General features: G+C 28.1%; 1 protein-coding gene and 2 non-coding genes across 4 annotated transcripts; all 3 read right to left on the bottom strand.

The window, feature by feature from the left end:
• Positions 1-13,908: 13,908 nt before the first annotated feature.
• LOC145249259 (U4 spliceosomal RNA) lies at positions 13,909-14,040 on the bottom strand. The gene has a single exon (XR_013863506.1). It is a non-coding gene; the product is annotated as a U4 spliceosomal RNA (small nuclear RNA).
• A 17,350-nt stretch (positions 14,041-31,390) lies between these two features.
• Positions 31,391-31,553, bottom strand: LOC145249097 (U1 spliceosomal RNA). The gene has a single exon (XR_013863476.1). It is a non-coding gene; the product is annotated as a U1 spliceosomal RNA (small nuclear RNA).
• A 9,841-nt stretch (positions 31,554-41,394) lies between these two features.
• Positions 41,395-68,048, bottom strand: LOC145248680 (uncharacterized). Of its 2 annotated transcripts, none has more exons than XM_080110339.1 (2): positions 67,969-68,048; positions 41,395-43,756 (listed from the first exon to the last, which is right to left on the bottom strand). In XM_080110339.1, exon 2 carries the CDS (start codon positions 43,543-43,545, stop codon positions 41,962-41,964), a length of 1,584 nt encoding a protein of 527 aa, XP_079966465.1. In that variant the 5' UTR covers positions 43,546-43,756; positions 67,969-68,048; the 3' UTR covers positions 41,395-41,961. The 2 variants fall into 2 exon arrangements, with proteins under 2 accessions (XP_079966465.1, XP_079966464.1); XM_080110338.1 differs by lacking the exon at positions 67,969-68,048 and adding an exon at positions 53,850-53,980.
• Positions 68,049-72,089: the final 4,041 nt, after the last annotated feature.

Below are 72,089 nucleotides of genomic sequence, written 5' to 3'. Positions count from 1 at the left end.
GCCAAATGTTGAGGCCCTTTATTGGAGATAGAACCTGGTAATATTGCGAGAACAGTTAAACGTGGTAGCACATCTCCAAAAGATTAAAGATTATACTTAGAATGGGGAGTCCTCAAACCTTACTAGCAAATGCGGGAAAAAGGCAAAGGAGACCTTACCCTGGTAGAACAGATACCGAAATTAGCATTCGTGGAGGGACCCTTTGATGCACTTGGCAAGCTTAAATATTTACTAAAACGTGTTTGTTTTACCAAAAGACAATAACTCTCACTTTAATATCAACACTATCACTTAAATATCAACATTAAATATATGTTAATTGATATATTGATATCAGCACTATCAGTATTAAATATATTTTAATTAATATTAATGATAATTACATAGTTACTTCATTCGGTGAATTTAATGCATTTATTTTTATTAATTAAAAGTTCATGAATAACAAAGAAAATTATATTTTCTTTTTATTGAATTTAATGAGAAAAACATGCAAAAATGAAAGAAAAAGTTACCTTCTTGAAAATCATGTTGTTTCCATCGAATATGTAATCGTGTGAATAACTAATATCTAATGACAACATATAAAAACAATTTGTCTTTACCAACTTTTCCAGTTTGGTCTTGCAAACATTTGGTCTTTATATAAAGTGTATTTTTATTACCTAATGAATAATTTTAAGAATCGTATCCAATAACTACATATAACAATTTGTCTTTACCAACTTTTCTAGTTTGGTCTTGCAAACATTTGGTCTTTATATAAAGTTATTTTTTTCTGGTGAATAATACAAAGAATCGTAATATCACGAGTGCGACACATTTGAGACGGATATTGCTAATCAATCCAAACAATACTAAGATTTACTTTTTTCTCATGAGCCGCAATAATAGTTGTGTTAATCAACAACTGGTGTTTTATGCCAAAACACTGGAAGAACATCTGTGTGCTAGTGAGATTTATGTATTTCACTTATTTTTGTTCTAGGGTTAATTTATCATCACGTAAAATTTAAAGCATCGTAGTAGACACGAGTTGAGCACATTATCATATGTATATTGTGGTTTCTTTATGACATCACGGAATGTTATTGTTCAATTAGTGTTTTTTATATAATTTTTAAGCTTTTTTTAATAACATCTTTAAACAGGTTTTTTTTATTACAAATCATTCTAGTATATCCAAGTGGGACACAATATCACACGACTTTAATGATTCAAAACATCGTCAAAGAGACAAGGATTTTACTGTGTTCTTTTCATATTTATCAGTAAACTTGATTTATGAAAGGACTATGTGCACATTACATTATGCAAGAAATTTGATTATTGGTTAATAAGATGACTTTCCCTTTTTATTATTTACCTTTCAAGCATGTTTTTTCTAATACTTTCGTATTCTTAAAGTTCTCATATTAATCACTTTGATCTTTCAGACAGTCACACACTTCACAGGAAATGTTAATAAGTCTGATTTTTGTCAGGAAGAGTGAGTTCTCATATTTAACTTTGATCTTTCAGACAGTCACACACTTCACAGGAAATGTTAATAAGTCTGATTTTTGTCAGGAAGAGTGAGTTCTCATATTTAACTTTGATTTTTCAGGACAATATCTATAGACTTTACAAGAATGTGGCTTTTTTAATTATTTTACTTCAGTTAGTTTTAAGAAATAAAGGGGCTTCATTCTGGAGAAAACACTTGATTTCATTTTCATTTTAATCTATATTCGATGGGTTCTTTTAAGAAAAAAAACGTGTTCCATTTATGGCTGCTATTTATTAGGCCAAGTGCTTCTGTCACAACCGGTATAATGTTTATTTATTTCAGAGATCATGTCGTTTTTAGATCATTCTTATGCCCTGATATTTTTATCTTTTACTGTTCAGCTCTATTAAGGCCAAAATCATTTAGGTCAGTTGCCGGTAAGTTTATTGATTTCATAAACTATACCTTTTAAAGACATTTTAGGTCCTGATATGTTGATATCTTTTCCTGCTCAGTTGTATTAAGGCCAAAGTTACTGTGGCTTGATGGCCTTGTCTTTTATGTATTTACTGCGTATATGTCTTTGTCATAGAACACTAACATGGTTACTTTTTTATTCGATGTTATCAGTGCTGTTTCATGTTAACAGGTGTTTGATGATCTGTCAAGTTGCATGTCTAAACAAATCTTCCTATCGAGGTATGTAATAATTTGTTGTGGCGGACAGTGAGAAATCTATAAGTCAATAGGATTGGGTATTCAGATATTGACTGTGAGTTTTTATATGTTTCATTAAAGTTGATATTTTAGAGCACTTATATCCACAAATATTACAAGAATGTGGTTTTTCTCCAGTATGAGTTCTAACATGACGTGTTAAGGTTGATTTTCGAGAACAAGAATATCCACACACTTCACAAGAATGCGGTTTTTCTCCAGTATGAGTTCTCATATGTGTATTTAACGATGATTTTTGAGAGAAAGAATACTCACACAATTGACAGGAATATGGCTTTTCCCCAGTGTGAGTTCTCATATGAATCCCTAAATATGATTTACGAGAAAAAGCATATCCACACACTTGACAAGAATGTGACTTTTCACCAGTATGAGTTCTAATATGGCGCATTAAACTTGATTTATCAGCACAAGAATATCCGCACATTGTACAAGAATACGGCTTTTCCCCAGTGTGAGTTCTCATATGTATTACTAACGATGATTTTACAGAACAAGAATATCCACAAACTTCACAAGAATGTGGCTTTTCTCCAGTGTGAGTATTCATATGTCGCAGTAAATGTGATTTTTCAGAACAAGAATATTCACACACATCACAACATGGTGGCTTTTCTCCAGTGTGAGTGCTCATATGTCTCATTAATGAACTGTTTTCAGAACAAGAATATCCACACATTTTACATGAATTGGACTTTTTCCCTGTGTGAGTTCTTACATGTTTCACTAATTTTGAACGTTCAGAACATGAATATTCACACATCTGACAAGAATATGGCTTTTCCCCAGTGTGCGTTCTCATGTGAATAGTTAAAGCGGATTTTCGAGAACAGGAATGTCCACACACTTCACAAGAATGTGGCTTTTCCCTAGTGTGAGTTCTCATATGTGTCACTAACGATGATTTTACAGAACAAGAATATTCACACACTTTACAAGAATATGGCTTTTCCCCAGTGTGTGTTCGCATATGTTTCACTAATGATGATTTTACAGAACAGGAATGTCCACACACTTCACAAGAATACGGCTTTTCCCCGGTGTGAGTTTGCATATGTGTCACTAATGTTGATTTTTTAGAAAAAGAATATCCACACACTTCACAAGCATGTGGTTTTTCTCCAGTATGAGTTCTCATATGTCTCATTAAATTTAATTTTGTAGAACAAGAATATCCACACACATCACAAGCATGTGGCTTATTCCTACTGTCCGTTCTCATATTGGTCACTGACATTTACTTATGAATAACAAGAATATCCACACACTTTACTAGGATGTAGGTACTTTATGTAAATTTTCTTAATAATTCGTTAAAGCTGAGGCATTATACAGATGCCAAACACCTATCACTATTTCATATGTTTTAACCGAAATATTTTTTAAAATTCTATTTGAAAGTATACAGCTTTTATAAGGTGTTTCTTTTATACAATATAGTTTTATAGCAAGTTTTTGATATTTATTTATATTACCTTCAAGTCGTGGTAAGTTTCATCATGTCATTGTTTTCAAACATTCCTTTAATAGTAATATCCAATATAATAAATTTCTCACAGATGTTGCTGTAGTGTTTACAGCGTGATGTTTATAGATCATGATACTCCATTAAAATTGAATAATAGGTTCAATCAAGAATATCTGGAAAATAAAATGAAATTCAATATATTTAGTATTTGCATTCATGAGTTTGTTTATTGTTATCAATATTATTGAATATATCTCAATACATGTAGATTAAATTAATCTAAAAAATAATATAACATGAAGAAATGACCGGATAATTTTCAAATTGGAACAGAATAAGTCAATACAACTGTTTCTCAAGCTATAGTCTAATTGAAACTATATCCAGCGTTTTGGTGTATTTCATCTTAGTCTGAAGATATATGGTTAAGCTGAAACATGGAAAAGTAAAAAACTAGTTGTTAAAACTGGAAAAGAAAAGGGCAAGATATTCTAGTAAAATTATAATCAATTTATATCTGTAAATATTGCAGCATTAAGAATTGATTATATAATGTTATAAATTATATTTAAAAATTTCTTAATGTTGCAATATTTTAAGTTATAAATTCATTATATTTTACTAGTCCTTTTCTTTTCCAGTTTTAACTAGTCCTTTACTTTTCGATGTTTAAGCTTAACCATATTATTTTCATGCTTGCATTTTTTCTATAATCGATGATTTTTCTAGGTTTCCAATAAATTCACTTGTTCTTTGTTAAATTTCAGTCTTATTTTGTCCCCATAAACACATATGCAATAGCAATGTACAGAACTCGTCTGCTTTCAATAAAATACCCCCAATTATCTCCTTTTCATGATTTCATTCTGTCTTTTTCACGAGTTACCTCTCTTTTCGCGAGTGTAATCGCTGAAGCAAAGATGTTGCTATAGAAACCAGTCATAAAAAGCGTCGCTCACCTCCGTACATATTTTTACGATTTTGAACACCAGACAATTTATTATAACTTGTTTTTCTGAACGAAAATTTGAATTTTTTTTACCAATATAGTTGAGAACGTGAACAATAAACTGTAATAATTGTTTGAAATTTGGTCGAAAAATGAGTGAGCAGTATATATACTACCATGGATACCCATTGTTGCCAGGGTCGACATGAAGTTCGGTTTGGCCACACCTGCTATACTAAGAATATTGATCAGTTTTTCATTATTATATGTCAACTCCATCGTTACCGCAACAAAAATAAAAGACCGAATAAATACACAAAAATGTAATCCCCCCACTGAAAAAAGCAGAAGTACGAGACAAACTCTCCACCAGATATTTCGGCAGAAGGGATACAAAGAGAAGCTATTCTCCAGATATTGAGCACCTTTTTCTGACTATATTCCAGCTTAAGCAGAATTTCTTTTATCCTCCCTCAGTCTAGAATCATTTGTTATTACACTTTGTTGCAACGAAAACAAATGGTAAATAATTCAGTTGTAAAAATATCAAAATAGAATTTGTGTAAACTGAAATACACATTTTTATGTTATAAAAATGATGAGTTATGACTTATTTTGTTATTAAAAGAAAAAAATTAGTTACGATGTCAAAAAAAATTTGAAGAAAACAAAACTCGTAAAAAAAACGCAAATGATTTTATTTTTATTTTTGTTTTAAATAAAGAACCATACTGAATTGGATTGTTTGTTTATTTTATAATATAAAATCCACTGGAGCAAAACGTTAATTGCGAAATCACGGAAATTATTTTATTTGAACTGTTTCCCAAAATAATGCTTGAAAGTCTGTGTGAATTATTTTTGGTAAAAATAAATAAAATTAAATATGTTATCAATATAAATAAAATTTAAATAATAAACTTTAATAGAACACTTAAATAATTGTCTCACTATAAACAATCACTAACACACCATCTAATTTATTTAATAAATAACTTTTCCTTAATGTAATATGCAAATGACGTCATATCTCAATCGTCTATTTTACACGAATCATACTATGGACTTTTTGTATATATTAAGCAAAATGTGAACAAACAAACAAACAAGCAGACAGACAGAATTTATATATATATATATATATATATCTTAAAGTAATAAGAGTAATTTGATATATGTGTGTGTGTATCATAATGTAAGAATGTAAGTAAATTTTAAAAATGCCATCAAGAACGTATTTATTGCATACACGTTTTGTCTCCTTTAAACCTACATAATATTGATATATGAATATGCAAAATTATAAAAAATATTGAAAACTTTTGTTAATCCGTGTTAGTTTTGTGTTCCCCCCACATTAATTTGGTTGTAAAGGCTACAGTGGTAGTTTATACATTTTTATTTTCTAATTATTTATGTTTTATTTTTATTTTCTTAATCCTATTAGTTTATCTTGGGTTTGTTTGAGTAAATATAGACGTTTATTTATCTGAATATAAATAGGACAATAATTTGGTTGTTATACTTACAATGATATTCTATACATTATAATTTTTATTTTTTTATTCATCTTCATACGAAACAAAGCATATTACAACTTGGATGTTAATAAGAATGATAAAATTGTTGGTTTATTCATGTGAATATAAATAGGACAATAATTTGGTTGGTATACTTACAATGATATTCTATGCATTATAATTTTTATTGTTTGATTCATCTTCACACGAAACAAGGCATATTACAACTTGGATGTTAATAAGAATGATAAAGTTGTTGGTTTATTCATGTGAATATAAATAGGACAATAATTTGGTTAATATACTTACAATGATATTCTATACATTATAATTTTTATTTTTTGACTCATCTTCACACGAAACAAGGCATATTACAACTTGGATGTTAATAAGAATGATAAAATTGTTGGTTTCCGTTACATTTGAACTTTTACATATCAGTACAATTAGGGAAGCAGGTAGCATGAAGACTAGCTGTTCTAAGGAAGAAGCTTTTAAAGTAAAATGTTTTGTTTTTTTAGGGACCTCAACAGTTAACGGATGAGATTTTGCTCTCAAGCAGGTTTGTCGTTATATGTACATCAAAGGAACACACATTACATTCCATTAAAAGTATTTATAAAAACAGTCACCAGGATACAACATTGCGACAAGATGACAGGAGTTAAAGCCGAATTGACAAAGTGGGATATAATTTCAGATTAGAGACCATTTTTGGGGCATTATACAAGAGAGAGACTTATGGTAAATGCACCAGCCCGGATATGAAAATGATAGCCCATGCGCGGGCGAATCATAAGTTGTATAGAGGAATATTTTTTATTTTATATCTTTTAAAATAAATTTAATAGATAAACAGTTTTGTTTTTTAATCCTAATATTTAATCTTTTTGGCTTTCCTTTGTTTTTTAAGGAGGGATAATAATTTGTGTGTTGTTTGCAGAGGGTGCATGCATTAATCATACATTCTATTTTGTGTGGTTTTAAATAAAAAAACACCTTCTCTTTCAATTTAAATTCTATGTTTTGTTGTTTTAAATAAAAAAATTCTCTCATTAATAATAAAATTTCAATTAAATCCTATTTTTTTTTTTACAGTTTTTTAATAAAAAAAAAGCGCCCACCGCCTCTCATTAGTAATAATGTTATTATTTAGAAAGCTATTCTTATCACGAGAAGGTCCTGGCTTATTAATTTATACTTTCAACTAACAAATATAACAATAAAAGGAAGATTTTCTGTGTTATAACTTATTTACTTTTAAAAATAGTGCGTTACGTTATGTTAGAAGAAGAATAAATGGTTGATACAAAATGGTCCTTTGAAGTCCCGATAATTGTCCAAAAAATAGTAAAAAAAAAAAAAACTCATAGAAAATCAAAAAGAGTCAGGATGACAGTTTTTGCAAAATTTTATGTCAAACAATTTTTACAATATCTCTTGGTTTCATTTTATTTATTTTGTTTTTGCTGTTTTTTAATTATGAAGTGAAAGTACAGAATAGTTAACAGTATATGACATCTAATCCCCATCTAAAAAATCTAAGAAACCAAAAACTAATATAAATCCCCCGTCCCCTTCCCATGCAAAAAAAAATTTGAAACTGCGAACGATTACAATTATAATTGACTGCTAACTGGTCATAAAGTGACTGCTTATTTTATATTAAATTATTTAGGAAGGTGATCCCCACTCTAAAATAAGTATTATTAATGTATAATTTCTTTAGTGGGTATTTTCAAGACTGTATAAACGTAAGAGTAAAAAACAACCTCATTTTTTTTAGGGTTAAACTACGCTGGGTTAGATTGTAAAGACTTACGAATATTGTTTTCTACATTAAGTAATTGCTAATTGATGATAATTGATCAGTTTATGTAAACTTTATAAAAGAAAATGAGGCATATTTTAAAATATTACAAATTGGATGAAACATAAAAATTAAAACGGAATTCTCCAACGATATAATATTTTTTTAATCTTATAACAATGAAATACAAAAAAAAAAAACGTTTTCGTGATCAGATGTATTAACAAAAAGTTTCATTCGATCAACTTCAAATTAAAATATTATTTTCTCAGAAATCACACAAGTTTTACAAAAACTAATCATATTTTTAAGAAAAATCTAAATATCACATTGAATAAAATATTTTAAGATATTTTTTAAATCATATTATTATTATCATATTTTATTGGATTGCAAAAAGCAAATATAAATAAACTTATTTTAATGATTAAGATTATATTAAAAGTTATAGATTAGATTTTTTAGTGTAAAAAAGGGAAAATATATAAACTTACGTATATTTCCAGGAATTCAATACGAAAAAAAATCGGGATGCATTCGTTTTTCTTTTGTGTTAAAAACAACAAAAATTGTTTTGTTTTTAAGATTTTAGTAAATTCATGCAACGTTTGTTGTGTGTTCAATTCATCAAGAAATAAAATATATGAAAATATAAAAGAATTAAAAAGTAAAAGATGAAACACGCAATTAAATGTAAAATTATTTAAATAGAATATCAATTGCTAAAAGACAATTTTTGGTCATCGTAACACGGTGTAATCATTATTTCGTTCCTCGTGTAAAAATGTCCGTTTATTAGTTAAGTTTGCTGAATTGTTTTCGTATCAAGTTTAGATTGTATTTGTCAATATCTGGGGATTTCTTTATAAAATGTCTTTTCTTTTTTGTGTGTGTCTCATTTATTTACATAAAAAAGATACATGAAGCTTTAAAAAGCAGGTGTATTTATTTTTTTTTTTTGAAGATTGATTATTTCATTATTAATTGGATCAGTTAAACTACTGTTAACAATCAAGATGAAAACTGTAGGCAGAATAATCTTTTTCTACTTTTCTACACAACTGGATATGTTTTTAGTGTTTAAATTTAATGTAACATGTTTATTCAGCTCGAAAAACAGTGTTTATCGATGTATTGGAAAATTTAAAATGGCAGCCGACTCTCTCTTTGAGGCGGTAAGTTTGGGAAAAAGAGTTATAAATTAAAAAAACAGCCAAAATACTGTTAGAAACTCGCTCAATAGATGTTACCGTGACATAGGCCGACATATATTCAGCGGGTTTTTAACAGTATTTTGACTATTTTTTTTATTTATAACTCTTTTTCCCAAACTTACCGTCTCCGATAGAGAGTCGGCCGCCATTTTGAATTTTCCAATATATCGGTAAACACTTTATGTTGTTCGAGCTGAATAAACATGTTACATTAAATATAAACACTAAAAACATATCCAGTTGAGTAGAAAAGTAACTTATCTTGCCTTTGGTAACATTTATTTGTTCTATATTTGTTTTGTGACAACTTTTTCAAATCTATGTGTACAGCAAAACAAACCCGCCGTTTCGTTGGACAAAGAGCCTCGAACCATATACTCACTAGATGGTATCGAGCAGAAGTTTGTTTCCATGTTTCACAAACGTTAAATGGCTAAAATATAATCACGTAATTATTGAAAATGTGATCATGTGATTAAAATTTAATTTTTTTAACAACGGTGTTTAACAAATTAAAAAAAAATTCACGATGAAGATTAAAAAATTATTAAATGTGTTTTATTTTATAATTGAAAATTAAAAATATTGAACAACAAAAATAAAATTTTCGGTACTTATGTATTATTTCATTGGAAGCCATTCTTAAGATGTGGAGGGTGTTTTGTAACTATTTTGTTCTTCCACCTTACAATTAAAAAAAAAAAAAAAGATATCGTAAAACTTTAATTAAACCTGGAAAACTATTTAAAAATAGCGCGGTACCAAAAATGCATAAGCACCAAATTTTGGTTTAATTTTAGAATAAGTATTTGTTTTGGATGCATATAATGACAGATAGTACTGCGCTATTTTTATATAGTTTTTTTTTTCAATTTAAATTCAAGTTTCACGATTGCCTCCTCATATTAAGAATGGTTTATCAAAACAATAACGTTATTATTTCAGCTTGGCACCAAAATACATCAGTACCCAAAATTTCATTTTTATTGCTCAATATTTTTTTTCATTTTAATTATAAAATAAAATGGGTAATTGTATAGTTTAATAAAAACATTAAAAATGAAAATATCGACAAAAAAAGTTTATATTGTACGTATCCATTATGGAATGAAGTTCTCTAGAAAAAATTTACTTAATTTGATCAAGTAGTTTTATTTATTTATTTATTTTTTACAGCGAAAAAAAAAAACAATTTGTTATGATACCAATCCAAAGGTTGCCATGTTTCGATTTTTTAGAAGAAAAGCTATTATTTAAGATGGGAAGGGAAGTGTCGGCACTTTAAACCGAGTTATCTCCCCGTGGCGTGTTCTAAAAATCGAAACACGGCTATCTTCAGTATTAATATAACCTTTTTTGATATTTTCGTTAAACCGTACAAATATCAATTAAACATATTAAATCATTTTAAAACTTCATCTTGGATTGTTTTTAATTTGTTAAAGAACATGATTAATTTAAATGAAATTTTAATCACATTTTCAATAATTATGTGATTATATTTTACCTTTAAGAGTCCCTTTTCATGACTACTAAGTTCGAATAGGTAAAAAACCAAAAAAAAAAAAACAACTTCATGAAGCATTTCTCTTACTGCTGTTTTCGGGTATACTTACAACGAATAAGCGCACAAACTTCCCCATGTTAAGAATGGTCCTCGGAATAAACATCTCTACCCTTCCGATGTTAAGAATGGCTTTCGGATTAGACACCCACAACCTTGTCAGCATACCCGAAAACTGTCGTCAAGGTTGTCGATAATATAGCATATTTCTTGGCTTTGGTAGGACGGTTATTTTAGGCAAACCACGCTGATAATTGATGTAAATGATATACAATATGTTTTTAAAAGTTATATTTGTGATGACAGAAGGAAAACAGGTATATAAACAGCATGTATAATGCATACATATTAATATAATTTATTATTTTATTGTAATAATAAAAAGGTACTTGTACAGTTTAGTCAAGACATTAAAAATTGAAAACATCTAAAAACAAAAAAAAGGTCATATTGCACGTATCGGTTATGGAATGAAGTTCTCTGAAAAAAAAATTCACTGAATTTCATCGAGTAGCTTCAATTTGTTATGATACCGAGCGTCCGAGCAAAGGTTCGATTTTTAGGAAGAAAAGCTAGAATTAAAGATGGGGAGGGAGTATCGGCGCTTTGCATGGAGTTAGCTCCCCGTGGCGTGTTCAGCAAATTTCACAATGGCTGACTTCAACGCACTCTCATATGAACGGGGTTTTCTCCGCTGTAAAAAAAAAAAAAAAAAACTACTCGATCAAATTAAATAAAAAAATTTCGGAGATCTTCAATCCAAAACAAATACGTAAATTTGACCTTTTTTTTTTTTATATTTTCATTTTTTAATGTCTTGACTAAACTGTAAAAGTACCGAAAAAAATACCACCTTTTACTTTGCTAATGCTCTTTCAAAAACAAATCAAAATAATTTTTATGTGGAATTATTTTATTCACGAGATTAACGCATAAAGATTTTTGTAAAAAAAAACACAAAAACTTTATTCAATTTAATCTTTAGAAAAAATCTAATATATCCTGTGGTGGCGATAATATAGTATCCCTATATTATCAAGAATAAAATAAAGAGATAAATATGTACTGTGGATTTAAATAAAAGAAGAGAAGTTTATTAACGTATTTACAGGGAGAGACAAGATGTAATGTTTATCGTGTTCAGTCCATGGAGGGTCTCTCTTCTCGTGTATCCAGTGACAAATGTTTGCAATTAAAGGGACATAACTCGCAGAAGAGTTACCTGCCCCTGAAACATTTGCATCAAGAAATTTAAGTATTACCACATGATTACATTATGAAACTTTACATTTATTTGTTATCAAACCCGATTCAGTTAAATTTACTATGAAACAATATATAAGGTAAATAAAAAAGCGTTTGAACAAGTTACACGGCGAGCAGTTGATTGTAAAGTATTGGTTTGTGTCCTTTTCTATTCTCAACCATATTCACACCCGGGAGCCGGTGCATCATTTTACAACATTAAACTCCTTCTCTATCAAAGACACGTAATGCATGCGAGGAGGGCACAACACAACTAGGTGTATAAGAATTTTTGACAGAAAACTGCGAATAAAATTTTTTAAAAGCTCGTAATTTCTCCTTTTAAAGTGAGTTGTTTATTTTCTTTATGGAATATGCTTCCAAAATAAACTATTAAAGTTGTTAAAAAAATAATAGAAATATTTTTTTTTTATTTAAAAAAAACTACTGTTTACTAAGTGCCGGCGCGCCTTCATGCAGCCATTTTTTTAAGTAATGAAATCAATTGAATTTTACGAGTGAATTTTTTTTCAATTTAAAAACTTTAAAAATCTATTGGTATTTTTTTAGTTTAGGTCTACTAGGTGTGTCAGAAATTTCGTAAAAAATATTGAATAATTCCATCCCGTCTTTCAAAGCTTATAACTACTCGAAAAATGTAAATCAAGCCCTAATTTTTTTCAATTAAAGGAGCAAGGACCAAGGTTTAATTAAAAAAAAAACAAAAGAAAAAACAAACGTGTTTTAAAAAAAAAAGGTTTTAAACTTCGGACTTTACAGGTAAATTTCTAAAGAACACTACTTTTTTGTTTTAAATTTGAATATATTATTTATTGATCTTTTACGTTCAATTTATGATATATAAAACTTTGGTGAGTAAATGATTTACTTTTTAATAGACACTTGAAAATGGGGGGGGGGGCGTGAATTAAAAAAAAAAACGTTTGTCTAAAATATTATATTCGATTATTGGAAAGAGCATAAAATTTCACATTGACCCTGAAAATATCGTAAAAAAAAATATCGTAATAAAAAAATTTTGATAGATTTTTAAAATTGAAAAATACTGCGTTCGTAAAATTCAATTAATTTCATTACTGTTTTTTAAAAAATAATAACATTTTTTTATTACGTTTAAAACAACTTTAATAGTTTATTTTGGAAGTATAATCCATAAAGAAAATAAACAACCCACTTTTAAAAGAGAAATTACGAGTTTTTTTTATATTTTATTTGCAGTTTCGTGTTAGGGGTGTCAAAAATTCCTACAAAAATTCTGATACACCTATAGGTCCACCTCCACAATTATCTTATAAATGACAACTTTTATAGATTTTCGACTATGCTGAATATCGCATTGAAATTTTGCAGAAATAAGTAGTTATCGAGGTATAAAAAGTTGTATTATGCATTGTATTCTTTGGCGGCCATCTTTTTATGCACGTGCAGTGTTAATCATAGATGAGTAGATTTGTTTATGGCGCGCACGCGCATAAAAATATGGCCGCCAAAGATTACTATGCATAACACAACTTTTTATATCTTGATAACTACTTATTTCTGCAAATTTTCAATGCGATTTTCGTATTCAGCATAGTCGAAAACTATAACAGTCGTCATTTAAAAGAAAACTGTGGAGATGAACCGAATCTGAAAATTAACCAAAACATAAAATGAAGATTAAAAAAAAAAAACATATACAAAAGATAAAATGGGGGGGGGAAGTATATTAAATGAAAAAGGGTACAATAAAAACGACATAAAACGAAAAAAATAAAATGACACAAAAAAAAAGACAAAATGTAACTACACATGAAAAAAGAATAACATCCAAAAGTAAGCCTAGTACTCCCGAAGAAGGAGGTAAGGCATGGGATGTAAATATTTTCTGTTTTTAGTTTCGATTTTACACCTCCTTAGAGGTGCCCAGAAATTGCGGTTGGCACTGGGTGCCATCGCGGAGTATTGGGAATAGTTTTCAACTAGCAATAACAACGCCTCGGAAAATCCTCATTGGCTATTGTATCGCCTCTGCGCAACGACACCCAAATGACCGTCTCCAACGAAATACATAGCACAGACGCATTACAACCTAAGCGATCCCAAGTTTTCCTTTTCATGTATTAATTAAATCAGCGTATTATACAAAACTATTTTAAGCTAATATTATCAATCAGAAGAGTATTATGCATCATTTAATAAAGATAATTTATTCATTTATGCATGTAAAATAGTTTAAAACAACCTTTGTTTATAGAAAGTGCACAATTAAATACAGTTGTCTGCCCTTGACGGCCTTCACGTCTAAGAGTTATGAACAAGCGAATCTACGTGTGGCACATTTACAGTAGGTGCTTTCTGTGTGTTTTACGATACCTTTTTGACATCAGTCCGTGAACACTTTTTGATATTTTGCCCCCAATACTATATAAGCGTATATACATTTATAAATTAAAAAAATATTTTCATAATTTTTTTCCAATAATATATATATACATTTATAAATAAAAAATATTTACATAATTTTTTATGCATTTATAAATAATTTCCAATAATAATAATAATAATAATAATAATAATAATAATATATATATATATATATATATATATATATATATATATACATTTATATATAAAAAAAAATATTTACATAATTTTTTTAAAAAAAAAAGGGTTTGATTCGGAAATCTTAAGTAGGACTTCCCACGATGTGTTTGCGCCAACTAGGAATTTTATCCTGGCCCCCAAAATCAACAAATAAAATAAATAAATTAATAAAAGGATTAAAAAAAATAAAAATTGAGCAAATCTATATTATTCAATTAGAAGCTGATAAAGAATCAAATATTATATTAATACAGTGAATTGAAATAGATCATGATATTATTACTTAATCAAAATGTAATGTTTATTGATGGCAAGGTAAAATTTGTTCTTTTATATTTAAATTTTTTGGTAACTTTTATTCTGATTCATTATTTTGCATTTACGATAAGAATTACCTCACATATAACAACATTTATTATTAATAAAAATAACTTGCTTACGAGTTCCCCAGGCAACGCATGGTACCCCTGCTAGTAAAAAAAATTAAAATCTAACAAACCTGTGACAAGAACTTGGAGGCGTTTCCAAGGTACACGTTCTCTGGCGCCGTGTCCTTCTTTTTTCCGATTGAGCTTTTTCGAGTACAGCCAATGCTGAGTGGATGTATGGAAGCCGATACCTTTTTTCTAAAAAATAAATACACAAGTAAAATACTTTATAAGTGCAATTTCTAAGAGATGTTAATATATGTTATATGCACTTTGATAAATAACTGCATAGAAGATACTGCCAAGTCAGCTGCAACAAAAGTAAGGATTAGTAGAAAAAATAGATAAATATCTACATAAATAATAAACACATAAATAAACAATAACAAAATATAAAATAAAATAATCTAATAAATAAATCGTATTAATCAGAATATTAAAAAAATTATAAAATAATAAATAAATGGTAATAATCAGAATATTAAAAAAATTATAAAATAAAATAATCTAATAAATAAATGGTATTAATCAGAATATTAAAAATGTAATTTAAAGAGCTCGGCGCCAAGTATTGATCTAAAAATGTAATTGATGCAACAAGTTGATTAAAAATATGATTGATATGTGTTTCTAAATATACATAATAGTTAGTAAGTATGTTAAAAATTACATTATAGTCATAATAACTTATATCTATGTTAAATCCAATATGTCTGACCACACATTATTTAATATATATACTCATTATGTCCACGTTCATAACTTCATTTCCGAAATATTAATAAAATTTTAATTAAAATATTAAATAAAATAAATTATAAATAGGATGTAATTAAGTTCACCGTCGAGGGAATTTAAGAATAAGGATAAACATGGTTGGATATAGTCTAGAATTATTAGATCTAAACAATATTTATAAATCTCATTAACTTGAATTAAAATTAATACTAGGTTTAACTTTGATATACATTTATTTGATTATAATTATAATAACATGTCACCAGATGTAGGAACTTTGTATTATAATCATTGGTGTTTTAGAAGACATATAATTATAACAAAAATCACACTTAAATAAGGAATTAGTTTCTCAAAACGTTTATTAAAAATTGAGGTTCGTATGTAGAACGGAGTTAAATTGGGGAAATGTAAAAATTAAATCATTTTTTCTATATAAAGTATTGAAGGTGCTGATATTGATTATAATATGATAAAATAGTTAAATAAATAACAAATTAGAGTAATTGGAAGTAACTAATTTACAATTCTACATTAGCAGATATTAAGTTAAAATTTAATAACCCATGATTATCGATTGAAATAATCCATTATAATATCATTTTGTATCGATAAAATTAGCAAATTAATTTATAACAAAAAAAATAATTAAAGTCGATTTAATTTCTAATAAATAATAATGAATGAAAAACAGTATTATTAGCATATATATATATATATATGCTAATAATTAAAATTTACATTTTAATATAGTTAAACTGTTTTTCATTCATTATTATTTATTAGAAATTACATCTATATATATAGACGTTGGTGTAAATAAATAAAAATAAATAAATTTAATCTTAGAGGCTTTTATCTAAGGGAAGTAACTCGACTTGCATTTTATTAAATTAATTGAAGGGAGATGATGTAACGATTTGAAACGATTGAAAATAATTTTCTAATTATTCTAAACTTTAAATGAGTTCTGAAATAATTTTAATTTTATTTCGGATAATTGTGTAGTCATGAGATTTAGCTGTTTTTAATAAAGCGTTTTTTTTTTCGCAGCTTAAATTAGTTTCGTATATATTAAAAGATAGGATAGTTTATAACGTGGTTGATATTATTTTCAAAATTATGTATACACAACTTAGAATCATTGAATTTACTAATTATTAAATAGAACTTTTTGTAATGATGAGACCACAAATTAATTTGGTAATACGAAAAGGTGGCTTTCCCTTTTCTTTTTTTTTTGTAGCTAAGTTTAGGTTTCGTACACATATTTAGTAGTTTATAATTTAGTTGACATAGTTTTGTTGATATAATTTCCATAAGTATGTATGCATAACTTAGAAATAATAAATGTACTAATTATAAAAAAAGAAATTTTAGGTAGTAGATTCATAGATTGAGATTGGTAGTAAGTATTGTTGGGTTTTCTTTTTTCTGTAACTTAGTTTAAGTTTCGTACATTAGGACATGTATATTGATCTGTAATTTATGACGTATATTTTGTCAAATGATTCATAAATTAATTAAATGGTAAATACGAGGAGGCAGATTCAATGACTTTGTTTGATTAAAATCCAAAATGGCATAATTGAAAAATATAAAGGTAACTGCAGCTTCTCTTCCAATTTTCGGATTCTCACCATGGTGTATCACATTTTAATTCCTTTCAGTGGATGGATTGTTGCGATTTCTTCTGATGAGTTAAGGGCATAATAGATTCACTAATTGATATAATAATTAAGTGATTGATTTTGCGCTACGAAACAGATACTGTCAAGAACTGTACAAATCAATTGATGTAAAGGAATAAAATACAAAATTGTCAACATAATGTACTTTGGAACATAAAGTTTTTGTCATTTATTATATATATATATATATATAATTAATATACGAAAGTTTTTGTCATTTATTATATATACACATATATATATTATAATTATTATTATTGTCAACATCATGTACTTTGGAATATAAAGTTTTTGTCATTTATTCTCTCTCTCTCTCTCTCTCTCTAATATATATATATATATATATATATATATATATATATATATATATATTAGTAAATACTTGCTATCTATCCCAGCATAGTTTATCTGCTAAAAATGTCAAAATCTATTTTAGCTTTTAAAAACATCAGCACTAAAGGAATTAAAAAAATAATATTTTAGATTTTCGAGTAGGGGATCACTTTCCTATATAAATCCAACATAAAATGAGCACCTACTCCATTGCAAGTGGCAGTCAACCAGACATATAATCGGTCACAGTTTTCAATCTTTGCTACAATTACTGGGGAGGAGGGGGGCATATATGTTTTAGTTTTCTTACATTTTTTAAGGAGGGATATGAGTTCATGTGTTGTTAACTATTCTGTATCTAAACCTTCCAATTTAATAAATAAAAACACCGTAAAAATATTGTTGTTGGCTTTCTTACATTTTAATATTCAAATTCATATTTGATATAAAGAAAGTATCATCTTATTATTTGTTTTTTTTTATATAAAAATGGGAATGGGGTATATTTTTTAAATTTCAATTTATAAATTCGAAGAGTGGGCTTTTTACTTATACATTATATTTTTTGTTCTGTTTTAAAATAATAAAACCCCACCTCTCTTCATTAATTACTAGCCTGCATGGCCAGTGTTTCCCAGGTGTGTCAAGGTGTGTTTTAAGCAAAAGAAAAATGGTAGTAGGCAAGCTCAAACCCATGGTCCGCGAAGAAAAGAAAATGAAAGGAAATCTGACGTCTTATCACTACTCCATGACATGACCGGAAGTTCACAAAGTTAAAATTAGGAAAAATCAATCCAATTGATATGATGGCTCGCAAAAAATCGATCCCTCCATGTAGAAAACTGCCCAGTTGAGGATGAAGGAATTAATGTTTTTGGTCCAATTTTTCGATATTTGTCATCCGAGACAACAAGCGTCACACTGATACTAATCTCGTGACAACTGTCGTCTCTGACAAAGGTTGTAGGCAAAATACAAACATACATACAGACATTTAAACAGACAGGTGAGATTTATATTACAGATGGCATTATTATTTAGAAAGCTATTCTTAACATGGGGAAGGGAGTCCTTGCTAAATAATTTGTACATTCATCTAACAATTTAATAAATGAAAAGGTACATTTTGTAGTCAACATAAAAACGAAAAACTGGACAAAAAACAAAATCTATAGCAAATAGTTGTTATTAAAGGAAGCATAATTAACTCTTCTACCTTCTTGGATGAGATTTCTTGTTTTAACTTATTTTAAAGCGTTTATTTACTTTAAAAAAAACTGTACCGAGTCTTATGTTAGAAGAAATAAAAATGGCTGATATAAAACGGTCATCTAGGATGTCACGATAATCGCTCAAAAATCGATGATTAAATAAAAGACGCGTAGAAAACCATAAAATTGATACTTTTGAAACGTTGGGTTATGCCCAAAGATTTTTATTTTACGATATCTTTGGTTAAATAATTTGTTAAGTGAAATCCTAAATAACTATTTGAAAATAATAAAAATAAAAACTATTTGTAAAAAATAACAACACAAAATAAAACGTAAGAAAGCAAAAAATAAAAATAAAAAAGATATGAGCCACCCATCTCTTGCCCATTCAAACAAAAATTGAAAACTGCAAATGATTACAGGTATTATTGCCTGCTAACTGGTCATTAAATCGATGCTTATTTTATGTTAAATTTACATAGGAAAGTGATTCCACGTCCTGAAATCTTAAATATTTATTATTATTTGTCGTGTCTTTGAACGATATTTTTTTAAATTGTTGAAACGTAATAGCAAAAATACTTAATTTTTATTTTATTTTATTTAGAGACTAAACAACGCTGGGTTACATTGTAAAGATTTACAAATATATTTTTCTACTGATAATTAATGATGGTACATAAATATTTGATCATTTTATGTAAACTTTATAAAAGAAAGTGATCCCCATTCTAAAATTTTAAATATGGGATAAAACATACAAAATCAAACGAAACTCTCTAGCGACATAATAGGTAAGTGTAAACAGAAAAATAATTATGTTAAAATAATTAGGTACTTGGGCACTTATGTTACCCTGCTGAAATAACAACCTTATTATTCAGAATTCCATTCTTAACATGGAGAGAGGAAAGTGTTTTGCGACTCTTATGTACTTCCACCTAACAATTTAATAAAATAAGATCTGGTAAAATTCGAATTTAACTTAAAAATCAGATTTTTAAAAATAGAACAGAAGCATAAGTGGATAATCATTTAACAATTAAATACCGGAAATTAGTTTTATTTATTTATTTTTAATTAAAAAAAAAAAAAATTTATTTTATTTATTTATTTTTATTTATTTATTTTTTTTTTGTGACTAGTTTTCTTCGAATTGAATCATTGTGTTTACGGTTCTCGGAAATACCAAAAGTGTTTTCTTTCTAAGAATAGATTTTTAGTGTAAAAAAGAAAAAAAAAGAAAAAAAAAACTTATCTTTTATCCAATGAATTAAAAATAAACAAAATAAATTTGAAATTCACATTTTATATCCACGTCTGTTATAAATTATATAGAATCAATATTTTTATTTCAAAAAAAATAAATAAATAAATAAATAAAAATAATAATAATTTAATATTTAAGGTTATTAAAAAAATTCGGATTAGAAATGTAAACAAAAACTTACCTTTCATTCCAGTTCCAATACGAAAAAAAATCGGGTTGAAGTCTTTGTTCTTTTGTGTTCAAAACAGAAAATTTGTTAGAATTTCTTTAGTAAATTGATACAACTTTTGTTTTATGTTCAATTCATTAAGAAATAAAATATATGAAAATATAAAAGAATAAAAATAAAAAGATGAAAAACACGATTTAAACGTGAAATTATTTAAAAAGAAAATTAACTGCTAAAGAACAAAGAAGTTAAGGTCATCGTAATAAAACGGTGTAATCATTATTTTGTTCCTCGTGTAAAAACGTCTGTTTATTATTAAAGCGTATCGATTTTTTTTTTTTTTTTTTTTACAAAGGCATCACCACATTATCAAGGCCCAGAGGCCACTCAAGGATAAGGGTTAAAGAGTGTACAGTAGAAATTGGTCAATATAGTAATCATTAGTAATGAAAATTTGGTAAATTTAATAACTTATATGGAACGGCTCATCAAGAACTTATTTACTTTAGACTTGAACACGACCATATTGTAGTCAGCCGGAAAGAAGGAAAACGGAAGACAATTCTACAGGCGTGCAGTTCTAAGAAAGAAGCTTTGTTCATGGAATCTACGTTTAGGTTTAGGCACAGATAAAGAGTGGGGGAAATTATTGATAGTGTTTTCAGCTAGACGAGTGTTTCTTGTGAAAGTTTGGCGAGGGGGGACCATAGATTGAAGCTCAGTTGAACACTTTCCATGAAAATAACGATACATCAGAGACAAACTCGCAACATCTCTTCTGTGAGATAGAGGTTGCAAGGAGGAGAAAAGGACATCTCCTACGAGGCTACGAAGTCTATTTTGAACTCTATCAAGGCAGGACAAGGCCTTTCTAGCAGCTCCTGCCCAGATGTGGCAACAGTATTCCATCCTTGGACGTACCTGGCTCTTATATAGGTAGAGAATAGCATCAGCAGTGAGATATCTACTGGATCGATAGAAAGATCCCACCATTTTTCCAGCGGCCTTGGCAACAGATTTGATATACGTGTTCCATTTAAGATCAGGAGTAATGGTCAAGCCCAGAAGCTTGTCAAAACTTGAGGCCTCCTGAAGACGAGAGCCATTCATTTCAATTGATGACAAATGTGAATTAGAATGTTGATGATGTAAAGAGAGAAGCTTGGTTTTAGATGCATTAAAAGTAACCAGCCACTCCTTTCCCCATTGTACTACGTGCTCAAGATCAGAGGAGAGAGAATTGGATAGAACTTGGTCGTTTACTGTCTTAGATGTGGTACCATAAATGGTAGTGTCGTCAGCATAAATGTCTACAAATGATGTAAGGATATGATTTGGAAGATCATTAATGTAGATCAGGAAAAGAGTTGGGCCCAGGATGGATCCCTGAGGGACACCGGCATTAATACTGTGAGCTTCTGATTTTTGCCCCTCAACTACTACTCTTATGAACCTATCAGAAAGAAATGATTTAATAATTGAGAAGACTTTTCCAGCTATACCATAGCTAGCGATCTTATGAAGTAAACCTTTATGCCATACCCTATCAAAGGTTTTAGATATGTCGAGAGCAATTGCCCTAGAAAGATTGCCACCGTCGAGAGATTTGCTAATCCTATGCGATATAACTGTAAGGACATCTGCTGTAGATCTAGCAGAACGGAAACCATATTGAGTGTCACTAAGAAGGTTATTTTTGTTGAGATGTTTGATTACTTCTGTATTTAACACAGATTCTAGCAACTTACTCATGACGCACAGGAGACTTATTGGCCTGTACTGAGAGGGGGATGAGCGATCACCTAAATTCTTAAATACAGGGCATACTGATGAGATTTTCCAGGGAGATGGGAAACTATTCTCCTTAAGACAACGTTTAAACAGTTTTGTAAGTATGGGCGCTAATTCAGGTTGAAGTTTTTTGAGTACTATAATTAGAATACCATCAGGGCCAGTTGCTTTACTCGAATCAAGGTTTTTGATTAGCTTCGCAACATCACGTACAGATATACGTATATCACATAGCGTGTTTTCTGATACAGGAGGAAATATTGGGGGTTGGCGGTCTTGGTCGCAAAGGGTAGAATTAGCTGCAAAGTTCTTGACAAAGAGTTTGGCTTTGTCTGATGCTGACGAGATTACCTCAGGTCCATTGATAATAGTTGGGATGGAGCACACGCTTCTGTTCAGGATTCTGTTTGCTATTTGCCAAAACTGGTGGGAACCAAGCCGCTGCTCAGCTACTTTGGACTTAACAGATTGAGCATACAACTCTCTTGCGTTCCTTATTACTTTCTTACAATGGTTGCTGGCAGTCCTGAAAACGGCTTTAGTTTCCATACATCTATTACGTTTGAAGCAGTGGAAAAAGTGATTTCTGTGCGCAATGGCAGCAGCACATTCTGGAGAGAACCATGGCTGGCTGTTAGGTTTTTGCTGAAACTTTTTCGAGGGTATGAAATGGTCAATACCTACAATTAACCATTCAGTTAGGTCTAATACTATAGAGGACACATCCTTTTTAAACATGGAATGCAGAGGTAGATCAGATATAAATGTACGGAAGCTATCCCAGTCAGCCTTAGTGTATCGATATACTGTACGATGAAGAGGTACGTCTGGGGACTTATTACATTTCATTTTTATCTTAATTGATACAACAGAGTGGTCGGAAGATCCAAGAGGCGACAGAACAGAAACTGAACATAGTTCAGGGCAAGTTGTGAGAAAAAGGTCTAGTAGGCTCGCATACTGGCCGTCATTATCGGGCACACGGGTAGGTTCCTGAACAATCTGAGTGAGGTCATAGGCAATGGAGAAATCATGACAGAACCTCCCCTCATCATCGGTCTTGTTTGAGTGGGTCAACCATTCGACGTTGTGAACATTGAAGTCTCCACATACGTGAATGTTAGCTGAAGGATAAGTAGAAAGGACTTGGTCAATTTTCTCAGATATGCTTTGAAAGATAGTAACTCCGCTGTTGTGGGGGCGATAGAGAGTAAATATAAATGCAGTAGTGTGAGCTAAAGCAACCCGGAAGCACATATAGGGTAAGTTAGGATCTTCCCTGGAGATGTCCCTCCCACATGGAAAGCTATCTTTAATATAGGCACATATTCCATGCCCGTGGCGATCTTGGGGGTCAGATTTAGAAGTTAAGTTAGAGTATCCTGAAATTGCAAACTCATCTAGGGAAATAGCCTGTCCAATGCCAGTTTCACTTAAAAATAAAAGGTCTGGTTTAGTCTCCTGTAATTGGGTTTCAACCTCTGGAAGGTTAGAACGAAGACCCCTGATGTTGGAGAAGGAGACATGGTAGTAGGGGTCTACGTTGGAAGTTGGAGAACCGGGTTTAATCGTGTATTTTTTCTTGAAACTTGTCATGATAAAATTTTGGAATTTGTGGACTAGGTCGACAGATTTACTTAGAGCAGGACAGAGAGGGGAAACTAAGAGAGAAAAAGTTTTAAAAAGTTTGGTTTATATTTGTCAATGTTTACAGCTTGTTTTCGATATCTTTTGTAAATTTCTCTTTTGTATGTCTATTTCATTAAAAATTAAAATATATGAAAACATAAAAATTAAAATATATGAACACATAAAAATCAGAAAAACTGAACATTTCATTATTATTCTAATTAGTCAAACTACCGTTAACATCCAAAATGAGAATAGTAGTCTAAATAATTCGGATCAAGTAAAGAATAGATACCCCGTATCAGACGACGCCGCCTGGCGGTGCCAGGCGCACAATTCAACTAACACCGGTGATTCGACCTTGACATTGGCACAAGCACACGGCGTCGGTTGTTTGTAAACACGTCAAATAGCAAACATGCTCGAATATTCGCCAGCATTTTTTTAAAAATATATTTACAAACTTTTGAAGATAAACCTTAGAATAATAATTATGTTTCGCGGATTTTTGTGCTAAAGATTGATTTTTATGTAAAGTGCTTTATAATTCTTTTTTTTTCTGTGTGTTTTTTTAATACAATTCAGTATTTATTTAATTATTCTTTCTTTAAAACATTAACTTTACCGACAATTAATATATTTTTTTAAATAATATTTTTAAATATTGAATTTTGATTTAATCTCATGATACCATCACGTGATCAATTTATTAAATGACAAAAAAAAAAATCCAAAAGTCGAAGAAGCCAAAATTTTACGAGATATTAAAAGAAATTAATATTTGGACCATTTTGTTTTAAATACTGTAACAAATGGATAAAGCCATTTTCAAAGATGTTGTGTGTCCGTTGATTTCTAGAGACCATCTATCCATAATTGAATGGATGAAACAGCATTTCCTACTTGCAAATGAAATGAATTGTGAATTCTGTAATGTCCGTATGAATTGGACGAAACATTCAATGACATTGGATAAATATGTTTGGAAATGCCAAAATAAAATGTGTCAAAAATATAAAAACAGAACATTTATACGATGCAAGTCATTTTTTTTAAAATTCCAAGTTATCCTTACAGTCATGGATATTAGCAATATATATATGGAGTCAAAGAATAAGCAAAAAAAAAATGCCATGATGCAACTGAATATTTCGAAACCGACGGCCAATTGCTGCATTTCGAGAAATATGTGTGAAATATTTTATCGATAATCCCATATTCTTTACTTGATCCAAATAAAAGTTATAAAAAGATATGTGAATAAAATAATTTTTTTTTATCTCGATTGTTTATACTTGTGATTTTATTATGCATAAAAAATTGCCTCGGCCTAAAAGGATTTCTCCTTCACTGACCACCGACATACATCGCACTGTAAATAAATATTAACGCACAAAAAAAGAAATGGCCAAAACCGTATAGAATGAACCTTTTTTTATAAGTTTTATCCAAACAGTCTTTATTCGAACTTAATGGACTGTTTTTGTTTTTTTTCTTTTTTTTATTATTTATTAACTGTTGTATTCTTTGTTTATCACACAAAAATAGAACTTTTATAATGAAATATATATTATGGACTGTTTTTCAAACATCGAAATTTTAAACTTGAAGTTTTATTTAAAACAAAAAAAAAAGACGAGGGTTTTTTTCTTTTCGAGATATTTTTTTTCACCATTTATTACTTTGAAATTTTATTCAACAATGAAATGATAAAAAAAAAGTTATCGTTAAATATATTTTTAAAAAATTATTATAAAATATCTATAAAGTCTATTTTTATGTCTGTAAAAGTTTGTTGAAAGTTCAAATAAAGTTTATAATTTAATTGAAAAAAAAACACCTCGTCTTTTTTTTTTTTTTAAATAAAACTAACTTTAATTTTAAAATTTAGAAACAGTCCATAATATATATGTCATTATAAAAGTTCTATTTTTGTTTGATAAAAAGAATAAAATAGTTATTAAAAAGTTCTGTAAATATATTAAACACGCACTCAGAAAGACACCCATTTATTGAAATATCTTTTATTTAAAAAAAAAATCTTGCTCGCGAATATTCGTAAAAATGTAATATTTAAAAATATTATTTTGAAAATATATTAATTGTCGCTGAAGTTAATGTTTTAAAGAATAAATATTGAATTGTCTTAAAAACGCACACAGAACCCCCAAAACACGATACATAAAAATCAATCTTGGTCGCAAAAATCCAAAATAGAAAGAGACACCCGTTTATTTAAATATCTTTTATTTAAATACGTTCGTTTTGTTACTTATTTAAAAAAAAATGTTTTGTAAATATATACTTTTTCTTTTAAATCTTCAAAGGTTTTGTAAATATATTTTTTTAAAAATGCTGGTGAATATTCGAGCATGTTTGGCATTTGACGTGTTTAAAAACAACCGACGCCATGTGCTTGTGCCAATGTCAAGGTCGAATCACCGGTGTTGGTTGAATTGTGCGCCTGGCACCGCCAGGCGGCGTCGTCTGATACGGGGTATCTATTCTTTACTTGATCCAAAAATTCAATATATAATATAATATAATATAATATAATCCTTATAATAATAAAAAAAAAAAACGCGAAGTTAGTAAAATTACAAGAATATATTTGGACCAAGAAAGCAAACTACAATAATTACATTATGAAACTTGAAACTGAATTCGGGTAAACTTAAGATTTCTGCCCAACAAATGTCGCAGTAACATTTATTGAGTGGTTTTCTACCAACATTTTGTTTTATTTCTTATTTTGAAGCGATTATTCAGCCTTCAAAGACATTGCGGTAAGCTTTTCTTGTTCTCCAACAGCGTTTAACATTAAATGTTTTTCGAACGGATTAAAGATTATACATTAACTAAAAACACTGCAAACGTATCCATTTACTAGGAAAGATACCCGCGCTTCGCACGGGACTTTGCTGCACATTCGCCCTACCCCGCCGACCCCCCCCCCCCAATGTAAACAAAATGTTTGTTTTTTTGGTGGGGGTGAACGTGTGGGTGCTCATTTTAGGTTAAATTATTATAGAAAAGTGATACCCCACTTTATTGAAACTAACATTAATTCAAAAATCCAGAGTCCTGAAGTTCATGCCATGCAAACGGTAAATTTGCGAAGGGTTTGATTATCAGATTTGGTGTCAGAAAAAAAATCGGTTTGTGTCAAAAAACGAAAATAATTTTTTTTTTTTTTTTTTATCATAAAAATAATTATTTGTCCAATCACGAGAAGTGTGTGATGTATCCAAATTGATGAAATTAAGAAAGTGAAAGGAGGGTTGTGGTCAGTTTTTTGGCTCGTTTGGCACTTTTTGGTGTTTTTACCTAAATGCACGACGGTCGCCCATCTTGCTTGACAAACTGTAGTGATTACGTTGGATAAAGAATGTCTTCAAATATGAATAAGTACTCGTTTGCGCAAGAAATAAATGCGATATTCGTTCTCAGCGTACCCAAAATTTTTTAAAGGTTTACAATTTAAGGGCGAATGCCGATTGGTCCGTAAATTAAAAAAAAAATAAAAACTGTTTTATGGTAATAATTATACCATAGCGATGTATGTGATATCTAGGGACTGCCAACAGACGCGATTAATGATTTTTTAAAACCTTTGTTTATCTTCTTCAAACTGCAATTAATAAATAATCTTCGATATGATTTTTTAAGGTTTTAAGATTTACACAGTTTAACGATTAATAATATTATAAACATTTGTATATTAAATATGAAATACGGTTTCACTGAATGTTAATTTTGTTACCTACGAGGTTCCATATTTTCTTCGGTAAAAAAAAGACTAGAAAATTTGAGGGGGGCTACAAAATGCTTAATATTTGTGCAATAATATTTTCAAATTGTTTTTAATCGTGCGATAGAATAGCTGACAAGAGTCATGTTTACATTAAAACTTAATATTTAAAAAAATATGTAAACACAATTAAAAATATAAGTTATAACGGAACATTTTGAAATAATGGAACTTTAATCCCTTTAACCGTTTAAAAAATAATTAATTTTTAATAAGTTTCCTTTTTCTTGGCAATTCAACTGATATTATATATATTATAACTGATATTATGGTATATATTAACTCGAAAACAAAACTATTTAAAAAAAAACAATGATATTAAATTTATATCATTTTTTTAAATTGAAACTTCAAGGTAATTTTTTGTTCAATATATGTATTTAAATGTTTAAAAAATAAATATGTTTTACTTATTTGAACTCTTATGTTTCATAATAAATAGAAATCTCGATAGATTAAAATATATTTTGTTCAAATTTCGAAAAAAATAAATAGGGGTGGGGCACGCACAAAAAATACTTTCCCTCATATATTTTACGGAAACTGCATTTTATATGTAATTTCATTCTAAAATGGATAAGTATCGAAAATTTCATGAAAATCTGACCATTAGTTGCTTTTTGCTAGATTTATTAAAAACGGGTATGTTTTCACGTTCAAAATGCTTACTACATGGGAACGTTATTTTAAAGCACCAATTATGTAAACACGATTTTCGTCTTTCAATTTCATTACTTTCGTACGATGAAAATTTAAAAAAAAAATTACTAGTTTATTTTGCCCTTCGTTTAAATGGTACAAAAGTTATATTGATAATATTAATTTATGATAAAGTTACGTCGTTTTACATATGGGGGCTAATTATGTGGTGACTTTTGGTAGTGCCTAGTGATATCATATATGGTAAATAAAATATATATTTTATATTAAATAAATTATAAAGAAAATCTGTTTCGTAGGCAATTAAATACACTTGCTATGGTATAATTACAATCAATCCTGGGAAATTTTATAAACAAAAAAAGAAGCAAATAATGTATGGGATGATGGATTTTGACACATGGAAAATTGGCCTTGTGTCTGACTAACTCTGTCCTCGTAGGTATCACTTTTCTATAATAATGTAACGTAAAATGAGCACCCACTTTGTGATTACCACATGATGAGAGGTGGATGACAGAGGAAGAAATAAACAGATACGGAGAAAAAAAATGGAACAAAAAAAAAACGAGGGTTGAGAAATGGGTTGAATGGAGAATAGTTTTAAGAGAATTAGAAAAAATGAGGGATTTGGGAGTGAGTGAAAGGAAGAGTAATTTCGAGGAAGAGAGAATGAGATTAGGAGAGAGGGAGAATAAGAAAAGAGAGAGGGAGAAAGAGGAAGGATAAAGAATGAAAAAAGATATATTAGGTAAATGAGAGAAAGGAGAAATAGAAGAAGGGGTGAAGCAACAGAGGAAGACAGAGATTTCGAAAAAAAAAAAGCAACAGATGAAGCGCGATAGAGAGAGAGAGAGATAGAGAGAGAAGGGAGAGAGAAAGGAGAGAGAAGGGAGAGAGGGGGAAATAGTAAAAAAGATATTGAGACAAACAGGAAAAAAATCGATAGTGAATGAAATCATTGTTTATTTGCCAGACACAACACCAGAAAACCCCTTTACAATTAAGTTGAGAGAATTGAGTCTTGTCACGGGTAATCTGTCTATAATGTCCGCCTCCTATAAATTCATAATTTTGGTAACTGAAAATATCCGTACGCATCATTCAAGTTGGTTTAAATGTTTAATATCCGGGGTCATGGGTGGAGTTCGACCAATAATAGACACACGAATTATGTTGGATGTTGTTAGACATTTTAGTTCATAGATCTAGAGGATGTGACATAAATACTGTTAAAAATTAAAACTCAGATTTATTCCAACAAAATAATTTATTACAAAACAAAATTACATAAAATGATTAGCAAATAATGAAGTAAAAATATAGCTTAAACATGATTCAAAATGTTTGTTTGAATGTTCACTAAACTACGAAGTATTTTAGGTGAAATTATCTATAGCATAACATCTAATGACATTTTCTATCAGCATTTGTTCAATTTTATTTTATTTAAGCTGATCCAGGACTAAATGGGTGGAATACGGAATAGTTCTAAGTGACTTAGATTAAATGAGGGATTTGGGAGTGAGTGAAATTAGAGTAGTTTCGGGGAAGAAAGAATCCGATTAGGAGAGAGGCAGAATTAGAAAATAGAGAGCGATAAAGATGGAATAAAAAAAAAGATATATAAGGTAAATGAGGGAGAAAGAAAGGCAAAATGCAAGAAGGGGTGAAGCAACAGAGGAAGACGGAGATTTCAAAAAGAAAAAAAAAAGAAAGCAACAGATGAAGCGCGTTAGAGAGTAAGGATAATGTCATTTTATCTCATCATTTGTTCAATTTTATTTTAAGAACGTTAATATTGTTACAAGAAGTAAAGAAGGATTCACTCTCAATGATTGACCACAAAGAATAATCAAGAACGTTAAGATCACGTGATGATGAAGGTCATTCTTGTTTGCTGATCCAGGACTAAAGTTGTCTGTGTTACTTGAGCGGTTTGGCTTGTCGCATCATCTTGCAATCAGCAAATACAGAATTATAACATGGGATTAGTGCACATTTAAAAATGTCCTCAATGTAACGTTCTTTGTTAAGAACAAGAAAAAATAATCTATTGGCATAAAAATTGATGGAGATTTCCCTCTTTTAGAAATGGCTGCTCAGACCATCACTGATGATGATTTCTTCATTTTGAAACTCTTGTCTGCATTATCAGGTATTCTCACAAGGACTTTTTTATTTTGATGCTTGTGGGATGTTGAAGTGAGAATAACTTTTCATCTGTGAAGATGATGTTATTGAGCGTGCCTTGTCTGATAATAATGTTTAACAAGAGTCGATTTCTGATGAGTTTCTTTGCAGTTGTGGCTGCAGAGAGAACTGTCGCTTTTGGAGCTTATAAGGTGACATTAAAAGGTCACTTCGACATATCCTTCACATCGTCGTTTGTGATGTTTGTGCTTTTGTTTACCATTTGTCTCATGCATCTTTTTGGATTTCGTCTGTTTTTTTCTCTAACATTTTTGATAAGTTTAGGTGTTCTTAAGGTGTGGGGACGTTGTTTATCTTTGAACAACAAAGTTTCCATGTAATGATCAATCGTCCATTTTATGAACATTTTGTTGATTTTGAGTTTTTTCCCCAACTTGAATATTTCTTGTGCACGCCTTTCTCATGTTGATCTATGTTTAATATTCTCTTCAATTCAACAACATTGTTTAAAAATTAACATTTTTTGTTTCTAAAAAAAAATTAGAAATCATACATTACATTATCATTCAATGACAATTAAGTAGTAAATTTATTTTAATATTATCATAAGAAATTTTGTAACAGGGCTTATGCCCACACTGTATATCGAAAGAAGAAACTTTCAGTAGCTGTAGGCGACAGCTAGACGAATTCCTCACGATTAAATGTAGATTACATTTACATGCAAATTAGATACAATAAGAACGTTGGAATTGAAGCGGATAATAAACTGGTCGAGAGAAATGGCGTATTTCTTGGTATTACAGAGATTAAGGATGATTAAGCAGAGGGAGTATAGACCTACGAGTGAGAGGTACTTGGAAGAAGTAGGGAAGGAGTTCTGATTTTGATTGTATTATCGGGGTGAGCGCGTACGCAGACCCCACACTTAGAAATAGCACGTTCGAGTCGTCCACATTTGGGACGATCGCAAAGGTCAACCCAACCGCAGTGCAATGGATGGGCCTCGCTCTGGGGGAACGACCTTAATGATCACCGTTTCCCCTACGTAAGGTAAGTATATTTTTTATGTGCCCCCCACTGTTTTTATATCACACTTCTATACTTACCACCAACAAACAATAAAAAAAAAAAAAAAAACTAAAATACCTCCACATAATTCTCACCAATATCAGTATATCACAACATTTCATTCACTAATAACAATAACAAATAATTTACTATCATTTAAACTTACCAACTTTTTCACAAAATACCTCAATTCTTAACGGAACTTACATTTTATTGTAATATTCAATGTCAAGGTCGTTTACATGTGAACAACATAAATTCATAATCTTTTCAATGAGAACAAATACAAACGAATGAAAACTTTTAGAATTCAAACCAAAGCACTAAACCAAAAACATATTTATGTAATTAAATCAAACAGTTTTGTATTTCATTAATTGGCACTTGTACAGTTTAATCAAGACATAAAAATTAAAATATTGAAAAAAAAAAACGAGTTATATTGTACGTATCCGTTATGGAATGAAGTTCTACGAAAAAAAGTAACTTAATTTGATCAAGTACTTTTTCTTACAGAGGAAATAAAATTTTATTGTAATCGACCTATCATCGCCATTTGGCTATTTAGGGACACGAGGAGGGGTGGCTTTATACAAAGGACAAAATGAAAAAAAGATTAAAAAAGGACAAAGAAATTCTGTAAAATAAGTGAAAAATATTTTTCTAAGTATTTTTTCTGCTCATGTTTTAAAACAAAATAATCTCGTCAAAATTTGAAAAACTTTAAGCGGTGATTGTAGTTATCTTCTCCTGGCGTTCCCTTCTAAGCGAAAACAAAAAAGATGGCCGTTACCCGATCGATCTCATTAAAATTTGATTTTCCTTGGTAAAAAAAATAAAAATAAAATAAAAATAAAAAATAACTGCTGGATCAAATCAATTGATTTTTTTTCATGAAAACTTTAATCCATAACGAATACATACAATATATATTTTTTCAATATTTTTTTTTTGATGTCTTGATTAACCTGTACAAGCACCCATTAATCATATCAAAGCACGGATGAAACAAAAATAAATTAAAAATTACGATCTGAAGAGTTATTTCCCTTACATCAGCAGTAATTTAAAAAAATATCAATAGACGCTAATTTTTATTTTCATATATTAATCTCATAGAATAATTTGCGTCGTCGTCGTCGAAGTAATCGATAATATAGCATAGTTCCTAGCTTTACTATAAACAATTATTGGTAATCGTGAAGAAAGAGAGAGCCTGTTTCCTCCGTTTGACTATAGGTGGCGTTACTGTCTGTCCACCCAGTTACGGAAGCACAAAATGTTTTCAATGCCACTCTTGAAATAAAAATAAATGTTTTTGTTATATTTTAATTTTAAACGTGTTTTTTTTTTTTTTTTTGCAAACATATTTAAGTTTTATTTTTTCAAACATATTTACGTTTTTTTTGTTGTTGTTTTTGCAAACATATTTAAGTTTTATTTTTCCAAACATTTACGTTTTGTTGCTTGTTTATTTTCAAACATTTACGTTTTTTTTTGTTTGTTTTTTTGCAAGCATAAACTAAATATTTTTAAATATTTTTCTTTTTGAAAAGTTTGCTTATGCACTTATTGTACCGGTACCGCGCTATTTCTTAATAGTAGTTTCAAGTAAGATTCAGGTTTTACAATATCCTTTTTCAAATATATATATAAATACTCGCGGAAAAGGTAAAATAAGTGCAGAAAATTAAAAAAAAAAAAAAAAAAAAAAAAAAAAAAAAGGGGGAGGGGCTCATAAAAAAGATTTAAAAAAAAAAAAAAAACGTTGATTTTTTTTTAATCATAAGAGCGTAAAAAATACTCGCCGAAAAACGGTTGTATGTTTAAAAGAAAAATATAGCAAAAACAAACGTAAATGTTTGGAAAAATAAAACTTCAACGCTGATAATTAATAATATACTTTTAAAAGTTATATTTGTACGGACAGAAGAAAAACAGGTTTAGTTTATCAATTTAAACGTAATTACGAAAAAAAAAAAAAAAAACACCAACGGTTTTATTTTGCTAATTTGTTAACGATCTTTCAAAAACAAATAAAAAAAAAACAAATTTTTATGTGTAACTATTTTATACACTAGAATTATGTATACACATTGTCGAATTTTTGTAGTCGTTAACAAAATTCGACTTTAGTATAACAAAGTGAAAGAAATGGAAAAAGGTAGAAAATAAAGTCATACAAGAAAGAGCAACAAATGTGATTCAATTCGGTTTTATTAACGTAGAAAGGCTAGCTGCTTTTATGCCCCTAAGCAGAGTTAACAACGTTAACCAAGGTAACACAAATTAAAATAACAAACACAATTGAAAACCATAGAAAGGTTGCAAAAAAGTCATTGAAAAAATGTTGGAAACAACAAAAAGGAGAATTATCTTTTTTTCTCTTTACAAGTCCTTTGCAAAGCTAAGACGATATGGGTGGGCGGGGGTGGGGGCAAACGAACAAGAAATAAAAAGGTTACATACATCAAAATTCCTTTTTTTTTGTTTACTCCTTTTTTTTCTTTCTTTTTTTGACGAAATCTCTCTCGGGTCTTGTGCAAGAGTTTTCCTTTTCACTTCCTGTAACGATGTTATCGTTTCGTTTCGTTACAATCCTAGTTTTGTAACAACGTTATCATTTCGTTTCATGACAATCCTTGCTTTGTAACAACCACGCATGCGCACTGAAAATAAAGGCCTCCATGTTTTATATTTAAAACTAACAACACGCGTCTTTTCGTTTCTGTCTATTAACCAACCACACAACACGAGCTAACACAGCGTGACATGGTGACAGCGGCGAGATAAAGGGAAAACTAAAATAAAACAACGATAAAAGTAAGACATTATATTTTTCTTTTCGAACCAAAACTTCGTAAAACACACACACACACGCTCGCTGAAGCTCGCAACAACACTACTGCTACTATGGCTAATATATCGATACCAGTTCCCATTCTCGACTGGGACTCGCCTAACACTGCAGAGTCATTCAAGATATTCCAACAACGTTTGGAACTTTATTTCACAGCGAAGGGAACTAAAGAAGAAGAGAAAGTGCCTATCATTCTACTCGCAACTGGCGAGGAAGGAATTCGTAGATACAACAGTTGGTCTATGTCAAACGAAGACCGGAGAGACGCCAACAAAATTTTCAACACATTTCTGGAGCAGCTGGAACCAGCAACCAACCACCGTATATGTAGGCTCGAACTCAGTAGATACCAACAAAAACCTACCGAGATGACCGACATATTTCTAAACAGGTGTCGCTTACAGGCGAAGAAATGCGATTTCACAGCCCATGAAATGAACAAATGTTTAGTAGAAATACTGATAGCCAACACGCCCATACCGGACTTACAAAAAGAACTGTTGAACAAGCCGAAGGGCTACACAATAGAAGAGGGTGTGAAATTAGCACGCACATATGAGGCTTCAGCCGTGTATATAAACAAAATACACCAACTACATGGCCTGTCACAGATAGACACCATAAATCGCAGCAAGGAGCATTGCCCTGCCAAGAACGACATATGCAGCTCCTGCGAGAAAATGGGCCATTGGGCCAAATTGTGCTTCTCAGCGAGACTCAGACCCAGGAAACAAGAAAAACCCTAGCACAAAAGCCACAGCCAGCCAAGGCACAGACAACATGGAACAGGCCGAAAAGTCGACAGCGTTGCTGAACATGACGACCGAGCCACAACAAAACTACATGCGGCGATGGAGCACCTCACATTCAGCACTATTAACAGTGAACATCCACTGCACAAACAAAAAACAACACAAAATGAAGCGTTTGTCAATATCAACGTTATATTGACAGACCACCCAGGTACGCACAGCCTCAAACTGAAGGTAGACACGGGTGCACAGGCAAACACACTACCTTTACGCATATTCCGCAGTATGTGCCCCTCCGCCATAAACGAAGACGGAAACCCAATACCTGGATCACTAAACCCAACGAAATGCGTACTGACAGCATACAACAACACTGAAATAAAATGCCATGGCACCACAAACATCAGGTGCAAATACAAGGACTCTTCATGGCTCAACACTCAATTTTATGTGGTCAACACCCCAGGACCAGCTATACTGGGCCTGCCAACATCTGTAGCCTTCAACGTTGTGACAATGAACTGTGCCATATCCGTTCAGCAACAACCTATCAACAGCATAGATGATCTGATGCGTTTATACCCCGACAGATTCGACCGCATTGGCGAGTTCAAGAAAACACACAAGCTCACTGTCAACCCTAACACTCCATGCCACATAGACGCACCAAGAAGAACGCCAATAGCCATGCGGGAGAAGATCAAGGCTGAACTAGACAAGATGGAGTCACAGAATGTCATTCGTCGTATTGAGGGGCCAAATGACTGGGTAAGCTCCCTTACATATGTAACCAAGCGCGACAACACAATAAGGGTCTGCTTAGACCCAAGGGCACTAAACAAAGCCCTAATACGGCCGTATCATCAAATCCCAACAGTTGAGGAACTCAATCACCGGTTTGCAGGTGCAAAATACTTCTCAAAACTGGATGCTAAGGCAGGATACTGGTCTATAAAGCTGGACCAGGAAAGCCGGATCCTGACCACTTTTCAAACACCATTTGGAAGGTACTGCTTCCAACGACGTCCATTTGGTTTAAACGTGAGCCAAGACATCTACCAGCTCGAGATGGACAGAATACTTGAGAAGTGCACAGGAGCATGTGGTATAGCGGATGATATTGTTGTATATGGCTCAACAGAACGTGAACATGACAACAACCTAAGGCACCTTATGGAAGTCGTCACACAAAAGGGCCTCACAATGAATTCCAAGAAATGCGAGATAAAACGCCAGGAAATATCCTTCTTCGGAAATATATACACCCATTCTGGAATGAAACCTGACCCAGCAAAGGTACAAGACCTACAGGAAATGCCAGAACCACGCAATAAAACAGAACTGCAACAGTTTCTAGGTGTAATGACATACTTATCCCGCTTTATTAAGGATTTCAGCTAAAAAACCACTGTATTACGTGACTTACTTCACAAAGAGTCAGAATTCCAATGGGAGCCACACCACCAGACGGTTTTCAAAAACCTGAAGAGTGAAGTGTCTGAAACGTCCCTGCTTCACTACTTTGACCCCAAGCGCCCAATCTACTTACACTGTGACGCAAGTCTTCATGGAATAGGAGCAGCGCTTCTACAACCAGACTCAGCTGGCAATTTAATGCCTGTCTTATATGCAAGCAAGAGTCTGACACAAACAGAACAACGATACGCATGTATCGAGCGGGAACTACTGGCAATCGTGTTTGGCACACATAGATTCCACACACATTTATACGGTCATGGTTTCCAAATTGTCACTGACCACAAACCTCTTGTCATGATCATTGACAAACCTCTCACCTCAGCTCCAGCTCGCCTACAACGAATGCTCATCCAGCTACAGGGATATAATTTCAGATTATCCTACAACAAGGGATCCGAAAACATATTGGCTGATGGGTTATCACGCCTGCCATCACCTGGTAATTCGGACCCTATCGATCTGGATGTTCGAGTTGACACCATTCGTTTCTCTGCTGACCGCATTGAAAAACTGAGAGACTGCACAACAGCTGACCCTCTGCTTAACCAGCTAAGAGATACCATTGTCATGGGATGGCCTGAGACAATCAAGTAACTGCCTACCGATATCAGAGAATTCTGGAGCCTAAGAGATCAGCTATCAATTGATGACGGCCTTATCCTTAAAGGACAACAAATTGTCATTCCTCAGACCCTCCAAGAAGATATCCTAAAGCAACTCCACACCGCTCACTTAGGACAGGAGAAAACCAAACTCCTAGCCAAAGACACTGTCTATTGGAAAAATATAAACAGAGACATCGAACAATTCACAAGCTCATGTAGCATCTGTCAACAACATCAGCCATCACAAATGTCAGAGCCTCTTCTGCAGCACGACATTCCGACAAAGCCATGGGACATAGTTGGAACAGATCTTTTCGAGCCCATGGACGTCAATGGCTGATCATAGCAGACTACTACTCCAAGTACCCTGTTATCAAACAGTTACCTGCCCACTCACCAAGCAGTGTTGTCATAAAAATAACGCAACAAACCTTCGGAGTTTGGCATACCGTCAAAAGTGGTTAGTGACAACGGGCCGCACTTCTCAAACGCCCTTTACCACGAATTTGCCACAGAATGGGGTTTCAACCATCAGACCACCTCACCTCGAAGACCACAGGGAAATGGTTTCATAGAGCGCCAGATAAGGACCATGAAGACTATCCTCAAAAAGGCCAAGCAATCTAGGACAACACCCAAAATTGCATTATTGCACTGGCGCTGCACACCTATCTCAAACGCCATACCCAGCCCCGCACAGCTACTCATGGGTAGACGAATCCAATCCCCAATTGCAAAAAAAAAATAGAAAACAACCACCAAGATCAGGATCAAATATATGATGCTTTTAAACAAAGGCAACACAAGCAAAAGAAATATTTTGACCAGCATGCGCTCAAAGAAGACCTACCACCTTTATATACTGGCCAGAGGGTAAGAGCACAAAACCCTACACACGGAAACTGGGACTTAGCAACCGTAACTTCTCAAGCAGATGGTCCCCGATCATATCTCCTACAAACTGCAAACCGATATATGATACGGAGAAACCAGCAGCATATTAGGAGTGCTCCAATAAGGCCAACACCAGCACAAACGCCAAAGCATGTAACATTTGCAGAACCACCTGCAGGTATAACTCAGTCTCAACAAAGAGACTCCCAACAATACACTCGCAGTGGCAGGATGGTACGACCACCATCAAAAATGAACTTGTGAACATTTTCTAGAGAAGTATAGCAAGCAATTCATGGGGCAGAATAATCCCCTGCTTCGCTGTAGCTATTCAGGCAGTCTACCCTGAATTAGCCCTTACCTTTTATCATATTGAATATGCTCAATATCATAATCTTCATATTGGTAAAGGGGGGATGTAACGATGTTATCGTTTCGTTTCGTTACAATCCTAGTTTTGTAACAACGTTATCATTTCGTTTCATGACAATCCTTGTTTTGTAACAACCACGCATGCGCACTGAAAATAAAGGCCTCCATGTTTTATATTTAAAACTAACAACACGCGTCTTTTCGTTTCTGTCTATTAACCAACCACACAACACGAGCTAACACAGCGTGACACTTCCTTCTTCGACAGTTTTCTCCTCAACTTCTCTTCCTCAAAATGGTTCCTCGGAATCTTCTGGAATTTTCCTTTCCAAAGGGTATTTAAACCAATGAATTCACCTTCTGAATAACCTTCTTGCTATTTAATTGAAGGTCCCCTTTCAAAGGATAGTTTTCAAACACTGTTAATTCCACCCTTGGGCAAGGCCTTTAGCCTTTTAATTAAAGGGGGATGATACGTTGAAGTTTCAACGGAGCACCTAACGTCGCATCAGGTTGGCGAGGTAGTCGTTCTAGGTACTGACGAAATTGTAGTAACTGGAATTGGAGGAAGGGGACGGGAAATTGGAGGAAGGGGGCGTGCAAAGGTCCCTTGAGTACATTGTCATTAAAACACCCACCTTTCCCACACATGAAAACATACAAGATCTGGATAGCTAATCATGACAGTGGCAACCTGCTGACCTCACCCCACCTCCGCCCAGCTTCATAGTGAAAGAGTTAAAAAGGAATAAAAATTCTCTATATATATATATATATATATATATATATATAAAAGATTATATCTTTTGTTCTTATTTATTGCCTCCCCAAAAGTTAGACATAAAATCGCTTTTAATGAGGAGAAAATCCAACTCCCCAAAAGAGGCATTTTGGATAGGAACAAAAATTATTATTTTTTTGTTTCAGCCATTAACGATTTCGGATCAAGTAAAGAATAGATACCCCGTAGCAGACGCCGCCGCCTGGCAGTGCCAGGCGCACAATTCAACTAACACCGGTGATTCGACCTTGACATTGGCACAAGCACATGGCGTCGGTGGTTTGTAAACACGTCAAATAGCAAACATGCTCGAATATTCACCAGCATTTTTAAAAAAATATATTTACAAAACCTTTGGAGATTTAAAAGAAAAAGTATATATTTACAAAACATTTTTTTAAAATAAGTAACAAAACGAACGTATTTAAATAAAAGATATTTAAATAAACGGGTGTCTCTTTCTGTTTTGGATTTTTGCGACCAAGATTGATTTTTATGTACCGTGTTTTTTTTTTTGGGGGGGGGTTCTGTGTGCGTTTTTAAGACAATTCAGTATTTATTCTTTAAAACATTAACTTCAGCGACAATTAATATATTTTCAAAATAATATTTTTAAATATTACATTTCTACGAATATTCGCGAGCAAGATTTTTTTAAAAATAAAAGATATTTCAATAAATGGGTGTCTTTCTGAGTGCGTGTTTAATATATTTACAGAACTTTTTAATAACTATTTTATTCTTTTTATCAAACAAAAATAGAACTTTTATAATGACATATATATTATGGACTGTTTCGAAATTTTAAAATTAAAGTTAGTTTTATTTAAAAAAAAAAAAGACGAGGTGTTTTTTTTTCAATTAAATTATAAACTTTATTTGAACTTTCAAAAAACTTCTACATACATAAAAATAGACTTTATAGATATTTTATAATAATTTTTTAAAAATATATTTAACGAAAAGTTTTTTTTTATCATTTCATTGTTGAATAAAATTTCAAAGTAATAAATGGTGAAAAAAATATTTTGAAAAGAAAATATGTTGTACTAGTAATCAGAGTAATCAAAATAATCTTCATATAAAAATGTGGTTTGAATTAAGAAAATCCGGAAGATTGATTTCACTGACCCATACATCGGGAATTTTAAAAAGCGCACAAAAAACAAGCATTATTTCTCTAAAATAAAAACATTTTCTAAGAATTTAAAAAAATAAATGTTTTATAATTTTATTTGTATTTCTGAAATGTATCCTTTTTAATTTATTTAGCATCTTTTAAAAAATCATTGGAAAAGGATTTATTTGTAAAATAATTTTGTTATTCTTTGAAAAAATATTTTAAAAAGTCAATAAAGAAAGGAATTTATTTGTAAAACATTTTATTTCATTGAAATATATCTTTTCAGAATGACAATGTTTAATAGTTGATAAGTGTTCGTTTATTTGGTGGAATAACCGAATATTGGAATTGTAGCATGAATAGTTCTCATCCAATCAGCGGTGCCGGATATTTAACAGGAAGGAATCATAATTTTTGCGGATTTAAGGGGCAAGGATATATGTATGGGTAAGAAATGTGAATGACGGTTAACACCTAGAAAAAGTATGTAAATAGAAAAGTACTCGGTGTAGAATGGTGACGTAAGAGAAGTCAGTAAAGCGAGAGTGAAATTTTAGCTACTTTCTCTTTAGGATAGGACGACGGACTTAATGTACATTTTTGATATAACGAAAGAACGTGCATATAATTGCGGTCTACATTTGGATGACGTAATCGCTAATGACGTAAACATAGTAAGATTTTATGTGTCATCTGTGTTGTCAACCTAAGGAAGTTTTGTCCAGAGGGGGGAAATTGCGTCTTCTCTAGCCGTCTCAGCATTGTAAGATGCGTCGATGCGATAACTTGGTTTATCTGAAAAAATTTCTCTCCTGCAAAAATTAAGCCGATTTTGGAGCTTCCGTTTTCAATATGTGGTCTTATTGTGATAGGACGCCAGTTGTTATTGCAATTGAGGGATTAATAATTTAGAGTCAGGCAGCTTAAGATATCTGGTTAAGCTCCAAAGGGAGGGTGTTGCATGCTACAATGTTAAATACCAATTGAGAAATTATATCTGTTTTCATTAAAAACAAAGAGACTTATCGCTGAAAGTTTATTTTAAGGTCGAATCAGTGAATTATTTTTATTTTTGATGACGCCACTTCCTTTAATTTTCTCATCCAATATTTTATTTTATTTGCTACAGAGTTAGATTAGTGTTAGCAAAATATTTTGTTTTGATAAAAAAATCCATGGGTTTTATGAGTTTTTAATTCCCTTTTCTTTGTTGCTACAAATGAGGGAAATGCACGGATCTGCATAGATTTTATTAAGACTTTATATCTGAAATCGTCTCATTTCTGTCCTTTATCTTGGTTGCCGAGATTTGTTTTTATTGTTTCATATCATTTTATATATGTTTATCTTATGATTAACGACTTTTTTTAATTAATAGCTGACCTTATAGAGAGAAGTATCCTCGTTGCAAATCCCATGAACCTGTATATAAAATGAAAACGTGAAGACATCCGAGGATAAGTTCTGAGATGTGTAGCAAGAATTTATTGACAAGAACTTTAATATTAACATGGTTCACATAATTATCGTTTTCACTTTGTATGGTATTTCATATGTTTTGTTAGATCTTTTTTATGACAACATGAATATACACATTTTCCACAAGAATATGGCCTTCCCCTACTGTGATATCTCATGTGCAATGCAAGATTAAATTTATTTGAAGATGAATATTCGCATTGTTCACAAGAATATTGCTTTTCCCCAGTGTGATTACACATAGGCATCGCTACATTTGGTTTCTCAGGACGTGAATATTGTTCATGAGGATATGGCTTTTCCTCAGTCGTAGTACTCATATTCATCGCTAGATTGGATTTCTCAGAATTTAAATATTGACTTTGTTCACGAGAATATGGCTTTTCTCCAGTGTGAGTACTCATATGCATCGCTAGATTTGGTTTCTCAGGACGTGAATATTGTTCATAAGGATATGGCTTTTCCTCAGTCGTAGTACTCATATTCATCGCTAGATTGGATTTCTCAGAATTTAAATATTGACTTTGTTCACGAGAATATGGCTTTTCTCCAGTGTGAGTACTCATATGCATCGCTAGATTTGGTTTCTCAGAACGTGAATGTTGATTTTGTCCACTTAAATATAGCTTTTCTCCAGGGTGAGGTATCATATGCATTACTCGATTTGGTTTCTCAGAACTTGAATGTTGACTTTGTTCACAATATGGCTTTTCTCCAGAGTGAGTACTCACATGCATCGATGCATTTGTTTTCTTAGAACTTAGAAATTGACTTTGTTCATGTGAATATGGCTTTTGTCCAGTGTGGGTACTCATATGCATTGCTAGGTTGTATTTATCAGAACGTGAATATTGATCTTGTTCACGAAAATATGACTTTTCTCCAATGTGAGTACTCACATGCATCAATGGATGTGGTTTCTCAGAACTTGAATATTGACTTTGTTCACGAGAATATGTCTTTTCTCCAGTGTGAGTACTCATATGCATTGCTGGATTTGGTTTCTCACAAATTGAATACTGATTTTGTTCACAACAATATGGCTTTTCTCCAGAGTGAGTACTCATATGCATTGTAAGATTTGGGTTATCAAAACGTGAATATTGACTTTGTTCACAAGAATATGGCTTTTCTCCAGTGTGAGGTCTCATATGGATTGCTAGATTTGGTTTCTCAGAACGTGAATGCTGACTTTGTTCATGACAATATGGCTTTTCTCCGGGGTGAGGTCTCATATACATTGCTAGATTTGGTTTCTCAGAACTTGAATGTTGACTTTGTTCACGATAATATGGCTTTTCTTCAGTGTGAGTACTCACATGCATCGATGGATTTGGTTCTTCACGACTTGAATTTTTACTTTGGTCACAAGAATATGGCTTTTCTCCAGAGTTAGTTCTTACAGGATTTGCTAGATTTGATTTATCAGAACAAAGAATTTCACACCAATCATCAGCGTGCTTTATCATATGTCGCATTAGATTTTCTTTCTGAGAAAAAATCGATGCACATATTGTACAAAGATAAGGGTTTTCTCTAGTGTGGCTCATAATATGTTGCACTAAATGTATTTTTTGAGAAAACGAAAATTCACAAACGAAACAAAAATATGGTTTATATTTACCGTATACTTGCATGTTTCAGTAATTGTGATTTTCTTAAACAAAAATAACTTTGTTAGAAATTATTCAGATTTATTTTCAGATAAATATTAGAATTTGAAATATTTTTTTTTTGCCACAGATGTCGGTGTATATCTTCCAAACACGAATATGATTTCCTCTGTAGCAAATATTAAAGAAAATATAGACCTGTGCAGATTCAGCAGAAGCGTTTAAGCAGGAACATCTGCAAGGAAAAATAAATATTAAATTTTATTATTTATTGCCAATATTATTTTAAGTGATACGTGTTAAAATATTTAAAAAATTTTAATCATTAGGAAATTTCTTTGACTCTTTAGGAAATAATTATTTAAACACTTCGCTTTTATATTCATACAATCATAACTATGATGATTATCTTTTATATTCATACAATCATAACTATGATGAATATCTTTTATATTCATACAATCATAACTATGATGAATATCTTTTTTTTTGATACAATCATAACTAGGATGAATCTTTTTTATTGATACAACCATAGCCAGGATTAATATCTTTTATATTCATACAATCATAACTATGATGAATATCTTTTATATTCATACAATCATAACTAGTATGAATATCTTTTATATTTATACAATCATAACTATGATATCTTTTATATTCATACAATCATAACTAGGATGAATATCTTTTATATTCATACAATCATAACTATGATGAATATCTTTTATATTCATACAATCATAACTAGGATGATTATCTTTTATATTGATACAATCATAACTATGATGAATATCTTTTATATTCATACAATCATAACTATGATGAATATCTTTTATATTCATACAATCATAACTATGATGAATATCTTTTATATTCATACAATCATAACTAGGATGATTATCTTTTATATTCATACAATCATAACTAGGATGATTATCTTTTATATTCATACAACCATAGCTAGGATTAATATCGTTCATACTCATACAATCATAACTAGGATGATTATCTTTTATATTCATACAATCATAGCTAGGATTAATATCTTTCATATTCATACAATCATAACTATGATGAATATCTTTTATATTCATACAATCATAACTATGATGAATATCTTTTATATTCATACAATCATAACTAGGATGATTATCTTTTATATTGATACAATCATAGCTAGGATTAATATCTTTCATATTCATACAATCATAACTATGATGAATATCTTTTATATTCATACAATCATAACTAGGATGATTATCTTTTATATTCATACAACCATAGCTAGGATTAATATCGTTCATATTCATACAATCATAACTAGGATGATTATCTTTTATATTCATACAATCATAGCTAGGATTAATATCTTTTATATTCATACAATCATAACTATGATGAATATCTTTTATATTCATACAACCATAGCTAGGATTAATATCTTTCATATTCATACAATCATTACTAGGATTAATATCATTTATATCGATACAATCATAACAATGTTAAATACCTCCGTTATTTACGTTCAATTTTGAAACCTTCCAAATTTATCATCAACTATAGCTGGCCTTTCGAACTGTCTGCAACGCATAGAACAGGACCTTAATGCATGTGCTAACCTGTCTATTTGCTTGACATTACAGCCACAATACAGTCGTTAATTTCAACATGTTAAGTGAATTATAATTTATAAATCATATTAATCATTTTAAAAATCACACAGAATATTCCGCGTTTCCTTCTCGTGAGTATTCGTCAGGCTTACAGGTAAGTTTTGGTTATCGCGCATTTATATATGCGTACATGCTTTTTAACTTTCTAGTTAGTCAATAAGCTTCCTAGTGGCCAGGGCGCCTCTCCTAATTAGCCATTGGGCGGGCACTTACATGACAAAAGGCATAATTTACCTCCAGTTCACCATTCGCTTTGTGTGTTTATTGAAGTCTAGATATCCTTTTGTTCTAGTAATTGGATCTACTTTCAGTCTAGGTTTATAATTATGTTGTATTTTAGTCTAGATTTCGGAGATTATATATATATATATATATATATATATATATATATATATATATATATATATATATATATATATAGAGAGAGAGAGAGAGAGAGAGAAAGAGAGAGAGAGAGAGAGACAGACAGAGACTTATTTATGAATATATGTTTAGTTCATTTTATTTATTTCTCTTTTTATTGTCAATTTCAAAATTTATTTTGTATCGCTATCCTTGAGTAAAGTTGTTCGCTATTTCTCTGCTACAGGTTAATACATGTTTTTTTTTAAGAATAGGATAGAAAATCATTCATTTAGGCATAATATACATAGATCGGCTAGGTTCCTACATGTACTTGCTTGTCTTTAAGTTCCCAGTATTGGTTTGCTAGTTCTGTTTTCTTTCCGTTTTGTTTTTGAACGTACTTTTAAGGTTATAATACTTAGTTTTGAAATCTAATCGCGGTCATACACAACATAGGAAACTGACAAATTCAACTAAGTTTTTTTAGTTAAATAAATTAATTATAAAAATCACTTGAGAGGTAAATATTAATTTTCTGTGATATTTTCAAACATAATTAGAAATTAAAGATACTGAAAAACACCTTAGTTCTACAAAAATAGCTTAATAAGCCCCGAAAAGCTAAAGTTTAGTAACACCCAACGTTTTGTATTATCGAAATAAACGAACAGATGCCGCACATAAGTTGTGCGGAAGCAGAGAATGTCAGAAAGTGAATTGATTTTAAAATTTATAGAGGAATTGAAACATTATTATAAGTTAATTTCAGTATGTTTGAAGATTATAAAACATTTGTGTCGAATTTTTGAAGTATGCTTTGATGTAATTGTTATGTTAATTTTTTGATAGTGTTTTGGAGCAAAAACAGGGGAGATAAAATATCTCACAAGAGAGAGACAAAGGTTAAGAGAGTTTCCGTCGTAACAATATTTTAGATGGTCACAATGTAGGTGTTCAATTTTGTAGACGATAAAGTCATTTTTTTGCATGTTTTTAAATCGGAAAATTAAGTAATTGATGAGAAAACCATGGAACAAAAAATATAAAATTTAATGAAATTTAAAAATGGAGGCAATTTCATAAGCGTGTCTCACGTTTATTGTTCTTCTCCCGGACACCAAAAAAAAAAAAACAGAAAGAAAAGTTTCTTCAGTGCTTGCATGAATTGATAATATTTTAAATGAACGCATTTGAATTGAAAACATTACGTGCATACCAATCATGCAGAAATTAATGAAGTATAAATTCCAGAAATTATGCAAAATTAATCTATAGAAAATAATTACAAGATAATAGTGTTTGTATAGATGAATAGTCGTTTAAAACCAACGCATTTCAGATTAAAAAATATTACGTACTTACGTGTCATTTCAAAATTAGCATAAGTTCTTAAATTTACCCATAATGATCCAGTAAATGTGATAAATGTATTTTTAACAATAAACATCCACAATTACGTTCTATTTAAAAAAGACGAACCTTTTAATTTTAGGCAATGTATGTCAAGTGAGGTAAGGCAGTTTGTGATACTGAATTGGTCTCATAACTCTTCCACATTAAAACATACGATAAAACGCAATAATTCAAGAAATTCTATTATACTTTAAATTATTTTTTAATAGATAATATTTTTCGTAATTTTTAAAATTTATAATTATTTTTACATGACAGGTAAGTACGTAATTCTGTTATCGTCTTAAATGGATGAATTTATAAAATCACTAATCTACGCATTGAACCACTGAACCAGTACGACTTTGTTAATGTAGGGGAATTCTGGGCAAAAACATTTTTATACCAGAAATATAAATGTTTAATTGAAAAGGATTCATTCACTATTGCTGGCCACATTTTATTTTTTTTACTTTTGTGTCCCTAAATATTTGTACTCTGGATTATAGAAATAATTATATTTTTGTTTCCATCCGAAATACCAAATAAAAAAAATTCATTTCAAATTTAACAACTATTTTTCTCAAAATTGTTTAATAATAAAATCTCGTATTTTTGTAAACACAATTTTGCAGTTGATAAGTTGCTTTTTAAAAGATCTGAATTCGAAATATAAACTTTCAAGTAAATCCAATTGCATACACGTAATTACCATGTAACAGTAATAGTTGATAATTTGATTTTTTATTAGATCTGAATTCGAAATAGAAATCCAATTGCATACACGTAATTACCATGTAACAGTAATAGTTGAAAAGTTGATTTTTTATTAGATCTGAATTCGAAATAGAAATCCAATTGCATACACATAATTAATGTAACAGTAATGAATGGACATATCCAAAACTAGAATATTAATGAAAATATGTTTCGATTACAATTAACGAAAATTGAGATTTGATAAAAAGAAAAAAAAAATGTATCCGTAACAAAGAAGCTATTTTTAACCATGTCAGCAGAAATAAAGTTTCGCTAATTATTTTCGTAATTTGTTTTCAATAATAATTAATTTTTTTACTTTATTGTTTTTGGTGATTTTTTTTTCATTAATGCGACATGACTATAAAGTAGATTCCATTGGTTTTACTTAAAATTCAATATTTCCATTTTAAAAGTTATATATATGGCGCACGTGTGACTAATGTTTTTCGGGGGGGGGTTTCATTTTTTTTTTCAACAGATTATCGAAGGGTCGCAGTTATAAAAAAAATATCAATTCTTCGTTTCTATATGATAATATCCAAAAATTACGAAAATCGAGAAGGTAGACAAAGAAAATAATACATAGAATTTGATGAAAACGATCATAAACACAAATTTCGTACTTATGCAGAGAGTGATCCGTTCTGAAATAATAACGTTATTTTAAAAGCCATTCTTAACATGGGGAGGGGAGGTTGTTTTCTACCTATTCTATACCTTACACAATTGAATAAAAAAAAACATCATAAAACTTTAATTAAACGTGGAAATACGATTTAATAGCACGGACCACTGCATTAGCTCTAATCTGTAGTGGAATGGGGACAAAAATGGATGGTCACATTCAATGCTGCCAAGGCTAAACTGGTTTCCTTCAATAATTACAAGAAACCTTCTCTGCCACCAATAGCAATGACCAGTATCTCCCTGTCTGAGAGTACATCTTTCAAACTTCTTGGCCTAACGTTCACAGGAAACATGAGTTGGAATAATTATATTGAAAACATTGCCAGGGCCGCTGCGAAGGTAGGCTCTCTCTACCGTGCTAGAAAACTACTAACACCCGAAAGTATCCTGTACCTCTATAAGGCCACCATTCGCCCATGTATGGAGTTGCTGTCACATTTGGGCTGGTGCATCTGCTGCTTGTCTCTTGCTCATAGACAAGGTTAAAAAGACAGTCACCAATCCGATAGGCCCTGAACTGGCATCTAAGCTTCAGCCTCTGTCCCATCGACGAAACGTTGCATCCCTCTGCCTGTTCTACAAGTATTTTAATGGTGAATGCTCCGACAAACTGCAGACACTTGTGCCCCCACGACGTAGACACCCTCGACAAACCCGACAGGCAGCTAAATCCCACCCCCACACAGCAGAGATCTCTAGATGTAAAAAAATCTTTCTACTCCAGTAGTGTCTTCCCGAGAACTGATACTCTAGAATTCCATGGCAGGTCCCTGCTTCCAACTGTACTGACATGCACAAGTTCAAGTGTAACGTGAACCGACATCTTGCTGCCCAAATCCCAACATAGTGCCCCAGAAGGTAGACAAAGAAAATACATAGAATTTGATGACAACGATCATAAGTTTCGGTATTCATGCAGAGAGTGCCGTTCTTAAATATTTAAAAAGCCATTCTTAACATGGGGGAGGGGAGATTCTTTTGTACCTATTCTGTACCTTACAATTGAATAAAAACAAACTTTAACTAAACGTGGAAACACGATTTAAAAAAATAGCGCGGATCACTGCCTTAGCACCCAAATTTAAAAAAAAAATGAGGTATTTTTTTAAGTTCGATTTAAACAAGATGGCCGCAATTTTTCACCTGCTAATAAAATTAAAGTTGTTTTTTTATAGGTCATTAATATTCAGGTAATTTCGACTGCATAATTTTAAAGCTACCATTGTAATTTAAAACAAATCAATAAAAAAACAAAACAAAAAAACATTGCTTTTTTATCTGAAAACTCCATTTATTCACTACAAAATTTCGTTCTATACTGTAAAAGTTCCAACTTTTTTAAAAAGCTGTTTGGCCTTAAGAACCTCCCAATAAAAGGCTAAAATTGGCCAAAAAAAGTCGATGCTTCCAAAATGGCGTATGTATTTACTAGAACATTGTATTAAAAACGGATCTCACCTTAAAAATGTTAAATATTGATTTTTATTTATTTTGAATAATCTGGTAGATTAGTGATCAGTTGATAAAAAATCTGTGGAATAAAAAATATTTAAAAGACAAAAATTAAAAAATTATATATATTTCAGATGGAAATAAATTTTTAAAAAAACTTTTTCGTTTGAACTTCTGCAGTTTACGGACCGGTTATTTTTTTTAGGTAGGAGTCTGAAATTCATAGTATTAATTGGGCAAATGTGTATTTCAGCGGCGTAAATTATTTGACAGACAAAAATTCATAAAAAATGTTTTTATATAAAACACATTAGACCCTAAGGCTGAAATAAAACCCGAAAAAATGTTTTTCTTTTCAACATTTTTTTATTATTTATTATTTGTACTAAATGTAAAACAATCGAGATCGCCAGCTTGTTTGGAAATTTTGGCCTTTCTAAGGCTGTAATGATTGGCCTTTTCGATGTCAAATTTAGCCTTTTTTTAGGCTCTTGCATTTGTTAGATGAAAGTACAATATACTTAAAAGACATCCCGTCTTCTGATTTTTTTTTTTTATATAATAACGTTATTATTAAGCAAATTGATTCGTAATATTCTCCTTTATTTGGATTTATTGGATATAACATTAACTCTATAATAATATATACGAAATCTGCAAGAATTAAAATATATTTAAGCATATTTTACAGCCGGGCGTCTCTGCTAGCTTAGATAAATACTTTTGCAGTTTTAACAAAAGGGCTACAATACCAAAGCGTCTCCATTTACGCTGAACATCTACAGAATTTCAACATCAATATATTACATTTAAATGTGTCCCTTGTGGAATTTCCACAGGTCCGGCTAGTTAATTTAATAAGTAATTTTCTACCTCACCGTTTTTCGTAATTTTTTTGAATATTTATTACTGACTTGACAAATTAGGTACCATTGGTTTTAATGTTCAAGATTCCGATTTTCAGATGAAAAATAAAGAAAAATTAACAAACTTTTCCTTCGGAACTTCTGCAGTTTATGAATCGTGCTATTTCTTAGAGATTTCAGGTTAAATTCAAATTTAGAGTAAAAATGGTTAAATAAATCCCCTGTTTACTTAGGTTTAGCTATGTTTAATAACACTATTATTTCAATTTATATAATTAATCATTAAATCTATATTTTCATAAACTAATTTCAGATTAAAAAAATCGTAATATACATTTTTAACACCTCATAGTAATACAGTATTTTATATAATATATTCCTGAATTAATTGTTTTTCATACGATGCCGCCATTAATTTCTGTAAAAAATACCTCTTTCTTCAGTATATGCAGAATACGGACCGGACTTGTTTTCGTTCACATTTTCAAGCTAAATCCAGATTTTTAGGGTTGCCTTTTTTTTTGTTATTCTGTAAAATTCGATGAAAAAAAGAAAATGCTAACTTTTCCTTCAGAACTTCTTCGGTTTACAAACCGTGTTTTTTCTTAAATAGGAGTTTCAGGTTAAATTCAAATTCATCGTATTTTTTATCAGGTAAAAGTACAAAATAGTTAAATAAAGTCCCCCCTCTGTCTTAGGTTTCACTTTCTAAATAATAACGTTATTATTTCAATTTACAATTTTCATAAAAAGCATTTTTCCGAATTAAAAGAAATAATCATGTGATTTTTGTTTAATTCGGAAAAAAAAAATGCTGTTTATATATATCACCTTATAGTAATGCTGTATTTCATGTAATATGATTTCTGTAAGGGTTGTAATTTTTTAGAGGACATTTCTCTTAATGTAAATATATTTTAAATAATGCTTTTATTAAATAATTAAATTTTTTAATAAATAAAATCGGATTTGTAAAACAGTATTTCTCAAGTAAAACATTTATCATTTACTGTTTTTAACATGTTATATTTCCCATATTAATATAACTCCTCGGCCTAACGTTTACAGGGAATATGAACTGGAATAGATACATTGAGAGCATTGCCAAGGCTGCTGCAAGGATAGTTGGCTCCCTCTACCGTGTTAGAAAACTACTTACGCCTGACAGTATCCTATACCTCTATAAGGCAACCATTCGCCCATATATGATGGGGTACTTTTGTCACATCTGGGCTGGTGCATCTGTTGCTTGTCTCTCACTCCTGGACAGGGTTCAAAAGAGAGTCGCCAACCCGATAGGTCCTGAACTGTTATTTAGGCTTCAGCCTCTGTCCCATCGACGAGATGTTGCATCCCTCTGTCTGTTCTACAAGTACTTTAATGGTGAATGCTCTGACGAACTGCAAACACTTGTACCTCCCCGACGTAACCACCTCCGACAAACTACCAAGTCTCATCCCTTTACAGTAGAGATCCCTAGGTGCAAGAAAGCCTTTTACTCCAATAGTTTCTTCCCCAGAACTGCGGGTCTTTGGAACTCCCTTCCGGGATTCTGCTTTCCCAACTGCAATGATATGCAGAAGTTCAAGTGTAATGTGAACAAACATCTTTCTACTCATCTCCCTTCATAATGACCCCGCTAATTAAGTCCCTAATAGTAGCCCTCTGCTTCAAAGTGGCATTGTGCCTTGTTTGGGGTAAAAATTTAATTAAAAAAAAATATATATTTTGTATGTAATTTTTTTCATAATATTGTCGTATCTAAGATTATATATCCTTAAATATTTTTAGGAAAACAGCAATAAAATTACTTTTTAATAATGACCTATCTCATATAGAATATTCTTAAATATTTTGTTATATAAATAGAAATAAAATAATTTTTAAATTTCATATTCTTGGACATTTTAATAATCAATATATTTTTTTAACACATATAGCATATATATAATTAAAAAAATACACACTTAATTTAAATAAAATGATTTTCAATATATTTAGGAAGAGAAACCTACAAATGAAAAATAAGTAAAAAATTAAAATCTAGACAACTAAATATGGCCAAAGGAAAAATTATTTCATCTACGTGGATAAGATCGGTGTTGTAGAACATATTTAAAAAAACATTTAATTCAAAACATAAGTAGCGACAAATTGATAAATTTAGAACAAGATGGCCGACATTCAAGCATTCAATTGGAATGTTTCGATAATTGATCAAACCATGCGAAATACCTTAAAATTTTTATAAAATTTTATGATTGTTTAAGAATGGGAAACAGGAAACACTTAGTCAGAATCGGATCATTTTTTCATATGAATAGTTTTTTTTTTTTTTTTTACATATTATATTGCCTTTTACTTTAGATATGATGTTCCGATTAAATTTAATTCTTATGGCCTCTGTTGTTTATTAAATTTTAGATGAAACTTCGGGATTGTTTTTTTTTGTTGTTGTTCCAGCTCACCATGTTAAGCATGAGTTTCTAAATAAGGACGTTAGTATTTCAGCACGGGCCGTGTTTTGTATAAGTACCAAATAGTTAAATTGTTATTTAAATCGAAAGATGAAAATGTTTATACAATTAAAGTTTGTTCAATTTCGCATGCATTTATATAAAAAGTAGATTTATTTTCCCAATAAAATTGTAAATAAAAAGGAACATTTTTTTTTAATAGTAAATTTCTTTCTATAAATCCATGTACATTTTTTTTTAGGAAAAAGTTTAAAATAGCGAATGTTGAAGTAAATCCAGTCGGCAGCCATCTTAAGTGGAAAACTACGAATTTATCATTTAAATTTGTTTAAGATTTAAAGTAAAAATTTAAATCAATGCAAGACTCATCCGATAAAGGGAAAATTGTAAATTTCATAGGAATACAATTTAAACAACAAACTTTATTTGAAATGCATTGAATTGTTCAAAGTTATGGAAAAATACAATAATTTAAAAGTCATTGAATTGTTAAAAGTTATGGAAAAAATACAATAATTTAAAAGGCATTGAATTGTTAAAAGTTATGGAAAAATACAATAATTTAAAAGGCATTGAATTGTTAAAAGTTATGGAAAAATACAATAATTTAAAAGGCATTGAATTGTTAAAAGTTAGGAAATAAAATATCGAAAAAAAAATCTTACCTTTAAATTAAAAATGAAGCAATAAAATCGGATGATTTTTTCATATCAAGTTTAGAACGTATTGTCCAATCATAAAACTATGATGAATAACGGTGGTGAATCGAAAACGTCTAAGGCATCTGTTCTGCGTTAGTTATATGCTAACGGTTAACAATATAAATATAAATATATATATATATATATATATATATAAATATATATATATATATATACATATCTGTGTGTGTGTTTAAATATGTAAATATATGTATTTAAATTAAATATGTACAGATATATTTGCATATATTTCAATATATATATATATATATATATATATATATATATATATATATATATATATATATATATATATATATTTATATTTATAATTTAAAGGAGATTAGAATAATAGTCTAAAGAGCTAAGTGTATTTTAATGTAATAGTGAAATTACTAGTTAATGTTTCGATAATTGATCAAACCATAAAAACAAAACAGAAATTTATACTTGCCGGACATGTTTGATTGTTAACCTTGCAATTAAGCATTGCTTGTTTTTAGAACCAAATAACACATTAAAATACGTTAGAAAACATTAAAATACGTTAAATTACAATTCCGCTATGTAGAAAAGTAACTTTATATTTGTTTGTTATATTTTTTAATTGTTTAACTTGAAATTTATTTTATTTTTTTGTTTGTGGTCTTCGTTGCGAAATAACTTTAAATTCTTATAAATTTTATGATTGTTTAAGAATGGGAAACAGGAAACACTTAGTCAGAATCGGATCATTTTTTCATATGAATAGTTTTTTTTTTTTTTTTTACATATTATATTGCCTTTTACTTTAGATATGATGTTCCGATTAAATTTAATTCTTATGGCCTCTGTTGTTTATTAAATTTTAGATGAAACTTCGGGATTGTTTTTTTTTTTTGTTCCAGCTCACCATGTTAAGCATGAGTTTCTAAATAAGGACGTTAGTATTTCAGCACGGGCCATGTTTTGTATAAGTACCAAATAGTTAAATTGTCATTGAAATCGAAAGATGAAAAAGTTTATACAATTAAAGTTTGTTCAATTTCGCATGCATTTATACAACAAGTTGATTTTTTATTTTCCCAATAAAATTGTAAATAAAAAGGAACATTTTTAAAAAATACTAAATTTGTTTCTATAAATCCATGTACATTTTTTTTTCTTTGGGAACAAGTTATAAATAGCAAATGTTGAAGTAAATCCAGTCGGCAGCCATTTTTAGTGGAAAACTATAATTTTATCATTTAAATTTGTTTAAAATTTAAATTAAAAATTTAAATCAATGCAAGACTGTTATCCGATAAAGGGAAAATTGTGAATTTCATAGGAATACAATTTAAAAAAACAAACTTTATTTGAAGTGCATTGAATCCTTAAAAGTTATGAAAAAATACAATAATTTAAAAAGCATTTGATTGTTAAAAGTTATGAAAAAAATTCAATTTAAAAGGCATTGCATTGTTAAAAGTTATGAAAAAAATACAATAATTTAAAATGCATTGAATAGTTAAAAGTTATGAAAAAAATACAATAATTTAAAAGGCATTGAATTGTTAAAAGTTATGAAAAAAATACAATAATTTAAAATGCATTGAATCGTTAAAAGTTATGAAAAAAATACAATAATTTAAAATGCATTGAATCGTTAAAAGTTATGAAAAAAATACAATAATTTAAAATGCATTGAATCGTTAAAAGTTATGAAAAAATACAATAATTTAAAAGGCATTGAATCGTTAAAAGTTAGGAAAAATACAATAATTTAAAAGGCATTTAATTGTTAAAAGTTATGAAAAAAATACAATAATTTAAAATGCATTGAATCGTTAAAAGTTATGAAAAAATACAATAACTTAAAAGGCATTGAATTGTTAAAAGTTATGAAAAAAATACAATAATTTAAAATGCATTGAATCGTTAAAAGTTATGAAAAAAATACAATAATTTAAAATGCATTGAATCGTTAAAAGTTATGAAAAAAATACAATAATTTAAAATGCATTGAATCGTTAAAAGTTATGGAAAAAATACAATAATTTAAAAGGCATTTAATTGTTAAAAGTTATGGAAAAAATACAATAATTTAAAATGCATTGAATCGTTAAAAGTTATGAAAAAATACAATAATTTAAAATGCATTGAATCGTTAAAAGTTATGGAAAAAATACAATAATTTAAAAGGCATTTAATTGTTAAAAGTTATGAAAAAAATACAATAATTTAAAATGCATTGAATCGTTAAAAGTTATGGAAAAAATACAATAATTTAAAAGGCATTGAATTGTTAAAAGTTATGAAAAAAATACAATAATTTAAAATGCATTGAATCGTTAAAAGTTATGAAAAAAATACAATAATTTAAAAGGCATTGAATCGTTAAAAGTTATGAAAAAAATACAATAATTTAAAATGCATTGAATCGTTAAAAGTTATGGAAAAAATACAATAATTTAAAAGGCATTGAATTGTTAAAAGTTATGAAAAAAATACAATAATTTAAAATGCATTGAATCGTTAAAAGTTATGAAAAAAATACAATAATTTAAAATGCATTGAATCGTTAAAAGTTAGGAAAAATACAATATTTAAAAGGCATTGAATCGTTAAAAGTTATGAAAAAAATACAATAATTTAAATTGCATTGAATCGTTAAAAGTTATGAAAAAAATACAATAATTTAAAAGGCATTGAATTGTTAAAAGTTATGAAAAAAATACAATAATTTAAAAGGCATTGAATCGTTAAAAGTTATGAAAAACATACAATAATTTAAAAGGCATTGAATCGTTAAAAGTTAGGAAAAATACAATAATTTAAAAGGCATTTAATTGTTAAAAGTTATGAAAAAAATACAATAATTTAAAGTGCATTGAATCGTTAAAAGTTATGAAAAAAATACAATAATTTAAAATGCATTGAATCGTTAAAAGTTATGAAAAAAATACAATAATTTAAAATGCATTGAATCGTAAAAGTTATGAAAAAATACAATAATTTAAAAGGCATTGAATTGTTAAAAGTTATGAAAAAAATACAATAATTTAAAATGCATTGAATCGTTAAAAGTTATGAAAAAAATACAATAATTTAAAATGCATTGAATCGTTAAAAGTTAGGAAAAATACAATATTTAAAAGGCATTTAATTGTTAAAAGTTATGAAAAAAATACAATAATTTAAATTGCATTGAATCGTTAAAAGTTATGAAAAAAATACAATAATTTAAAAGGCATTGAATTGTTAAAAGTTATGAAAAAAATACAATAATTTAAAAGGCATTGAATCGTTAAAAGTTATGAAAAACATACAATAATTTAAAAGGCATTGAATCGTTAAAAATTAGGAAAAATACAATAATTTAAAAGGCATTTAATTGTTAAAAGTTATGAAAAAAATACAATAATTTAAAGTGCATTGAATCGTTAAAAGTTATGAAAAAAATACAATAATTTAAAATGCATTGAATCGTTAAAAGTTATGAAAAAAATACAATAATTTAAAATGCATTGAATCGTAAAAGTTATGAAAAAATACAATAATTTAAAAGGCATTGAATTGTTAAAAGTTATGAAAAAAATACAATAATTTAAAATGCATTGAATCGTTAAAAGTTATGAAAAAATACAATAATTTAAAATGCATTGAATCGTTAAAAGTTATGGAAAAAATACAATAATTTAAAATGCCTTGAATCGTTAAAAGTTATGGAAAAAATACAATAATTTAAAAGGCATTTAATTGTTAAAAGTTATGAAAAAAATACAATAATTTAAAATGCATTGAATCGTGAAAAGTTATGAAAAAAATACAATAATTTAAAAGGCATTGAATTGTTAAAAGTTATGAAAAAAATACAATAATTTAAAATGCATTGAATCGTTAAATTTATGAAAAAAAAATACAATAATTTAAAATGCATTGAATCGTTAAAAGTTATGAAAAAAATACAATAATTTAAAATGCATTGAATCGTTAAAAGTTATGGAAAAAATACAATAATTTAAAAGGCATTGAATTGTTAAAAGTTATGAAAAAAATACAATAATTTAAAATGCATTGAATCGTTAAAAGTTATGGAAAAAATACAATAATTTAAAAGGCATTGAATTGTTAAAAGTTATGAAAAAAATACAATAATTTAAAATGCATTGAATCGTTAAAAGTTATGAAAAAAATACAATAATTTAAAATGCATTGAATCGTTAAAAGTTAGGAAAAATACAATATTTAAAAGGCATTTAATTGTTAAAAGTTATGAAAAAAATACAATAATTTAAAATGCATTGAATCGTTAAAGGTTATGGAAAAAATACAATAATTTAAAAGGCATTTAATTGTTAAAAGTTATGAAAAAAATACAATAATTTAAAATGCATTGAATCGTTAAAAGTTATGAAAAAAATACAATAATTTAAAATGCATTGAATCGTTAAAAGTTAGGAAAAATACAATATTTAAAAGGCATTTAATTGTTAAAAGTTATGAAAAAAATACAAAAATTTAAAATGCATTGAATCGTTAAAAGTTATGGAAAAAATACAATAATTTAAAAGGCATTTAATTGTTAAAAGTTATGAAAAAAATACAATAATTTAAAATGCATTGAATCGTTAAAAGTTATGAAAAAATACAATAATTTAAAAGGCATTGAATTGTTAAAAGTTATGAAAAAAATACAATAATTTAAAATGCATTTAATTGTTAAAAGTTATGAAAAAAATACAATAATTTAAAATGCATTGAATCGTTAAAAGTTATGAAGAAAATACAATAATTTAAAAGGCACTGAATTGTTATAAGTTATGAAAAAATACAATAATTTAAAAGGCATTGAATCGTTAAAAGTTATGAAAAAAATACAATAATTTAAAAGGCATTGAATCGTTAAAAGTTAGGAAAAATACAATAATTTAAAAGGCATTTAATTGTTAAAATTTATGAAAAAAATACAATAATTTAAAATGCATTGAATCGTAAAAATTATGAAAAAAATACAATAATTTAAAATGCATTGAATCGTTAAAAGTTATGGAAAAAATACAATAATTTAAAAGGCATTTAATTGTTAAAAGTTATGAAAAAAATACAATAATTTAAAAGGCATTTAATCGTTAAAAGTTATGAAAAAAATACAATAATTTAAAAGGCATTGAATCGTTAAAAGTTATGAAAAAAATACAATAATTTAAAAGGCATTGAATCGTTAAAAGTTATGGAAAAAATACAATAATTTAAAAGGCATTGAATTGTTAAAAGTTATGAAAAAAATACAATAATTTAAAATGCATTGAATCGTTAAAAGTTATGAAAAAAATACAATAATTTAAAATGCATTGAATCGTTAAAAGTTAGGAAAAATACAATAATTTAAAAGGCATTTAATTGTTAAAAGTTATGAAAAAAATACAATAATTTTAAATGCATTGAATCGTTAAAAGTTATGAAAAAAATACAATAATTTAAAAGGCATTGAATTGTTAAAAGTTATGAAAAAATACAATAATTTAAAATGCATTGAATCGTTAAAAGTTATGAAAAAAATACAATAATTTAAAAGGCATTGAATCGTTAACAGTTATGAAAAAAAAACAATTATTTAAAATGCATTGAATCGTTAAAAGTTATGAAAAATACAATAATTTAAAATGCATTGAATCGTTAAAAGTTATGAAAAAAATACAATAATTTAAAATGCATTGAATCGTTAAAAGTTAGGAAAAATACAATAATTTAAAAGGCATTTTATTGTTAAAAGTTATGAAAAAAACACAATAATTTAAAATGCATTGAATCGTTAAAAGTTATGAAAAAAATACAATAATTTAAAATGCATTGAATCGTTAAAAGTTATGAAAAAAATACAATAATTTAAAATGCATTGAATCGTAAAAGTTATGAAAAAATACAATAACTTAAAAGGCATTGAATTGTTAAAAGTTATGAAAAAAATACAATAATTTACAAGGCATTGAATCGTTAAAAGTTATGAAAAAAATACAATAATTTAAAATGCATTGAATCGTTAAAAGTTATGGAAAAAATACAATAATTTAAAATGCCTTGAATCGTTAAAAGTTATGGAAAAAATACAATAATTTTAAAGGCATTTAATTGTTAAAAGTTATGGAAAAAATACAATAATTTAAAATGCATTGAATCGTTAAAAGTTATGAAAAAATACAACAATTTAAAATGCATTGAATCGTTAAAAGTTATGGAAAAAATACAATAATTTAAAAGGCATTTAATTGTTAAAAGTTATGAAAAAATACAATAATTTAAAATGCATTGAATCGTTAGAAGTTATGAAAAAAATACAATAATTTAAATGGCATTGAATTGTTAAAAGTTATGAAAAAAATACAATAATTTAAAAGGCATTTAATCGTTAAAAGTTATGAAAAAAATACAATAATTTAAAAGGCATTGAATCGTTAAAAGTTATGAAAAAAATACAATAATTTAAAATGCATTGAATCGTTAAAAGTTATGGAAAAAATACAATAATTTAAAAGGCATTGAATTGTTAAAAGTTATGAAAAAAATACAATAATTTAAAAGGCATTGAATCGTTAAAAGTTATGAAAAAAATACAATAATTTAAAATGCATTGAATCGTTAAAAGTTAGGAAAAATACAATAATTTAAAAGGCATTTAATTGTTAAAAGTTATGAAAAAAATACAATAATTTAAAATGCATTGAATCGTTAAAAGTTATGAAAAAAATACAATAATTTAAAAGGCATTGAATTGTTAAAAGTTATGAAAAAATACAATAATTTAAAATGCATTGAATCGTTAAAAGTTATGAAAAAAATACAATAATTTAAAATGCATTGAATCGTTAAAAGTTATGAAAAAAATACAATAATTTAAAATGCATTGAATCGTTAAAAGTTATGAAAAAATACAATAATGTACAAGGCATTGAATCGTTAAAAGTTAGGAAAAATACAATAATTTAAAAGGCATTTAATTGTTAAAAGTTATGAAAAAAATACAATAATTTAAAATGCATTGAATCGTTAAAAGTTATAAAAAAAAACAATAATTTAAAAGGCAATGAATTGTTAAAAGTTATGAAAAAAATACAATAATTTAAAAGGCATTGAATCGTTAAAAGTTATGGAAAAAATACAATAATTTAAAATGCATTGAATCGTTAAAAGTTATGAAAAAAATACAATAATTTAAAATGCATTGAATCGTTAAAAGTTATGGAAAAAATACAATAATTTAAAAGGCATTGAATTGTTAAAAGTTATGAAAAAAATACAATAATTTAAAATGCATTGAATCGTTAAATTTATGAAAAAAAATACAATAATTTAAAATGCATTGAATCGTTAAAAGTTATGAAAAAAATACAATAATTTAAAATGCATTGAATCGTTAAAAGTTATGGAAAAAATACAATAATTTAAAAGGCATTGAATTGTTAAAAGTTATGAAAAAAATACAATAATTTAAAATGCATTGAATCGTTAAAAGTTATGGAATAAATACAATAATTTAAAAGGCATTGAATTGTTAAAAGTTATGAAAAAAATACAATAATTTAAAATGCATTGAATCGTTAAAAGTTATGAAAAAAATACAATAATTTAAAATGCATTGAATCGTTAAAAGTTAGGAAAAATACAATATTTAAAAGGCATTTAATTGTTAAAAGTTATGAAAAAAATACAATAATTTAAAATGCATTGAATCGTTAAAGGTTATGGAAAAAATACAATAATTTAAAAGGCATTTAATTGTTTAAAGTTATGAAAAAAATACAATAATTTAAAATGCATTGAATCGTTAAAAGTTATGAAAAAAATACAATAATTTAAAATGCATTGAATCGTTAAAAGTTAGGAAAAATACAATATTTAAAAGGCATTTAATTGTTAAAAGTTATGAAAAAAATACAAAAATTTAAAATGCATTGAATCGTTAAAAGTTATGGAAAAAATACAATAATTTAAAAGGCATTTAATTGTTAAAAGTTATGAAAAAATACAATAATTTAAAATGCATTGAATCGTTAAAAGTTATGAAAAAATACAATAATTTAAAAGGCATTGAATTGTTAAAAGTTATGAAAAAAATACAATAATTTAAAATGCATTGAATCGTTAAAAGTTATGAAAAAAATACAATAATTTAAAATGCATTGAATCGTTAAAAGTTATGACAAAAATACAATAATTTAAAATGCATTGAATCGTTAAAAGTTATGAAAAAATACAATAATTTAAAAGGCATTGAATCGTTAAAAGTTAGGAAAAATACAATAATTTAAAAGGCATTTAATTGTTAAAAGTTATGAAAAAAATACAATAATTTAAAATGCATTGAATCGTTAAAAGTTATGAAGAAAATACAATAATTTAAAAGGCATTGAATTGTTAAAAGTTATGAAAAAATACAATAATTTAAAAGGCATTGAATCGTTAAAAGTTATGAAAAAAATACAATAATTTAAAAGGCATTGAATCGTTAAAAGTTAGGAAAAATACAATAATTTAAAAGGCATTTAATTGTTAAAATTTATGAAAAAAATACAATAATTTAAAATGCATTGAATCGTTAAAAGTTATGAAAAAAATACAATAATTTAAAATGCATTGAATCGTTAAAAGTTATGGAAAAATACAATAATTTAAAAGGCATTTAATTGTTAAAAGTTATGAAAAAAATACAATAATTTAAAATGCATTGAATCGTTAAAAGTTATGAAAAAAATACAATAATTTAAAAGGCATTGAATTGTTAAAAGTTATGAAAAAAATACAATAATTTAAAAGGCATTTAATCGTTAAAAGTTATGAAAAAAATACAATAATTTAAAAGGCATTGAATCGTTAAAAGTTATGAAAAAAATACAATAATTTAAAAGGCATTGAATTGTAAAAAGTTATGGAAAAAATACAATAATTTAAAAGGCATTGAATTGTTAAAAGTTATGAAAAAAATACAATAATTTAAAATGCATTGAATCGTTAAAAGTTATGAAAAAAATACAATAATTTAAAATGCATTGAATCGTTAAAAGTTAGGAAAAATACAATAATTTAAAAGGCATTTAATTGTTAAAAGTTATGAAAAAAATACAATAATTTTAAATGCATTGAATCGTTAAAAGTTATGAAAAAAATACAATAATTTAAAAGGCATTGAATTGTTAAAAGTTATGAAAAAATACAATAATTTAAAATGCATTGAATCGTTAAAAGTTATGAAAAAAATACAATAATTTAAAAGGCATTGAATCGTTAACAGTTATGAAAAAAATACAATAATTTAAAATGCATTGAATCGTTAAAAGTTATGAAAAAATACAATAATTTACAAGGCATTGAATCGTTAAAAGTTAGGAAAAATACAATAATTTAAAAGGCATTTAATTGTTAAAAGTTATTAAAAAAATACAATAATTTAAAATGCATTGAATCGTTAAAAGTTATGAAAAAAATACAATAATTTAAAAGGCATTGAATTGTTAAAAGTTATGAAAAAAATACAATAATTTAAAAGGAATTGAATCGTTAAAAGTTATGAAAAAAATACAATAATTTAAAATGCATTGAATCGTTAAAAGTTATGAAAAAAATACAATAATTTAAAATGCATTGAATCGTTAAAAGTTATGGAAAAAATACAATAATTTAAAAGGCATTGAATTGTTAAAAGTTATGAAAAAAATACAATAATTTAAAATGCATTGAATCGTTAAATTTATGAAAAAAAATACAATAATTTCAAATGCATTGAATCGTTAAAAGTTATGAAAAAAATACAATAATTTAAAATGCATTGAATCGTTAAAAGTTATGAAAAAATACAATAATTTAAAAGGCATTGAATTGTTAAAAGTTATGAAAAAAATACAATAATTTACAAGGCATTGAATCGTTAAAAACTATGAAAAAAATACAATAATTTAAAATGCATTGAATCGTTAAAAGTTATGAAAAAAATACAATAATTTAAAATGCATTGAATCGTTAAAAGTTATGAAAAAATACAATAATTTAAAAGGCATTGAATTGTTAAAAGTTATGAAAAAAATACAATAATTTAAAATGCATTGAATCGTTAAAAGTTAGGAAAAAAAATACAATAATTTAAAATGCATTGAATCGTTCAAAGTAATGAAAAAAATACAATAATTTAAAATGCCTTGAATCGTTAAAAGTTATGAAAAAATACAATAATTTAAAAGGCATTTAATTGTTAAAAGTTATGGAAAAAATACAATAATTTAAAATGCATTGAATCGTTAAAAGTTATGAAAAAATACAATAATTTAAAATGCATTGAATCGTTAAAAGTTATGGAAAAAATACAATAATTTAAAAGGCATTTAATTGTTAAAAGTTATGAAAAAAATACAATAATTTAAAATGCATTGAATCGTTAAAAGTTATGAAAAAAATACAATAATTTAAAAGGCATTGAATTGTTAAAAGTTATGAAAAAAATACAATAATTTAAAAGGCATTTAATCGTTAAAAGTTATGAAAAAAATACAATAATTTAAAAGGCATTGAATCGTTAAAAGTTATGAAAAAAATACAATAATTTAAAATGCATTGAATCGTTAAAAGTTAGGAAAAATACAATAATTTAAAAGGCATTTAATCGTTGAAAGTTATGAAAAAAATACAATAATTTAAAATGCATTGAATCGTTAAAAGTTATGAAAAAATACAATAATTTACAAGGCATTGAATCGTTAAAAGTTAGGAAAAATACAATAATTTAAAAGGCATTTAATTGTTAAAAGTTATTAAAAAAATACAATAATTTAAAATGCATTAAATCGTTAAAAGTTATGAAAAAAATACAATAATTTAAAAGGCATTGAATTGTTAGAAGTTATGAAAAAAATACAATAATTTAAAAGGCATTGAATCGTTAAAAGTTATGAAAAAAATACAATAATTTAAAATGCATTGAATCGTTAAAAGTTATGGAAAAAATACAATAATTTAAAAGGCATTGAATTGTTAAAAGTTATGAAAAAAATACAATAATTTAAAATGCATTGAATCGTTAAATTTATGAAAAAAAATACAATAATTTAAAATGCATTGAATCGTTAAAAGTTATGAAAAAAATACAATAATTTAAAATGCATTGAATCGTTAAAAGTTATGGAAAAAATACAATAATTTAAAAGGCATTGAATTGTTAAAAGTTGTGAAAAAAATACAATAATTTAAAATGCATTGAATCGTTAAAAGTTATGAAAAAATACAATAATTTAAAATGCATTGAATCGTTAAAAGTTATGAAAAAAATACAATAATTTAAAATGCATTGAATCGTTAAAAGTTATGGAAAAAATACAATAATTTAAAAGGCAATTAATTGTTAAAAGTTATGGAAAAATACAATAATTTAAAAGGCATTGAATCGTTAAAAGTTATGAAAAAAATACAATATTTTAAAAGGCATTGAATTGTTAAAAGTTATGAAAAAAATACAATAATTTAAAAGGCATTGAATCGTTAAAGTTATGAAAAAAATACAATAATTTAAAAGGCAATTAATTGTTAAAAGTTATGGAAAAAATACAATAATTTAAAAGGCATTGAATCGTTAAAAGTTATGAAAAAATACAATAATTTAAAAGGCATTGAATCGTTAACAGTTATGAAAAAAATACAATAATTTAAAATGCATTGAATCGTTAAAAGTTATGAAAAAATACAATAATTTACAAGGCATTGAATCGTTAAAAGTTAGGAAAAATACAATAATTTAAAAGGCATTTAATTGTTAAAAGTTATTAAAAAAATACAATAATTTAAAATGCATTGAATCGTTAAAAGTTATGAAAAAAATACAATAATTTAAAAGGCATTGAATTGTTAAAAGTTATGAAAAAAATACAATAATTTAAAAGGCATTGAATCGTTAAAAGTTATGAAAAAAATACAATAATTTAAAATGCATTGAATCGTTAAAAGTTATGAAAAAAATACAATAATTTAAAATGCATTGAATCGTTAAAAGTTATGGAAAAAATACAATAATTTAAAAGGCATTGAATTGTTAAAAGTTATGAAAAAAATACAATAATTTAAAATGCATTGAATCGTTAAATTTATGAAAAAAAATACAATAATTTAAAATGCATTGAATCGTTAAAAGTTATGAAAAAAATACAATAATTTAAAATGCATTGAATCGTTAAAAGTTATGAAAAAATACAATAATTTAAAAGGCATTGAATTGTTAAAAGTTATGAAAAAAATACAATAATTTACAAGGCATTGAATCGTTAAAAACTATGAAAAAAATACAATAATTTAAAATGCATTGAATCGTTAAAAGTTATGAAAAAAATACAATAATTTAAAATGCATTGAATCGTTAAAAGTTATGAAAAAATACAATAATTTAAAAGGCATTGAATTGTTAAAAGTTATGAAAAAAATACTATAATTTAAAATGCATTGAATCGTTAAAAGTTATGAAAAAAAATACAATAATTTAAAATGCATTGAATCGTTCAAAGTTATGAAAAAAATACAATAATTTAAAATGCCTTGAATCGTTAAAAGTTATGGAAAAAATACAATAATTTAAAAGGCATTTTATTGTTAAAAGTTATGGAAAAAATACAATAATTTAAAATGCATTGAATCGTTAAAAGTTATGAAAAAATACAATAATTTAAAATGCATTGAATCGTTAAAAGTTATGGAAAAAATACAATAATTTAAAAGGCATTTAATTGTTAAAAGTTAAAAAAAAAATACAATAATTTAAAATGCATTGAATCGTTAAAAGTTATGAAAAAAATACAATAATTTAAAAGGCATTGAATTGTTAAAAGTTATGAAAAAAATACAATAATTTAAAATGCATTGAATCGTTAAAAGTTATGAAAAAAATACAATAATTTAAAAGGCATTGAATCGTTAAAAGTTATGAAAAAAATACAATAATTTAAAATGCATTGAATCGTTAAAAGTTAGGAAAAATACAATAATTTAAAAGGCATTTAATCGTTGAAAGTTATGAAAAAAATACAATAATTTAAAATGCATTGAATCGTTAAAAGTTATGAAAAAATACAATAATTTACAAGGCATTGAATCGTTAAAAGTTAGGAAAAATACAATAATTTAAAAGGCATTTAATTGTTAAAAGTTATTAAAAAAATACAATAATTTAAAATGCATTGAATCGTTAAAAGTTATGAAAAAAATACAATAATTTAAAAGGCATTGAATTGTTAGAAGTTATGAAAAAAATACAATAATTTAAAAGGCATTGAATCGTTAAAAGTTATGAAAAAAATACAATAATTTAAAATGCATTGAATCGTTGAAAGTATGGAAAAAATACAATAATTTAAAAGGCATTGAATTGTTAAAAGTTATGAAAAAAATACAATAATTTAAAATGCATTGAATCGTTAAATTTATGAAAAACAATACAATAATTTAAAATGCATTGAATCGTTAAAAGTTATGAAAAAAATACAATAATTTAAAATGCATTGAACCGTTAAAAGTTATGGAAAAAATACAATAATTTAAAAGGCATTGAATTGTTAAAAGTTGTGAAAAAAATACAATAATTTAAAATGCATTGAATCGTTAAAAGTTATGAAAAAATACAATAATTTAAAATGCATTGAATCGTTAAAAGTTATGAAAAAAATACAATAATTTAAAATGCATTGAATCGTTAAAGGTTATGCAAAAAATACAATAATTTAAAAGGCAATTAATTGTTAAAAGTTATGGAAAAATACAATAATTTAAAAGGCATTGAATCGTTAAAAGTTATGAAAAAAATACAATAATTTAAAAGGCATTGAATTGTTAAAAGTTATGAAAAAAATACAATAATTTAAAAGGCATTGAATCGTTAAAGTTATGAAAAAAATACAATAATTTAAAAGGCAATTAATTGTTAAAAGTTATGGAAAAAATACAATAATTTAAAAGGCATTGAATCGTTAAAAGTTATGAAAAAATACAATAATTTAAAAGGCATTGAATCGTTAAAAGTTAGGAAAAAATACAATAATTTAAAAGGCATTTAATTGTTATAAGTTAGGAAATAAAATATCCAAAAAAAAAATCTTACCTTTAAATTAAAAATGAAGCAATAAAATCGGATGATTTTTTTTTTTGTTCAAAACATGAAATTTGGTTGATTTGTATTTCTTTACTAAATTGATCCAAACATGAAATTTGGTTGATTTGTATTTCTTTACTAAATTGATCCAAACATGAAATTTGGTTGATTTGTATTTCTTTACTAAATTGATCCAAACATGAAATTTGGTTGATTTGTATTTCTTTACTAAATTTATCCAAACATGAAATTTGGTTGATTTGTATTTCTTTACTAAATTGATCCAAACATGAAATTTGGTTGATTTGTATTTCTTTACTAAATTGATCCAAACATGAAATTTGGTTGATTTGTATTTCTTTACTAAATTGATCCAAACATGAAATTTGGTTGATTTGTATTTCTTTACTAAATTGATCCAAACATGAAATTTGGTTGATTTGTATTTCTTTACTAAATTGATCCAAACATGAAATTTGGTTGATTTGTATTTCTTTACTAAATTGATCCAAACATGAAATTTGGTTGATTTGTATTTCTTTACTAAATTGATCCAAACATGAAATTTGGTTGATTTGTATTTCTTTACTAAATTGATCCAAACATGAAATTTGGTTGATTTGTATTTCTTTACTAAATTGATCCAAACATGAAATTTGGTTGATTTGTATTTCTTTACTAAATTGATCCAAACATGAAATTTGGTTGATTTGTATTTCTTTACTAAATTGATCCAAACATGAAATTTGGTTGATTTGTATTTCTTTACTAAATTGATCCAAACATGAAATTTGGTTGATTTGTATTTCTTTACTAAATTGATCCAAACATGAAATTTGGGTGATTTGCATTTCTTTACTAAATTGATCCAAACATGAAATTTGGTTGATTTGTATTTCTTTACTAAATTGATCCAAACATGAAATTTGGTTGATTTGTATTTCTTTACTAAATTGATCCAAACATGAAATTTGGTTGATTTGTATTTCTTTACTAAATTGATCCAAACATGAAATTTGGTTGATTTGTATTTCTTTACTAAATTGATCCAAACATGAAATTTGGTTGATTTGTATTTCTTTACTAAATTGATCCAAACATGAAATTTGGTTGATTTGTATTTCTTTACTAAATTGATCCAAACATGAAATTTGGTTGATTTGTATTTCTTTACTAAATTGATCCAAACATGAAATTTGGTTGATTTGTATTTCTTTACTAAATTGATCCAAACATGAAATTTGGTTGATTTGTATTTCTTTACTAAATTGATCCAAACATGAAATTTGGTTGATTTGTATTTCTTTACTAAATTGATCCAAACATGAAATTTGGTTGATTTGTATTTCTTTACTAAATTGATCCAAACATGAAATTTGGTTGATTTGTATTTCTTTACTAAATTTAACCAAACATGAAATTTGGTTGATTTGTATTTCTTTACTAAATTGATCCAAACATGAAATTTGGTTGATTTGTATTTCTTTACTAAATTGATCCAAACATGAAATTTGGTTGATTTGTATTTCTTTACTAAATTGATCCAAACATGAAATTTGGTTGATTTGTATTTCTTTACTAAATTGATCCAAACATGAAATTTGGTTGATTTGTATTTCTTTACTAAATTGATCCAAACATGAAATTTGGTTGATTTGTATTTCTTTACTAAATTGATCCAAACATGAAATTTGGTTGATTTGTATTTCTTTACTAAATTGATCCAAACATGAAATTTGGTTGATTTGTATTTCTTTACTAAATTGATCCAAACATGAAATTTGGTTGATTTGTATTTCTTTACTAAATTGATCCAAACATGAAATTTGGTTGATTTGTATTTCTTTACTAAATTGATCCAAACATGAAATTTGGTTGATTTGTATTTCTTTACTAAATTGATCCAAACATGAAATTTGGTTGATTTGCATTTCTTTACTAAATTGATCCAAACATGAAATTTGGTTGATTTGTATTTCTTTACTAAATGATCCAAACATGAAATTTGGTTGATTTGTATTTCTTTACTAAATTGATCCAAACATGAAATTTGGTTGATTTGTATTTCTTTACTAAATTGATCCAAACATGAAATTTGGTTGATTTGTATTTCTTTACTAAATTGATCCAAACATGAAATTTGGTTGATTTGTATTTCTTTACTAAATTGATCCAAACATGAAATTTGGTTGATTTGTATTTCTTTACTAAATTGATCCAAACATGAAATTTGGTTGATTTGTATTTCTTTACTAAATTGATCCAAACATGAAATTTGGTTGATTTGTATTTCTTTACTAAATTGATCCAAACATGAAATTTGGTTGATTTGTATTTCTTTACTAAATTGATCCAAACATGAAATTTGGTTGATTTGTATTTCTTTACTAAATTGATCCAAACATGAAATTTGGTTGATTTGTATTTCTTTACTAAATTGATCCAAACATGAAATTTGGTTGATTTGTATTTCTTTACTAAATTGATCCAAACATGAAATTTGGTTGATTTGTATTTCTTTACTAAATTGATCCAAACATGAAATTTGGTTGATTTGTATTTCTTTACTAAATTGATCCAAACATGAAATTTGGTTGATTTGTATTTCTTTACTAAATTGATCCAAACATGAAATTTGGTTGATTTGTATTTCTTTACTAAATTGATCCAAACATGAAATTTGGTTGATTTGTATTTCTTTACTAAATTGATCCAAACATGAAATTTGGTTGATTTGTATTTCTTTACTAAATTGATCCAAACATGAAATTTGGTTGATTTGTATTTCTTTACTAAATTGATCCAAACATGAAATTTGGTTGATTTGTATTTCTTTACTAAATTGATCCAAACATGAAATTTGGTTGATTTGTATTTCTTTACTAAATTGATCCAAACATGAAATTTGGTTGATTTGTATTTCTTTACTAAATTGATCCAAACATGAAATTTGGTTGATTTGTATTTCTTTACTAAATTGATCCAAACATGAAATTTGGGTGATTTGCATTTCTTTACTAAATTGATCCAAACATGAAATTTGGTTGATTTGTATTTCTTTACTAAATTGATCCAAACATGAAATTTGGTTGATTTGTATTTCTTTACTAAATTGATCCAAACATGAAATTTGGTTGATTTGTATTTCTTTACTAAATTGATCCAAACATGAAATTTGGTTGATTTGTATTTCTTTACTAAATTGATCCAAACATGAAATTTGGTTGATTTGTATTTCTTTACTAAATTGATCCAAACATGAAATTTGGTTGATTTGTATTTCTTTACTAAATTGATCCAAACATGAAATTTGGTTGATTTGTATTTCTTTACTAAATTGATCCAAACATGAAATTTGGTTGATTTGTATTTCTTTACTAAATTGATCCAAACATGAAATTTGGTTGATTTGTATTTCTTTACTAAATTGATCCAAACATGAAATTTGGTTGATTTGTATTTCTTTACTAAATTGATCCAAACATGAAATTTGGTTGATTTGTATTTCTTTACTAAATTGATCCAAACATGAAATTTGGTTGATTTGTATTTCTTTACTAAATTGATCCAAACATGAAATTTGGTTGATTTGTATTTCTTTACTAAATTGATCCAAACATGAAATTTGGTTGATTTGTATTTCTTTACTAAATTGATCCAAACATGAAATTTGGTTGATTTGTATTTCTTTACTAAATTGATCCAAACATGAAATTTGGTTGATTTGTATTTCTTTACTAAATTGATCCAAACATGAAATTTGGTTGATTTGTATTTCTTTACTAAATGATCCAAACATGAAATTTGGTTGATTTGTATTTCTTTACTAAATTGATCCAAACATGAAATTTGGTTGATTTGTATTTCTTTACTAAATTGATCCAAACATGAAATTTGGTTGATTTGTATTTCTTTACTAAATTGATCCAAACATGAAATTTGGTTGATTTGTATTTCTTTACTAAATTGATCCAAACATGAAATTTGGTTGATTTGTATTTCTTTACTAAATTGATCCAAACATGAAATTTGGTTGATTTGTATTTCTTTACTAAATTGATCCAAACATGAAATTTGGTTGATTTGTATTTCTTTACTAAATTGATCCAAACATGAAATTTGGTTGATTT

Source organism: Euprymna scolopes, chromosome 27 (genome assembly GCF_053919585.1).
Source record: "Euprymna scolopes isolate OS-2025 chromosome 27, ASM5391958v1, whole genome shotgun sequence".
Taxonomy (NCBI): domain Eukaryota; kingdom Metazoa; phylum Mollusca; class Cephalopoda; order Sepiida; family Sepiolidae; genus Euprymna; species Euprymna scolopes.
This window is presented reverse-complemented; position numbering and strand designations above follow the sequence as displayed.

What these genes read in the sequence shown, in the direction of transcription:
- LOC145248680 (XM_080110339.1), bottom strand. Translation starts at nt 43,545, where the DNA reads ATGCAAGTATACGGTAAATATAAACCATATTTTTGTTTCGTTTGTGAA.